Genomic DNA, 72089 nt, shown 5'->3' with positions numbered 1-72089 from the left:
CTATATATCAGACAACTGATATCGCAGGAAGGGCACAAAGTGACTCCAGAAAGGGTGGAAGCGATCTGCAGAACGCTGATGCCAAAGACAGTGAGAGAAATGCAACAGTTCTTGGGCCTCTGCAATGATTGCAGAGCCTGGGTGTTTGACTATAGAACATATATGAGACCCTTCTTAAACTGACTCAGGGAGGCACAGAGAGGGGATGGCAGGTTGCTATGGACACATGAAATGACTGAAGCATTTGAGAAATTGAAAAAAGTAATATGCACAGCTCCAGTGTTAGGGATCCCAGACTAACAAGACAAATTCTATTTGCTCTCACACTCCAGTGGAGTAGTGATGACTGCTATACTCACACAGAAGACTACCCGAGGGCACAAGCCACTAGCCTATTATAGTGGACGTGTAGACCCAGTGATGAGAGGACATTATACATGCAAACAAGCTCTGGCAGCTGCCGCATTCGCGGTAGAAACGTCTGTGAGTATTACAATGGGATGCAGCGCCATGCTTTAAGTGGAGCATGCTACCTTTGCAATCCTCAAAAGACCCATGAGTGCACTGACCAGGCAGAGAACTTCTATATACAAGATAATTATCTTGAATCCAGTGATAAAGGTGGTAAGGTGCAGGACTGCAAATCCCGGCTCCATTTCTAACTGTACCAGTGGAGGAGGGAGACTATGTACATGAATTCACTATGTACATGGAACAGTATTATGACCTTCCAAAAGTGGGGGAGAGGCCACTTGAGGGGGGAGAAGTGCTTTATATTGATGGGTCTTCAATGATTGACCAGAAAATGGGAGAAAGACATACAGGTATGGCAGTGTTGAGAATAAGGACAGTCAGGACTGCCGAAGTAATAGCAAGCAAAGGTTGACCTCACATTTTTCAATGCAAGGTGCAGAGTTAGTGGCCTCATAATGGCATTAGAAGCACACAGGGACCAGGAAGTGATAGTGTATACTGATTTGGCCTACATGACATTTACAGTACACTCTGCGCTGTCACAGTGGCAGAGGAGGGGCTTCCGACATGCTGACAACACACTGGTGCAGCCTACGGCCCTATTGGGCAGGCTCATAGACGCGCTGCCACTTCCGTCAACTATAGCAGTCATGAAGTGCTAGGCCCACATGAGGGGGGAGGACCTAGTGTCCCGGGGCACCGAAGCCGCACACCTGGAAGAAAAGCATTGAGCATTTTTCTCTGAAATCACAGACTGTGTCACCCCATCAAACACACGTATTCCTGTGAGCAATATAATTCTAAAGGAAACTGTCATACCTTGCCATCCACACAAATAATGGAATTTCAGGAAAGAGCACCGATGGAGGAGAAAGAATTATGGGTGAGAAGGGGGTTTTCAATTTCCCCCATGGATGCTTTGTGGCGACAGGAGAGCACAGGCAATCTAGTGATTCAAACAACACTATTGCAGATTCAGCTCACGCCATTGCACTATCCTACTCATCTGGGCAAGGACGTACTTGCTGCACACATTGGGGAAGAGCATATAGCCGCATTTATGGAAAATTGTGTAACCTCTAAGAAATGGACATCTGGGAATCCTTAACGTGTAGTGAGAGAAGCCATACCGCAACCAATCAGATCCTTCCAGCACATCCACATAGACTACATAGATATGATCCAGGTGTGTCAGGACTACTGCTACATGAAAGCGGTTGTGTATCCATTGTCCCGATGGATCGAAGCTAGACCCTGATGACACCATGAGACTCTCAGAGCCGTGAAATTCCTTGTTAGTGAGGTGTTCGCACGATGTAAGGTGTGTGAGGTCCTGCGGTTTGACAATGTATCTCATTTTGTAAATGAGACTTTTGAGCACATCAAAACTCTATTGGGGATATGGCACAAATTCTCCTGTGCCTATCAGCCACAAGCAACCAGGGCCTGTGAGCACCTCAACAGTCTGCTCAAAGAAGAGATTGCAGAAATAAAAGGCGCCTTAAAAACGAGATGGTTCCATTGTTTGCCCGTAGCCCTGTTTGTACTGCGCATTGGGTGGTAACTGGAAGGCACATGCGACTCCCACTGGCTCCTCCCACTGGGGCATTGAGAGACAGCCATGCCACATCTGACATGTTTGGAAATGCATGAATACGATGTTTCTTTAATGGCTAGTGCCTCTTTTATTTCTAGCCAAGTGCAGGCAAGGTGGGAGAGGTCCAAGAACAGTGAAGAAGATAACACCCCAGGAATGAATGAAGGACTTCTAAAACCGCAACTACTTTACCCTGAGAACACTGTCCTGTTGGAAACTTCATCTGGCCTTGGTATAAGCCCAGGTTCGACGGGCCGTATATCGTAGAGAAGGCCAAAAATCGTGCAGTTAAACTGAGTGGTAAGAAGGTCTGGAACTTCATTGGAGACGTAAACCCCTGCCGAGGTACATCCTCCCACCCAAACGAACACAATTTGATGCATGAAGAAGAACAAGACAAAGAATTAGAACCACAACCACGGCTAACCCGTTACAGGACCAAAGAATTATAGAAGGACATTATGCACAACTATATTAGGCACATTTTCTTTTCCTTACAATAGGTATTTAACGGGAAAGTACAGACTGTCCGAGATATGTGGTCCCCAATCGACATATGACCTTTCAAGTGTATTTCATTACATTTGTGATACAGTCTGAAACAGAGTGGGTGATTCCTTCACAATTGTTTATTCATGCTTTTCTGTTTTATTTTGCTCAGACCTACCTACAGTTGAGCCGCGGGGTTCCTTCCATTATTGACCTACTCAGTGATTCAAAAATCTTTATGGTATTGGAGCAATTGTTCTATGCAGCACTCACCCAGTACTATAGACGTAGAGCTTAAACAAAAATATACTAACTGCATAACTTTGCATTTTTGAGGCTTTTCAGGTGAGTTTTACAGACCCTTGGGGCAACACAAGAAAACGCTCTATTATAACAAAATGGGCAATGTAATTCAAAACGCTGTGATAATGTTTTGTGCCTTCTGCTGTCTCTACCTCTTTAACCTCCTTTTTCCACGAAGACTATTATTTTCACATGCACAAGCTTTAACCCTACTAACATAACCCTTATCCATTCTATCATGGAAGCCATATCTGGGCAGGTGATAAGCACTGCTAAGGAAGTAAAATGACTTAGGCGCAGTGCAGACATAGACTTCAGCCAGGTAAATTTGTATCTAACTGCTTTGGCCCGTATTTCAAACATGTACTATGAAGACATGGCCATGGTAGGGAAGCAAACCATTAAAGAGCGCTGTTACGTTTGTTCTCTCCTCCCCTATGCCATGAGTGCATCCAGGACATTCATAGCAACTGAAATTCCAACTGAAATTCCAAAGGCCAGAGCACAATGCCTCATGCATTTATCACTGTGCATCACAAGAGGATGATTCCAAGGGAGACGAGCCACACTAAGATGTATGTCGAGAAAGACGTTCATGTATGAAGAAAGTTACATCAAGACTCAAGTAATGATGGATGATTACTGGAGTGCAGACAAGGCCATAGAATATGTCACTGAAGGCACACAAAGGGAAGAAACAAGGGTAGTGATACAAAAGAAGTTACAGTGCCCCAAGACAGGACAAAGGGGGATAGGAGGAATGCCAGGATGCTGGGAACGATTGCAGATGCTTGTGAACATAAGGTCCTTTGGGTAGCGTCTCATGCAGTGGATGGGAAGCAGAGTAACTCTACACCAAATAACAGAATAACGGAACCAACTCAGGAACATGGCAAAGTTTGTCTGTTTTATTATCAATTGTATAAAACAGGAAGTTACAACGGACATCAACGGACTATCAGGAACCAGAGGAGAGCAAATATCAATTGGAAACTCACCAGGAAACAGAGAAGGATACACCTCATTAGCTGTACAAATGAGAGAGCTAGAGGAGTAGATCACTTGAAAGGGCAAGGGACCCAGACAAGGGAACAGCAGGCTGGAACAAAATAGAAGAGGAGTACAGATCAGTACGTCTCTAAGAAATAGTGTACCATTAATACCTGTAAAAAGGATCACTGACCTAGACAACAGATCAACAAGATATTCAAGGGTGTCTCAGAGGAACATCTGCCCGGTGTCTTCCCTAGGAAGGGGCAAGAACAAAATACAATGGTTTTAGACCCAAGCAGCGGGATGCTGCCCCTTCCCAACTAACCCTGGTGTGGAGACTATAGGTTGGTCCTTACCATACACACTGCTTGAATTTTCCAACAGGGGTATTCCAGAAGGTAGGTTGCTGCTAGGGTAGAAGAGGGACAACGAAGGAAAGAAGGTTAGTTAGTAACTAAACCTGAATGGCACGAGGGTCGCACTATTTACGGGTTGCTGCACAGAGATGAGTTCTTTCAGCTCAGTGTGCAAAGTCCAGTGCAGAAGGGTTTCTCAGGTGCAAGCAGAAAGCAGAAGGAGGACAAAATAAAGTAAGAAATGAGAGCGTCCAGAATCCACAGGAAGCAGCTCCAGGAGACTGTACCTTTTCGCAGTTCTTCCGGCTTGTAGATATGCCCCGTGTTGTTTAGGAGTAAGAAGCACGCTTGTGCGTTATGGAGTGGTGTCAGAGCGATCTAGGAATTGACCGTGTTTGTGATGAGTTGACACAGCTTCCCGAACAGAATCAAGAAGCAAGAGAATGCTGAAGGACAAAATCGGGTCGTTTCCGTGCGAGCAGCGTATCAGAGTAATTCCAGAATTCAAAATCAATGTCCAGGGACAGGCTGAGGTCGAGGAAGTATGAGTGGTAGACAAACAAAAGGAGCAGGCAGTAAGAAGTCCTTGGGGCAGGCCAACTAGGTAACAGGTAAGCAGAAAGCAGAATCAGCCGAAGGCAAAACAAAGAACTAGGAAAGAAACGTAGCTTAGAATCAAGGATACACAATCAGAAGCACAGGGTGTATGGACAAGCCCTGCTTTTTAGCCAATCCAGGAATGCAGCATCTACGCTGCAAAGTTGTGCACGGTGTCACATGACCGCGTGCAGCCACGACACACAGTGCTGATGAACCACGGCTGGAATGTATGCAATGTGACCATGGCAACTTCTAAGGCAGTCTCCAGCATGTCAAAAAGGAACGTGCACTAGATCTGGAACCAGGCTGCAACGGCAGCCGCCGAAGTACAGGAGGAGGCTGAGGCTTGTAGAGGGCAGGGGTGAGCAGAAACAGGACAAGGATGTCGCACAAGCATTCTCGAAACATTTCATAAAACATAATACTTATAGAGTAAAGATTCATCATATGTGACATCATACTACGTGGCAAATAAGAGAAACCTTACGGAGGGTTGTGATACGCTAAAGGGGAACATCTAAGTATACTTTCTATAAAGGGTTGGGTTGTGATAGGACATCTACTGTCAGGTGTACAACTCATGCCCACCCCTAGTGCAAGTCTTCTTCAAAAATTGTTAGATACCCGGTCCATCATTGGCTCTCAAACGATAAGGTTCTTTGTTATATGGCCCTCTACAATTGGTTGGTATGCTCATGCCAGTCTGGAACATTCGGCTCACTAGCAGCACGTAAGCTCATACCCCAGGTGTCATGAGGTAGACTTGACTGTACCTTTCCACATAATTAAGCCAACATCTCTCATCACCAATGCCTTCTGCCATGAAGATTGTCTTTGAGCTTCGTCTTGCAAGTATCCTTGCCTCTGAGAATATAATGGAGTGTGGGCACGCACTATCACAGTCCTGGAACTGCATGCCCACCTCTATTTCCATCCTTGGCTCACCCTACAGAAGACCAGAATTCGGCCCATTTTGCAGCATTTAGTTTTCTCAAATTAATAAAACCTGGCACTCATGGTGTTCTTTCTTTGCACCTTAACAAGGGATGATTCAGCATCTCACATTCACTGCCTTCAAGAAGAGATAACCAGTCTTGGATGCTTCAGCCTTGACACCAGGCCAGACAGTCCTTGCAGTTTTTCCACAATCTCAGCTACTTCTTTGCTGTGACACAGCCCTCGGCTCTTCTCTCCACAGGTTTGAACTTACTAAAGTTGTGACACTGATGTCCAGCTTCTATATAATGGCGGTTTCGCCTGCAGTCTATTCACTATGTATCAACAGCTTCTAGGATCACTTAGTCTACTTGCGTTACTGCCTCTGTACAGTTGCGGAACGATTTTCATTTTCTGCAGTGCTTTTCACACGTGCAATTTGTGTTTCGCATATGAAAGTTTACTTGATTCTTTACGTCGTCATCAGTTTCTATAAGGTCCGTACATTCTCTTCTTTCGGCCAGTCTTGTCTGTGCATCATGCTAATTTCTTGTGACGTCACCAGCCCCATTTCTTGCTCTTCTCATTATTTCTTCAGGGACTTCCTCCATGAGATTGTCATCTCTTTAGGAATACATCTGATAGGGTTTTCTTACTGGATACCTTCTATCGAAGATTAGCAGCGGAATGGTCACAACAGCTGGAGTCATGCATGGCACAATTTCAGGCTTCCAGCATACAGGTGGGATGGGGCGGAACTTCCTGCAGGGGCAGTTGGCTGCTCCTCTACACTAGTATATGGACAGGTATACACAGCAGATGGGTGGAAGGAGGAGTTGTTGGGGGCAAAGCAGTTCCAGTGGGAATAGTGCAAAGAGAAATGACAATGTCCTCAAGGAATGGGAATCAAGTGTGAATCTGCTTACATGAGTGGGAAACAAAGCAGGGCCCATGCTCATCATACCACTTGAAGGCGCTTCTTTATATTTCTTGAATGATGGCCCAGTAAAGATTGGAGAGAATAGGGGTGTAATCAGATCTCGGAGCTACCTGGCATGAATATTCGTACTTCAGTGCTTATGTACCACTACTGGGCCTGTGGGTCGAGGGCATACCTGCAACTGCCATCCAACTGGGGAGGAATATGTTCACTCATACAGTTGAACACACCAGCATTGGTAGTGTCCCGGATGGACATATAAGCAGACAGACTCAAAAAAATTGATACTCGCCAAAAGAAGAAGAGATCTGTAGGGTTGACCAGAGTGAAAAGAGGGAACTATGCATCCTAAAAAATGAAAGAGCCCTGGATGCGATACCACCAGAACACAGACTGTTCAGCAGAACACAAATGTTCTTTGCGTCCATTGTTCCAGAAATCAAAACCATCACAAATGCCAAATGGCTCCAAATAATGCTCTGGTAGCTGATGCAGACGATAAATTCGCCAGTTAAAGGGTTCAATGCTATCAAGAAGGAGCTGCAAACAGTGTGGTTAATGGCTTTCCAGAACAGATATGTTCTAGACCTCCTCACGGCCATGGAGGAAGGCGTTTGCTCCAAGATCAGATCTTATTGCTGTACATTTAACTTGCCCATGATGAAGACAATGAGACCCTGCCAGAGGCCATTACCGGGTTATCAGAGCTGCATGCTAAAATGGAGGCAGAATGAATACTATAGGAAAGGATGAGGGCTGGCTGTCATATATCTTTTCATAGATACCAACATGCATGGCCAATGGACTGAAGGTACTGGTGACAGCCCTTGTACTAGTATTGTTCACCTTTTGTGTCATCAGAATATCCATCACGCAATGCAAAAAGACCAATGAAAAGACCATTGGGATGAAAGTATTGGTAGACTTAGTCACTGAATAAGATGAAGAGACCATGATACGGAATATGCTAAAATCACAACTGACGCAGTGTCCTGTGTTCCTGGCAGAAAGGGTGTTCGAGTGCCCATTCAACACCCATTACTAATGGTGAAAATGTGTTTGATGCAACCCTGATGGAGACTGCAGTTACTTGACATGGAGTTTGGACGACCATGCAAAAAACCATGACATCTCAGAGGGAAAACACAGGTTTGGCTCCCAAAGTTACATGTGAACAGTGAGAGTTGTGTAGGTAGTTTGGTTGAAATGTTGACAAGAGTGGGGATTGAAGACGGAGGTCCATTTATGGCCGTCATTACCCCCACACAACTTCCAGACACGACAGATGCACCTCACTCTTAGGCCCTTCACCGCCATCATCGATGTATCACAGATGTGAGAAACGTTACTCTCTCTCAGACAGCCATTGAGGCCATACCCAGTTGATGATCTGGAGGAGATGGAGATGCCATCAATCGAACAAGTCGACTGACTGCAAATCAAGAAATCAATGACGTCATCACTGACATTGCGACATCGCCACACTTAGACATGAAGTACATAGCCATCCATTCACAAAGCTACACAAATATGCATTACCTTATTGCATCTAAACACGAAACACATGCTTTTAACTCACACAGGTAGATGACAGACACACTCACATATCTCTATATATAGTCACATTCTTCGCCAAAGCTTAACCGCAAGATGCCAAAATATATTTATACCAAGCTTGCACATGCTTGACTGCCACTAACATGGAGAAGCCATAAGGACTAATATGGAAGCTATAGGCCCACTGAAGTGAATGATGAAGGGGAGACAAGCTTTGAGTGCATGGAAGCACTGGCATGATCGCTGCAGCCAAAGGCAAGCAGAACAATGCACTCAGCAAAGGACGAGTAGAGAGGTTAAGTTCCTGGTTTCCAAGACAAAAAGCCACATGCAATTTTTATTCAGACTAAATTCCCTATAATTACAGGCGAGAGAGATCCAATTCATGGTCTCAACCCTCGTGATCTAGCAGAACAAGACAATGCCAATTCAATCAAAGTGGAAGGAGAGAAGCTTTTCCCACCTAATCAGAGGTGGAAAGAAACAAATGTTGCTCACAAAGTGCCACATCCCAGGGTTAGGTGATCAGAGGTGGTGATATAAGGAAACACACAGCCCCTCCAAGTTAATTCTCATTGACCTGGGAAGATACACTCAGCCTGGTAAACTTCCAGCGTCCCTGGGCTGGGAGGACACACTTTACCCAATCCAGAGTCACTTTTCATGTGAAGATATAATATGTTGCAGGAGCCAATGGTCTCCCTGCGACCCTGCAACATTGTAAATTGAAACATGCAGAAGTGGTCCCAGGAGGAGCCACCATATATGGCTATCCAATATTAGAATTATCACCTATAGGATATATACCTAGTTCACCTAAACTGACCAATATGAATGCCCGATAGGTTTGCGGGACAGAGCTTGGTTTTGTGACATCACGCCTGGATAAAACCGGGTGATACACGCTCAGAAGAAGAGAACCCTGGAGAACACACTAGAACATGTTTTCTAGTGTGACCCCTGTTGTTTTGTTAGATAATGAAGACAGTAAACATTGCCCCATGGCTGAGTCTTCCGTTCTTGAGGTTGCGAGTTTTTGATGGGCCCAAGTGTCTCTCTGCTGGTTATTGGGGTGCCTGCTATGGAGTCCAGGTGCTACAACGCTTCGTACCTAAATTGTTTCTTATTTGGTAAAAATTACAGGGGTTTTTGAGCTTCGGCTTTACCAAATGTGGACTTTTTCTCTATGGGAAAACAAATGGGAGAGGCTAAAAACACAACATTTTTTGCTTTCTTAATAACATTTTAATGTTGGAAGGCATCTTTCCCAATATTTCCAGTCTGAGGTGTCCCATGGCAAATGTTTTGTTTGGAAAATATCAGCCAAATCCACGATGCAAGTGAAAAGTTTTTAGCAATAGAATTTTCAGATTTCCTATGACTGGAGGCTATCACCTGAGCTGTGGGGTATAAGGCAGCAGTTGCCACCCTATAGTTAAGGTGTTTGCCTAGATCCATAGGAAATCCGAAAATTATATTGCTAATAACTTTTGAATAGCTTGATGGATTTGGCTGATATTTTAAATGTGTGTTGCAGGCCCCTCCAGACTGGAGGGGAATTTACTGAATTGCAGAACAACTTGGGCACAAAGCACTGACTTAATTTCTGGGACAGGTTTGGGGTTATTCTGTTCAGTCCTTTGTCCAAAATTATAGCTATATCTTCCATGGTGCTTTGCAGCAGAGAAGCTTTTCAGAAAATTGTTTCCACTCAATGCAAGCAATTGCAGATGTAAAATCTGGATAATGCAAAAAAATCTATTTGGAGGACGAAATAGGTTGAAATCGCATCAGGCTAGAGGTGGGGAGGAGGGAAGAGGAAATGATGTGAAGCTCAGGAGTTGTGGGTGGTCTCGTGAACCAGATACAGTTCCGACATTTTCGCATTATCGGGAGAATTTCAGGAGAATCTCGTGAGATTACTGCAGTAATAACGGAAGACGTGCTCGGAAACTAAAATAGTTCACAGGAAGCAAAGAGAGAAAGTGAGTAACTGGAGGAGGCCAGGGAATTATAAATCAATGGAGTTTGGGCGAGGGCACCTAGCGAAAAGAAAGAGGCACATGGGGAGCGCCTGTGAGGACTGTATCATTTTCAAGTATTATCACGATAATTGGCGCAAGATCATCGCAAGGTTCTCACAGTAATTATCGAGGGATCATCAGGGGAATGGAAACTGAGGGAATAAACAAATGGGGGGCCATCTGTTGTGGTCACATATACTAGGCAGGGGAAATGGGTCTTTTTGCAAGTGGCCCTGATTAGTGGACCCCAAAGAAACCTATTGGTACAACATGTGCAGTGGCTATGGCCAATGCGCGTGGCCACTGGCCATGGCCAAAGTCAATGATGAATGGGCTGAAAGAGTGCATTAAAATATACAGTGGGCATGGCCAAAGTCCCTGCTCACTGACCAGGGCTGAAGGCCAACCAGTGGGCCTTAAATAAATCTCATCATCATAAAAGTTTATTTGGAAACAAATGATCCATAAACCGTTAACAGAATAAAAATGCATACATTACAAAAGTCAATTCAACGTGTTAAAAAAATATCTAGAGTATACATTTACAAACAATACATACAGATTTACAATCTGCATGTGTGTAAGTCAGATAATATCGACAAAGAGCAGCCAAAAAATTCATTATGATTAAAATTTCAGAGCTCAATTAAATTCTGTGCCACGGTTTTGGATCTTCGATACCAGGCCCGTCTCAAATAATCCACCATACCCCAGGCCACTGAAATCATAGCTGCCGACAGCAAATAACATAAGGCAGGCTTAACCTGAAACATGCCGGCCGATAAGAGTAGTGGCAAAAGTGTTCTCCGTCTTAAGTCTATATAATGTGGGCAGAACAATACAAAGTGTAGGAGATCCTCTGCCGGCCACTAACAAAAGGGGCAAGCTGTAGGTTGCACACTATCTGTCCAGCTTTTAGTTTGTGCCGCTAACTGTAAGCAATCAAACCGTGCTCGAGTCAAAGCCCAGCGGTCTACAGGATTATCGCTATGGAGTAGATATGGCTGAATAGCATCTGTTGTTGCATACACAATATGCCTTCTGTTTGCACCAATGCGTAAGGCAGCAGACTCCCTATTTGCCATCCAAATGGTTTTGAACAGTTGCTTTTGTGCTCTGACCATACATGGGGTCAAAATGTTTGGTGAGCAAACTAGATTGGCGCTGTTTAACTGTCTGATGCATTTCTGAATATACCTGAGCCATGGGATTTTCTTTACTGCTGAGCTGCTTAGGAGGGCTCTTAAAATCCTATGTGAGAGAATTGCTTTCTGATTTTCCCATAATGCCTACCAATGCGAGACCAGAGCCAATAACCACTCATCAGCAATATGGGGGCATCCTAGTTCCAAATGTGTCCCATAGTTTGAGGCAGACTGCGGCAATCCAAGAAGTTTTTTAAGGAAGGCATTCTCCACGTTTTCAATTTTTTTGATCCTTTCCATGCCCCCAGAGTGCAGCCCCATAGTTAGTAGCAGTTTTTGTTTGAGCCCTATATACTTCTAAGATAAGTTTAATTGGGCGCCCCACACATTTATGTAGAAAGCGTGACAGACCCCCAAGCGCCTGCCTCATCCTCAGACACTGCTTATCAACATGGCCCAACCCTCGCCAATTCTCTGTAAAGCAAATTCCCAGGTAGTCAAAACTAGTGACCCTCAGAATGGGTTTACCTCCACTCCATATCTTACGCATTTTAAGGTGTCTAACTCCCGAGCTCTTACATGTCATAACTGCAGATTTATTTGGATTAACAGAAATCCCATGTGAAACCATGAAGTGGGTGTAAACATCCACCAGACTTTGCAGGGCTCTAGGGGTTGTAAGTGACTTCAATCCATCACTAAGTCAATGCCTAGTCTGGGATGCCAACCAGTTCTTAAATCTGGATGATGAACCCTTTTATAACGCCCCTCTCTTTGAATCCCTCTGACCTCACTGAGCCAAGAAGTAGGTTTGTTTTGCAAATTAAAAGGTTTATTGGAAAAATTAAACAATATATATATATCACCCTTTTATGAACCAAATAATATCTGATAGCACACTTATGAATATAATAGTGGTCAACAATGGGTAATATTACAATAGCACACTCTCTTTAATCACTTAGGAGTTGTTATAAAAAGGATAAGGTAGCAGAGAATACTTTTATGGTTCAAGGAAAGGAAATAATCGGAAAGAAGGCAACACAGAAATTAACTCGATATGGTTTCAGCAAGAGATAATATGATCACTTTTTCCCTTGTGACAACTCCCTCCCCCCTTATGCAATAGGAAGAGATGGAAATGAGGACACACAGGTTTCAAGAATACAATTATTAATGCAGTTCAATCCCAGTTCCCCCCAGCATGCTTAGAGAGAACAGGTATGATTTAAAGCAGGCAAAGTCCTTTTAGATGTGATTGCAATGAAGTGAAAAATATGCTAAAAATGATTTTAATTCACTAAAGGAGATTCAGGCTAGGTGATAGTTACTTTGGTTTGGTGCAGGTCAACACTAGCAATGATTCATGAATGATTATCAGATTTAAAAAGAAAGTCAGCAGTTGCAAGCAAAAGACATATTTTGACAGAAAATGAAATGGAGCTAAATTGCAATTTGCTGCACTTTTCTGCTTGTGCAAATCGCGATTACGGAAAAACTATAGGGAGTTGGAATGTCGTTTTGGGTTTGTTGGAAAGCATAGGATGTTAGCCTTAAATTGACAGGTAAATGTCGCATCTAGGATGTCCGGTTCAAAAGATATGGATGTTTTTGTGGAGGTAGATTTTCGAGAAAAAAAGTCAACATTTCAGAATGACATGACGCTTTTACAGATTTGAAATAACGGGATGGACACACAATTCTGAATGCAGTTCTGGACAGGTTGAAATGGATGGGATAAGATTACTTTAGACCAAGAGATTGTACAGTTCTAGAGTGGATACTCACTCCTAGTTTTGGAATAGAATTTACCCTGTCACAGATCTGGTCAGGTTTGGGCTGCAGTTCTCTCGCCACCGGACAGGTCTCAGGCCCTCTGGGTTCTGCTCACAGCACGGCCTCTGGTATTCTATCGGCACTGCACGGTGGCTTGGTCTGGTCTCTTGAACTGGATTTGATGGGTTCTGGATATAGTTCTGATTTCTCTGGATCTCCGTTCTGGCGCGGGGTTCTGGGCTAGAAGCGAACAGCACGGCAAGGCTGTTGAATAGTTTGGTTAGGTTGCTGGATTCTGAGGCCTGCTAAGAAGAGTTAAGCTTTTGGGTTAGGCCCCTGCTTAAGGTTCTAGAGCTGGGTTCTAGAGTCTGGTCTCTAAATCTATCTGGAATCTGGAGTCTCTGGAGTCTGGAGTCTTTGTCTGGATCTGGTCTGGCAGAGGGTTTCGCAGGAATCGGTGAGTAGTGGAAAGAGAAGTCCCTATCTGGGTCTCAGCAGTCTCTTTTTATGTGTTTTCACAGTGGGTGTGGAGGCTGACTCTACATGCCCAACCCACTAAGGATTTGATAGGTTAAAGGATTTACTGTCCTCTGACTGGAGAAAGGAGTGGTGAGTCAGAGTGATGCTGTGTTTATGGCTCAGCTGTAATCCCTCCCCTTTGGTTTCTCATAGAAAATCAATTTTTCATAACAACCAGGTTTCCCAGATACACAAGTTTTTGAGAATACATGTACACATCATAGATTAATTAAGGTACATTCTGTTCCAACTCTGATTTTCCTAAGAGCTTTAGTTCAGAAATTACAATGTATTCGCGATTTCTGCGGGTTTCGTAATATTGGTCCGGCACCCAATTTTAAACAGACCTACACACCCTCTCTGAGCATATTGCTGGAAGTTCTTAGGTTTGTAGCATAAACACTGCATCCACAATATTAATAATTACAGGGCTTGGCCTCAGAACATCCCACGGCGTCCAACTTAGTCTTGAACTGTGAGTGCATTTTTCATTTTAAGACTCTCAAAGTTGTAGATTTCTGTCAGCTTGGAACACTTTGTAAATTGCAATTTTATAAAACATATATTTGCTCTCAATTGAATTCACCCATTGGTTTATCTCCGCCCCCAGAAGCTTGGCTCTGACTCAGAGGTCACATGTCTTGTTTCTCCCAGAGCAGTTGTTTGACCAGCTACACCCAAATCAGCATATTCTATTCAGTTGAAAGAGTCTATTGTCTTGACTGAGGACAGCAGGCCAGGGTGCCACTCTCCATCTGATTAACATGACCATGCGATATCCTGCCTTCTGGTGTATAGGCCTGAGGTGTGAAGGGTTCTCATGGGAAAGAAAACCTTTTGAAGTCTGAACTGCATCAGGCTGCCTTCTAGTCAATTGCAACTTAGTTCCTTGTAAAAAAAAAGATAACATTATAAACTTTAAAATAAGCAATATATCCTAAAACCAAGTCTTTTTCAACATGAAATCACTGGGTGGCACTCTATATGGCATTTTGATGGAATTCTCTTGCTTGGCATATTTAGCTTCTGAAATACAGCTCTCCTGTCAGAAGATCGCCAGCGCCTGTCGTAGGCGAGCAATGGTACTGCACCCATTTTTGACAGTTGTCTATTTTTTAAAAGGGGATTTTACTTTGATGGCATAGCATTCTTGCTAATATTGTACTGATGTGGATTCTTGCAGTAGAATGTGGAACACCCCCCAAGAAGGTTGGATCTTTTTGGTGGTTTTGTGGGCCATGATTTTAGCAATATTTGACACCAAATAATACAGATTTTAGAACAGATATGCATTCCTTTGCAATCAGCATTGCTTTTTCCAAGTGGTTTGAGGTTACTGTGTGGGTATCCCAATGGTGGTTTTAGGCAGTGATCTCCTGTGCTCACTGACGTGGCAAAAGTAGATGGCAGCCTATCTTTCAGATTTTTACTGTGCATTTGTGGATGATTTCTGGTGAGCAACATGCTTTCCGGTGGCCATTCTGATGTTTCTGCTACCAGCAATTCACAGTACTGTTGTAGGGCTTGGATGCATGGGTGAAAACATCACACAGGGTGCGAGCGATTAGAACCATGTCATCGGCATAGCCTAGGGCTGGGAGGGGGACACCACCCCCCGTGATAGGGTCCGTGTAGGATTTGACCAAGGCTTGGTAGACACCATTTACATAGAGGGGGCTATTCTGATGTTTCTGCTACCAGCAATTCACAGTACTGTTGCAGGGCTTGGATGCGTGGGTGAAAACATCCCACAAGCCCCCCTCTTGCGATGGCGTTGATTTTCCATCAATGGAACTCGCAAGACTGGGAAGTTAGCCTCATCTTCTTCAGGTTCCGCAGATGGAAATGTTTAGCATCTTTTCCTCCATCAGGGGTGGATCGATCGGTTCTCCTCGCCAGTCCTGAGGGGAGTATTGGGTGGTACTCCGGGCCCCACAGATCTATGCTCCCGGTCCCTGGCTCGTCCTCCTTGGTCAGTCTCCATGGTTTATCTCTCCTAGGATGACAAAGCAAAGCGGCAGCAACATATTCGTAGATATTTCCCCACCACTATTAATGTAGTGGGGTGAACATATACATTTTATAAATCAGGAGACATTTGCATTCTTATCATTATATTTTATAGCCTATATGTGGAATATTTTAGGGTTGGAATTTTATTGATCTGGAGCGGCCCCCTCTGGAGTTCCAGAGGACTGCTCCAGTTGCTGCAGGGTGTGCCTGGGATGGCAACACTTTAGCTGATTAATGTGGACCCACTTATCTTCCCCCTCTGCCAAACTGCCTTTGGGGATGCGGTGTAGGTGACTGGTGAGATCTTGTCTACAATTTCAAAAGGTCCCTTCCAGGTAGGCAGAAACTTCCACCATTTGGCCTGGTTCCTTTGGAAATTGTACAGATAAACCCTGTCTCCTACATTGTATTCCTTTTTGGTGGTCTTCAGGTCACAGTGGGTCTTCATGCTATCGGCTGATCTCTCTAGATTTCGCTGAGCATAGGCAAAAGCATGTTGAAGGTGTTTTCTTAAATTTTCAACATACTCATGAGTTGTGGAGGCATTGATCAATGTCTGCTCTTGGGTCCTGTAGAGCAGATGCTGGGGAAGCACCATCCTGTGTCCAGTCATCAGCTCAAACTGTGACATTTTAGTTGCAGATGAAGGGGTAGCTCTGATGACCATTAGGACAAGAGGTAAACGAATATCCCAACTTGGCCCAGAATCTGCCACAAACCTTTTTAAGATGCTCGCAATGGTTTTGTTGTAGCGTTCTACTGCACCAGAAGAGGCCGGCCGATAAGCAATATGTAGCTTCCTTTTAACCCCCAGTCTCTCCCACCACTTTATCATTACTTTGCTGGTGAAATGGCTACATCTGTCTGACTCAATCCTTTGGGGCAGTCCAAAACATGAAAATATGTGGTTGATCATCAGGGCAGCTGCTATTTCTGCCTTGCAGTTTAGGGCCGGGAGACATTCCACCCATTTAGTTAATAAGCATGTCCCTGTCAACATGTACTTATTCCCCCTAGAGGAGCGAATGATGGGCCCTATAAAGTCGACTTGTAAATCTGACCATGGCAGTGTCATCCCCCTCTTTTGGAGAGGCGCACGGTGTGTGAGGGATGTTGGCTGAAAGTATTGGTCGAAGTCCTGCCCCATGTGTGGCCAGTATACAACCTCTCTTAAGATTTCAAGTGTTGTATGAAACCCCCTATGTCCGGCTGTGGCCGCATCATGGGCGTGACTTAACATCAGGCTTCGGAATGAGGTAGGAACCACCCACTAATCATGACCAGCTTGGGATTTCCTTACCAACAAACCGTCTTGGATTCGGAACATTTTTGGACATTTCATCAACACTCTGAGGTCCTCTTTCCCAATGTAATCGGTATCTGTCAGGGGAAAGTTCTCAGGGTCCACAATGTGTTGGTAAAACGTACCAATTATTGGATCCCCTTTTTGAGCCGTAATCAAATCAGCATCTGGGGTCTTACTCCATTGTGCAGTTGAAAGATCATTGTGAGCATTTGTCTGGGACCTAGTGATAGCGGTGACCTGGATTTCCCCCAACAGGGACTCGATCTCTATTAGATCCCCTTGGATGGCCCCGGTTTTGGCCAGCTGATCAGCTAAGCCATTTTCAGTTTTGTCTGGTCCCTCTACTTTGGAATGACCCTTGATCTTTTTCCAGTAGATGGTCAACCCATTCGAAGTGACCGGATCATCAATATTTTGGATTAAATTCCCATGTTTCAAGGGCTTGTTATTAGCACATAGCATGGCTCTGGTTTTCCAATTAACCAGGTGCTCCACTAAGCCGTTCCGTACATAATCTGAATCTGTGATTAGGACCAGTTTGTGGAGTTGATGTTGGACAGCAGTGAGGATGGCTTGATGCACAGCCATCAACTCTGCCACCTGGCTACTTCGGGGACAAATCTTGTACCCAGCGGAGGGTTCTGGGGACTCATTCATCCATACATTCCCTACGCCAGCCACAAGTTCTTTCTCCCCGTTGTTGTCAACATGGTAAGAGCATCCATCCACATAGACAGTGGGCATTCCCTCACACTTGTTTTCTTCAAAGACTTTGTGTGGGGAGTTAAGGTATGCCTCCATGTTGTCCTTGATTTTTAGACTTTCGTCCTCGAGACAGATTTTTCTGGCACAATCATGCAAGTCAGCCAGACCTTACGCGAGGGGACTCTTCTTGTTTTGGCCATATCTGACCTCCACAGGAAAGCCTTGCATTGACAGGATCCAGGAAGTAATTTGGGAATTACTCACATTTCCGGCCCGGATTCTGTCACTTTGGAGATATTGCAGAGGCTGGTGTGGAGTCTCCACTATGATGTGTTCCCCCTGGATAAACGGGTGGTAATTCTTCAATGCCCTCACCGTTGCCAGGAGTGCCTTCTCACAATCGTTGAATTTTTCCTCCACAGAGGATAAAGTTTTACTCGCATAGGAGATTACTTTATTGATCTTGTCATGCTATTGATATAATACTGCAGTCAAGCATGTATTAGAAAACCCTTTCTCCAAGAAAAACTCCTTTCTGACAGGGTAAGCTAGGCAGGGTGCTTGTGAGAGGCTTCTTTTGAGTTGTCTTACTGCCTCGGCTTGTTCTGGACCCCATTCCCACTTGACCCCCCCTTCAAAAGATGAATCAGGGGTCTTGTGATCTCTGCGTAGCCCTCAATGAACTTTCTGCTGTAATTAGTCAGTGCAAGGAGGCTCCTTAGTTCCCGCAGAGTTGTGGGGTCTTTCAGTTTCTGAAGTGCTTCCACTTTCTTTTCCTGGGGACAGAGACCCTGAGGAGTAATCTCATGCCCCAAGAAATTAACACGGGTTCTACACCACTGTGCTTTCTGAAAGGAAAGTTTTGCTCTGGCGGTCCTCAACTGTGTCAGAGAATAACGGATCTCCGCTATGTGTTCCTCCACAGATGAACTTTTGATGAGGACATCATCTACATAAACAAGGTTACCCCTCGCACCCAGGTCGGGCATGGCCTTGTGTAGGAAAATGTTTAATTCATTGCCGGAGTTGAGGTATCCGAAGGGAGTCCAGGTCCATGTGTACTGCTGGCCCCCAAAGGTAAAAGCTAGCTTGTATTGGTCCTCTCTACTGACAGGCACGGTCCAGTATCCATTGGTCAGGTCTATTGCAGTGAATACCTGTGACCCCTGGATCTGGGCCAGCCCTTGGTCAATGTAGGGAAGAGGCCATCGGGAAGTATGGACCCGTTTGTTGAGCTCCTTAAGGTCGGCGCAGTGTCTCCACTGGCCGTTTGGCTTCAATAGTCCCAGCACCGGATTATTGAAGGTGCTGTGTACTGGGCGGATTATCACCCAGGACTGAAGTTTCCTAATTATTTCAGTAAGGGACCCAATGGATGTGAGAGGCAAGCGATATTGCTTCACAAACACTGGAGTCATGCCAGGGCCCGTGGGAATTGTTGTTGTGTGGATGTCGGTGCGACCACAGTCATATGAGTCCACCACAAAGAGATCTTGAAAATCCAAGAAAACTTGTTTCAACTTTTGCTTCTGCTCCAGAGTCACACAAGCATCAGCTAGGTTGACTCTATCTTCAACCATCTGCCTGAATCCTGGAAAGACTTCTGGTTTCTCTATCTCAGCGGCCTCCTCCAGTTGGGTGGAGAAGTCCCTGGTCAGAGTGCTGATTTGGACGGGTGGCTTCAGGTGGGAAAGGCAGCCCTCATGGACCTGGAAAATCACCTCATCCCCTCTGAAGTCACAAGTCACATCTCCCTTACCATAAGGGCAGGAAGTGCACACCAGTAAGTTCCGGGTAAAGATCCTGTATGGTGTTGTATGGTCATCACTGTCACTGTCAAAACAGTCCTTGGGGATTGGTCCTAACAGTTCATTTCCTAAATCAATGGAAAAAGGTCGGTCATCAACCGCCATTCCAATAATGGTGCCTGCGGCTAGAGTGATACTCTTTAAGTCGCTGTTATCCACCTCTATTGGAATGGTGTCATGTTCTATGTTGACTAATGGTGTTGGGTTTACCCCCAACCCTTGCTGTTAGAGAGACGCATTTAGAAGAATATAAGCATCAGGGTTTTTCAATTTCTGTCCTCTTTTAACTTTCACTTCCAGGGTGAATTGTCGGGTCCTTTCTGGGATGGTGACTTCCTCTCCAATCTGAATTTCAAATGCATAAGGCAGCAGTTGAGCTGACCTAAATGCTTTCTCTTGGTCATCAAAGCCCATGGGATTATCCGCTAATCGGGACCAAGCTTTGAAGTTCATTAGGTCCAAACTAATGGCAAAACGATTGAGAATGTCACTGCCTAAGTAAAAGGCGGCAGTGACGTCTCACACGACCCAACAATTATGGATTATGCTCTTGTTGCCAATGGAGATTTTGAGCATAAACCTGCTTGGCAAGAGATGTTTGGAATTGGGTGCTTCCAGATCCATTTCCCATTTGTCTATCAGTTTGAATGTGGGAGTAGCTGGATATTTTGGGAGTTGGTGGAACATGGCTTCCCTGATGAATCTCTTACCGCTGTTCACACACACTCGGGCGAGAACAGAGTCCTTCCCATCATTTAACTGAACTGCTCTCCAATTTGCTGAATATCAGCTAGGCTCTGAGCTGATTTCACATCTTTCTGGACTATTGGAGTAGGAATGTCTGATTGTGGATTGGTAAAGAATTTCAGAGTGTTTCCTTCCAGCGTGGAATATCACCTTAAACTGGAAGGAAGGTTGATTTTCAGAAATAGAGAGGACCCCCAATCACCAGTCTGTTGTCCTACTGCTATTACTGTCATGTCTGGAATTTGGTTGTTCTGGAAGTGAAATTCTACTTGGTCAGATTTTTGTTCAACCATGTGGCATGTGCCGTTTAAGCTAACATGGTTGACACTCTGTTTTAATTTTATTGGTCGGCTAGTCTGGGTCCAGAGGACCTTGTTTACGCAATCTATTAGGGGTGACAACCTTCTCAGGAGGTCATTCCCTAGTAAACAAGGGGTGCCCTCTGGAGTCACTACTATTACCGAGTGTTTCACCTTGTGTCGCCCAATTTTAATGTCCAAATCCGCAGTCCCCTCGACGGGAATTTCCTTCCCGTCAAAGTTCTGGAGTTGTCCAGGAAGAGGGGTGAGAGGAATTTGGTATTTCTCCCCCCTACTTGAATTCAGTTCATCAAAGGCCTTTTTGGACAGAAGGGTAGCTTGAGATCCAGTGTCCACCAGTGCCAAAAGTGTGCCCTGCCCCAGTACTTGTACCGGGGGCATAGTATCTTCCCTCCTTCTCCGCAAGGGGGCACAGATAATGCACATTTTTGGACAACTGGTTGGCTAATTTTCTGGTTTTGGACATGGAGAGAGAAGAGATTTGGGCAGAATTCTGTGGAGAGTCTTGGAAATCTGAATGAAAAAGTTGACAACTAGAGATAGGAGACGTTTTGGGTTCCACTGGTTCCAGTTTGGAAGCAGTCACCAGGATGCGTTTGAACCAGGGGATTTTCATGTTGTTGATTATGGGGTAGGATGATGGGCGGCACTAGCCTAGTCCCCACATCTACACAGTCTGGATTTGAATCTCTTGGGACCCATTTTTCTTTGGGAGGAGTTCCCCCATCTCTGAAGGAGAAGATTATTTTCCCAGGATCCTCTGAGGATTCCTCTCCTTCAAATTGGAAGATCTGTACCTCCTCCTCAAAGTGGGTCTGTTTGGGTCCTTTGTTTCTCCTCTCTGCTCTTTGGGTGGCAGACTTTCGGGGGTAGGAGATTTTGTTTCCGGTTCCTGGGTTTCCAGAGCCTGTTTACAAGTGGGAAAGGAAGCTTCCTCCAAGGCTTTACACCCCCTTCCCATTGTGCCTCCTTCCTGGGAACCGGTGGGTTGTCAGGGTGCTGCCCCTGTCATTGTTCTAGAGCACCAGGTCCAGAGTTTGGGGCATTCTGCACCGGCATGCTCATCTTGGGGTTCTGCTGAGCCCTCAGCATGCAACCCAGATCCTGTGCCATATTTTGGACCTGGCGCTCTAACTGTGAAACCCGCTCAGGCTGATACGGGGTTATGTTTTTTCCCCTGGGCTGATCCCGGGAAGGGTAGCTATGCCTTCTCTGGTAGTACCCCGGGTTGGGAAGATTTGGGTACCCCTCCACCCTTGGCCTCCCCTCTCCTGGATTAGGTGGTCTGGGCTCAGGGAAGCGGGAAAGAAGGATGGCTGATTTTGGGATTGGAAATTGGGTGGATACCTGGGGAAAAAGTTCTGCCCAGGGTTTGGTGAGTTTCTGCCCTCCTGGGGGAAGTTAGGAGGGAAGTTCCCTGGGTTAGGTGCTTGGCTGTATCCCCCCCTTGGGCTGGAGGAGTCCACACATAACCCAGGATGGGTCGGTTTCCCTTGTAGTGGGGAATTACATAGTCAGGGGAGTGAGGGAGCCCATTTGTGGGACTACCTCCTTGGCTCCCTGTCTGTGACTGGGCCGAGGGCCTTCTGGGCTTGGAATTATTCTGTGCAGGCATGTTTTTAGGCCCCTCATCTCCAAATCCAAAATGGGGGCAACCTTTACCTCTGCCACCGTAGCAGCAGCAGGGGTGCTGGTCGGTTTGGGGTTTTTCTGAGCATTACTTTTATTTTCTATGGGCTTTTGCACCTCATAGATTCGGGTGGCCTGTTCAATGACCCAGTCTAGTGACCTTTTCTCATGAAAATCTATCACTAGCTGGGTCATGATGTATTTGGGTAAGGCATGGAAAAAAGTGTTAACAAATTCTTTGCTATCAGTGCGCACCCTTTTGGTAGTCTGCGCAAAGGCACGCTTCAGCTCCTGCACAAATTCTTGTGGGGCCTGTTCCTCCCCACATTGCAAATTGTAGGCTGCCTTGCGAGCCTCTTGGGGATTTCGGTGAACAGAAAAGTGTTTCAAGATGGCCGCCCTATATGTGGACCATCTTGAATGGTTTTGGTCCTCCAGCCCCGCAAATAAACTGGAGTATTCTGGGGAGAATGTCCATTTTACGTACTGAATTCAGCTACTGCTGTCTTTCAAATGGAAAGTCTCCATCATTTGCTCAAAGAGCTCCAAGTGTTCCCAAACAGAATACTTGGAGTTCTTATGGTAAGGAGTGATGAGGTTCCTTATTGCTTTGATCTGTTTTAAGGGGTCCTTAAGCAAGGTCCTTTTTGCCTTATTGGCCTTCTTGGTTCAGGTAACGCTGGTCCATTCATCTTCTGACTCAGAGGCACTGCTTCCAGAGGTGCCCGTCTGATCTTCCAGGTTTGCCCGGATTCTGCGAGCCTGTGAATGGCTGGCAGAATGTGGGGACCTGGTCTCCTGTGCCCTGTGACGCTCAGGGGAGTCTTCAGATTCCTCCTTGCTGCCCGGATTTGATGGGTACCCACCCCCACTGACCTAACTGGGCAGAGGTTTTCAGAATGCCCTTAGAGGGCCTACTCTCCTGGGGTTCCCCACTAAATTGCACTGTACTTGGGTGCCCATACCCAGAGGCCTGCCCATCCATTCCTGGGGGGTACTGGCCTATGAGCCCCATACATCTGACTGGATAGTAATCTGCCATCCCCGTGGCCCTGGGCTCATGTGCACCAGGGGACCTGGGGGTGGCAGAGTCCAGGGACTGGGAGAGATGGAGGCCTCTGGTACTAGGGCTCCTGAGGTTATGCTCAGGTGTTTCCCTTTCCCCGCGAACCTCATCTCTATTAGCCCCTGCTCCCTGTTGCCCTGCTAGAGCCTGTGCTTTCAGTTCCTCAATCAAGGCCTTACTAGACTCTATCAGTCTCTCCTGCATGGCTACCTGTTGCTGGAGCCTATCATTGTGCTGGCAGAGAGCTGCATTCTCTTTGTGCTTCCTGGTTAGTCTTAGATACTGGACCAGTCTTTGCTGCAGGAGGGTTACCTCCTGAGTCCCATCCATACTGGCCTGCTCCTTTCTTGCCAGAGCATCTTCCACCCTCCTGGTGTGCTTTAACATGTTCTGATGCTCTTTTTGGAGGTCACCCAGTCCCTGGAGGGCCAGGTGATTTTCTTCCATTTTCTTTTTTAAGTGGCAGACTTCCTGGCCTAAGGTATCCCTTTCCTGAGTAAGACCCTGCATCTGTGCCGCCAGGTCGTCCCTCTGCCTTTGAAGGGCACCAGCTTTCTGGCGCTCTTCATCAAACTCTGCCTGGGTATCCAGGTCTTTCAAAATCAATGTATTGCTCTCCTCTTTTTCTTTATCCAATTGGCTTTGCAGGGTGGCTACCTGCTTTGTTCATGCCCTGTTGAAATCTATCAGTTGCTACAGCTTTTTCTGGCTCTGCAGTAGGGAGTCCAAACCTTCTTGATGCTCCTTCTGCAAGGCCAGAATTCTGATATCCTGGTCTGCCCTTTCCTGTTGCAGGATACCCATGTCCTCTTTTATTTTAATGATATACTGTCTACTATCATTTTCTGACTCCTGGCTCCTGTGCAGCCGCTGCTCAGAAGAGTCCAGGTCAGATTGGGCCTTCTCTAATGCCATCAGCTGCCTACTTGCCAGATCTTGGCCTTCAGCACATTTGTCCAGTATGGCTCCCATATATAAATATAAATATGCCGCTATCCTGACAATCTTGTCGTGCTCATCTTTGGCCTTAGGGGCCATGTATAGTTCACTCTGGGCCACGTGTAAGGGGCCCTGATCTCTCCAGTTATCTAACCCAGTTGCAGTGACCTGTTGTGTGATTGCCTGCAACCACATATTCTGGTCCTGCTGAGTCCACTCACCTCTCACAAATAACTTATGCAAGAGGTGCTCTCTCGCTATCTTGATGTTTACCAGTGTCGTCATTCTGGAAATTGATTTCCTTCCTGACTTACAGAATTTTATTTTATTTTGCAAAACCGACCGTTTCCTGAGAGCGTTCCCTTTTGAGGGGTGCTTTTACAGCGTATCACAGCCTGGTGATCCAACAGGATTTATGTATCCTTCAGTTAACACACTGTTATTAAGCCGCACAAGTAGTAGTTCTAATCCAGAAATCTAGGACGAGCCCCCACTCTGTAAGTGAATTCAATCCACCACTCCAACTAAGTCAATGCCTAGTCTGGGATGCCCAATGGAAGCCCTTATTTATATATATATTTATGTCAAAGTTCTTAAATCTGGATGATGAGCCCTTATATAACGACCCTCTCTTTGAATCCCTCTGACCTCACTGAAACAAGAAGTAGGTTTGCTTTGCAAATAAAAGGTTTATTGGAAAAATTTAACAATATATATATCACCCTTTTATGAACAAAATAATATCTGATAGCACACTTATGAATATAATAGTGGTCAACAATGGGTAATATTACAATAGCACACTCTCTTTAATCACTTAGGAGCTGTTATAAAAAGGATAAGGTAGCAGAGAATACTTTTATGGTTCAAGGAAAGGCAATAGTGGGAAAGAAGGCAACACAGAAATAAACTTGATGTGGTTTCAGCAAGAGATAATATGATCACTTTTTTCCTTGTGACAACTCACTCCCCCCTTATGCAATAGGAAGAGATGGAAATGAGGACACACAGGTTTCATGAATACAATTAATAATGCAGTTCAATCCCAGTTCCCCCAGAATGCTTGGAGAGAACAGGTTTGATTTAAAGCAGGCAAAGTCCTTTTAGATGTGATTGCAATGAAGTGAAAAATATGCTAAACATGATTTTAATTCTCTAAAGGAGATTCAGGGTAGGTGATAGTTACTGTTACGCTCAGCTGGCTCCCACAGAGGCGTCGATCTGAACTGGACAGCTGCGGTCTCCACCAATGTGACGTGTAGGGCCGAGATGACAGACTGGACTGGCCCACCTAACTTCGTTTGCTTGGCCCGTAGGAATATTCTTCTGCAAATGGAGAAAGGGAATTAACCACCCGTGGAGTTGAGCGTAAATCCCCCCACCCCCGCTGTCCTCCCCACTGATAACCTGTGATGTCCCCTCTTATAGTCTCACCTGATGGTTTGAAAAGATGAGCTCTCCATCCTGCATTGAGCACAGGGGCGCGTAGATAACCAGTTGCTTCACTGGCTCGAAGGAATTGGTGAGTTCCAGAACAATATTGACTCCGAGATTCCCGGCAAGACGCCGTAAGTATGTAGTTCGTAAGAGTTCAAATGCCTGACTTTCACTCTTGTCCTATTCCTTGCAGGTTGCAGCTTGACCCTAGTGAAGAGTTCCTCGTGGCAACCGGTAATATTCTGGTAAGGATTTGTATTATCCAACTCAGTTCGATAAAATAATGTCAATATGTAACCTGTTGCTTTCTCCCTTATTCAGGCGCTGAGAGAAAGTATGAAGTCTCAGGGAATAATACCTCTGGCGGTAAAATCAGGTAAGTCTATTGTGGTGAGGAGGGTTCCCCTTGTTAGTCCCTTTGTTTCACCTTGCTGTCCTTTTGTTTCCCCTTAGGGGCCGGGGTTCGGCAAAGATGCAGTGGAAGCTGCGCCGACCCGTGAAGAGGAATAGTACCCCCGGTGGTAAAATCAGGTAAGTCTATGGGGGGTAACTAATATTCCTCCGTGTATTCCCTTGGCTCACCTTGCTGTTCTTGTCTTCTCCTTAGGTGCAGGAGTGCGGCGGGAATATGCAGGAGGATGCAGTGGAATGTTAAGATGCTGCGGAGGCCGGTGAGTTCGCGCGGCGCTGCAACAGGCGAGGTGACGTGCATAAAATAACTTCTTTCTTCCAGCTCGAAGGCGCGATGGATCGGGAATTCAGATAAGGATCAACGGTATTGCTCTTGTTCTAACCTTTTCTCCTTCTTTCTCCCTTTTTCTAGGAGCTCCAGACTTGAGGCGGGCGTGGCAGAAGGCTGGATGCAGACTTGCAGACACGGTGAGCGTTACGCTGCTGGATGCAGAATATGGCGAAGCGTGTGCTGCTCTTCGGGCATGGTTTAAATAGCCTCCAAAGTAGTCCCAGCTAAGTATTCCTCCCAGCCCCACCCGAGTAAAAAAAGAGTCCCTAGGTAAAGTAGTCCCTTCCAAGCCTCTTTTGGCTTGGAGCTCTTGCAGCATGGTCTGCATCAGGTAAGTTTTATTCTATGAGCCTGGCGCCTATGGCGCCAGGATTGACTCTCCACATGAGCCTGGCGCCATAGGCGCCAGGACTGCACCCAAATAGCCCCTAGCAGGGGTTGTTGGGCTTGCTTGGGATAACTTGATGCCTGCTTCCGTGGTTGCTGGACTTGGGGCCTCATTACACGGAAGGCAGAGGACCAAGGTGCTTTTAGCACCTTGGTCCATGCCGGTAAAATACCGGCACCGCCTTGGTAGAAAGGGGAATTACCGCTCCATTCCAAGGTTGGCGGGGCGGTAATTCCCCCTTCCACCACTGCCCTTCCCCATTCCCATTTTTGCCCCATAGGGCATAATGGGAATGGGGAAGGTGCTAATTACGGCACCGCAATTTTGCGGTGCCGTAATTAGCACCAAGGTCCCTTAGCGGGTTGGTTTTTAACGCCTGCAAAAAGCAGGTGTTAAAGCACCAACCCGCTAAGGGACCTCGTAGTAAGGCGGTAATGGTTAACGGTCACCGTTACCATTAACGGTGACCGTTAACCATTACCGCCTTCCGTGTAATGAGGCCCTTGGTCTGGGTTCCCGGTGGTAAGCATCATGACAGTTACTTTGGATTGGTACAGGTCAACACTAGCAATGATTCATGAATGATTATCAGATTGAAAATGAAAGTCAGCAGTTGCAAGCAAAAGACAACTATTTTGACAGAAAATGAAATGGAGCTAAATTGCAATTCGCTGCACTTTTTCCACGTGCATAAATCGCGATTACGGAAAAACTATAAGGAACGATGACAGGTAAATTTCGCTTCTAGGGCGTGCAGTTCAAACGATACAGACGTTTTTGTGGAGGTAGATTTTCAAAAATAAAGTCAAGATTTCAGAATGACATGACGCTTTTACAGATTTGAAATCACAGGATGGACACAAAATTCTGAATGCAGTTCTGGACAGGTTGAAATGGATGGGATAAGATTACTTTAGACTAAGAGATTGGTTCTGTACAGTTCTAGACTGGATACTCGCTCCTAGTTTTGGAATAGAAGGGACCCCGTCACAGATCTGGTCAGGTTTGGGCTGCGGTTCTCTCGCCACCAGACACGTCTCAGGCCCTCTGGGTTCTGCTCACAGCACGGCCTCTGGTCTGCTATCGGCACTGCATGGCAGTCTGGTCTGGTCTCTTGAACTGGATTTGATGGGTTCTGGATACAGCTCTGGATCTCGGTTCTGGCATGGGGTTCTGGTCTAGAAACGAACAGCACGGCAAGGCTGTTGAATAGTTTGGTTAGGTTGCTGGATTCTGAGGCCTGCTGAGAAGAGTTCAGCTTTTGGGTTAGGCCCCTGCTTAAGGTTCTAGAGCTGGGTTCTAGAGTCTGGTCTCTGAATCTATCTGGAATCTGGAGTCTCTGGAGTCTGGAGTCTTTGCTAGATCTGGTCTGGCTGAGCGCTTCGCAGGAATCGGTGAGTAGTGGAAAGAGAAGTCCCTATCTGGGTCTCAGCAGTCTCTTTTTATGTGTTTTCACAGTGGGTGTGGAGGCTGACTCTACATGTCCAACCCACTAAGGATTTGGATAGGTTAAAGGGTTTACTGTCCTCTGACTGGAGAAAGGAGTGGTGAGTCAGAGTGATGCTGTGTTTATGGCTCAGCTGTAATCCCTCCCCTTTGGTTTCTCATAGAAAATCAATTTTTCATAACAACCAGGTTTCCCAGATACACAAGTTGTTGAGAACACATGTATACATCATAGATTAATTAAGGTACATTCTGCTCCAACTCTGATTTTTCTAAGAGCTTTAGTTCAGAAATGATAATTTATTTGCGATTTCGGTAGGTTTCGCAATATTGGTCCGGACCCCAATTTTACACAGACCTACACACCCTCTCTGAGCATATTACTGGACGTTCTTAGGTTTCTAGCATAAACACTGCATCCACAATATTAACAATTACGGGGCTTGGCCTCAGAACATCCCACGGCATCCAACTTAGTCTTGAACTGTGAGTGCATTTTTCATTTTAAGACTCTCAAAGTTGTACATTTCTGTCAGCTTGGAACACTTTGTAAATTGCAATTTTATAAAACATATATTTTCTCTCGATTGAATTCACCCATTGGTTTATCTCCGCCCCCAGAAGCTTGGCTCTGACTCAGAGGTCATATGTCTTGTTTCTCCCAGAGTAGTTGTTTGACCAGTTACACCCAAATCAGCATATTCTATTCAGTTGAAAGAGTCTATTGTCTTGACTGACGGCTGCAGAGCAGGGTGCCACTCTCCATCTGATTAACATGACCATGCAATATCCTGCCTTCTGGTGTATAGGCCTGAGGTGTGAAGGGTTCTCATGGGAAAGCAAACCTTTTGAAGTCTGAACTGCATCAGGCTGTCTTCCAGTCAATTGCAACTTAGTTCCTTGTAACATTATAAACTTTAAAATAAGCAATATCTCCTTAATCCAAGTCTTTTTCAACATGAAATCACTGGGTGGCACTCTATATGGCATTTTGATGGAATTCTCTTGCTTGGCATATTTGGCTTCTGAAATATAGCTCTCCTGTCAAAATTTAGATCGCCAGTACTTGTCGGAGGCGAGCAACGGTACTGCACCCATTTGTGACAGCTGTCTATTTTTTAAAAGTGGATTTTACTTTGATGCCATAGGATTCTTGCTAATATTGTACTGATGTGGATTCTTGCAGTAGCGTAATGTGGAACACCCCCCAAGAAGGTTGGATCTTTTTGGTGGCTTTGTGGGCCATGATTTTAGCAATTTTTGACACCAAATAAAACAGATTTTTTGAACAGATCTGTATTCCTTTGCAATCAGCATTACTTTTTCCAAGTGGTTTCAGGCTACTGTGTGGGTATCCCAATTGTGGTTTTACGCAGTGATCTCCTGTGCTCACTGACATGGCAAAAGTAGATGGCAGCCTATCTTTCAGATTTTTACTGCGCATTTTTGGATAATTTCTGGCGAGCAGCATTCTTTCCGGTGGCCATTTTGATGTTTCTTCTACCAGCAATTCACAGTACTGTTGTAGGGCTTGGATGCGTGGGTGAAAACCTCCCACAGGGTGCGAGTGATTAGAAACATGTCATCGGCATAGCCTAGGACTGGGAGGGGGACACCACCAACCGTGATAGGGTCCGTGTAGGATTTGACCAAGGCTTGGTAGACACCATTTACATAGAGAGCAAACATTACCGGGTCCACAACACAGCCCTGACGAACACCCAAAATGGTTTCAAAGAAAGCTGTGCACTGTCCCTATTCCCCAAATCTGACACAGGCTGATGTCTGTTCGTGATTTAGCTGGCGGACCTTGACCAGATCCTCCGGGCATCCCATGTCCCTGAGCACCGCCCAGAGCATAGCCCTATCTACTTTATCAAATGCCGTGCTCAGGTCCATAAATGCTAAATACAGGGGTTCACCCCTCACATATATAGAGGTAGCTCCCACCAAATACAAATTTAAAGCCTGGTCCCTAGTTCCCAGTCCCGGGCGAAAACCATATTGAGTCTCTGTAGGGACCCCAGAGTCAGAGATCCATTGTTCCAACCTTGCCAAGACCGTCCGACCAAAGATTTTAAAAGAAGTATCGAGCAAGGAAATGGGTCTATAAGAAAGAGGACTACTGGGATCACCATTCTTAAAGATAGGGAAAATGATTGCCTGCCTCCATGTTGACGGGTAAAGACCAAGCTCCAGAAATGTATTGAAGCACTTAGTCAAGATTGGAGCCCACAGGGCCACCTCATTGCAGAAAATGTCTGCTGGGATATCATCAGGTCCAGGGGTACGATTAGGAAGTTGCTTATTAATAGCCACCTCTACCTCTTCTCTAGTTAATCGGAGTTGGCATCCTCTAGGCCCACTGTAAGGAGTTGGAGGATTTGCTCTACATAGGGAGCTAAAATGATTCGACCAGGCCACTGCACTAACATTATTTTCTTTATATGTTTTTACTCTTTATGGGCGGGCCCATTGGCCACGTATTCCCGAAAGGTCTTCGAGTCCCTTGACTGCACATCCTGAATAAGATCTCCCCAGGCTTGTGCTTCCAACTGGGTCTTCCTTTTTGCCAGGACAGATTTATAGTGCGCCTGAGCAGTGACTATCTCACGACGGGTGATATCTTTTGCCTCCAAAATGTCCTTAAGATCCTTCTGTGCTATCCGGTAAGATTCATCAAACCAGTGCAACATGTACAGTGGTCACGGCCGAAAGCCATGGCTAGTTGCCCTTGAATTAACTATGGTATAGCAAAACCTTTGAAATTGATGGAAAAAACATTAGTTAAGGGCCCGTTACGGTGATCATTTTTAACACAACAAAACCCTTGAAATTCTGTGGAAGTGGAAGTTTTGTTCCACTTAACTCAGTGTCCCCTGATGCAAAGCTCATGAGTACATACACAACAGTTAGGATACACAATGACAAACAAAATAAGATACCGGCAAGGTAGCTCAGTGGGTTGAGAGTTTTCTGCTGCAATCTGTGTGTGACTGCAGCTTGCAGGTTTGAATCCCGGTAAGTCCAACTCTCTGAGGTCGATAAATGAGTACCAACTCCAGTTGGGTGATATAGTAAGGATCTGTGTTCTTTTTAATGTAAGACCAACAGATGTCCACACACTTGTGGAATCCTCCCGTCCCCTGAACACCCAAAGTTATTGTATAAACAACCAAATAATTAATTACTGTAATATTTTTTCAAAACAAATTCACTTTTAACAAAATTAATGTAAAGAATTAAACAAGATTTACTTCAATTGTATATATTTTTTCACATAAATACATACACATACAAAGCTTTACTTCATTCTCCATACAGTGCAAATATTGTTCTAATTCCAATATCATTCATTCACAAAACTGCACATCGAATCACAATTTTCAATGGTCCCTTTTTGGTAAAGAAATACACTCATCAGGTTTTCATCATATGTTGAAAAGTTCCCAAAACATATGTAGTCTGAATGATGCTAATGTGTGACACTCTATGCGTTTCAGGGTTGGTAATCCCCTTCTTCAGGAGTTGTTCACCCTCTTTTCTGTTCCTTTGATAGATCTACAATGTACAATAAATAATATTTTAATTTTCGATACATTTAAACTATTAATCTGTCATGATCAATAATCCCTCGAGTAATAATCACCTGGATGTCCAATTCTTCCGATGTCTATTATCTTCACTTTGAATCTGTGTTGTAAAGTAACCTAAAATCAATCAAATTTGAGCCATATGTAAAAATATGCATGTGAAACTATGCACAGGCCTTAGTTAAAAGCTAATCATAATTGGGAAATTTGAAATCACAAAATATCCAGTTCTTATTACTGTAATTAGAAGGTTATCACAAAAATCTATGGTAAGTTACACTCATCCACTATTCAAGTATTCACCTCTATATATAGAAGTCCAAAAATCTCTAGGTCCTAGTGATGGTCACTAGTTCTTGAAATCCTGTGCTGGTCAGTCAGCTCAACAACCAGTGTGGGACTATGATAGATATTATGTCCCATCTATGGAAAATAAATAAGCAAAAAATCGGCTTAGTGTTCTATGATCAGGTGCTAAGCAATAAGTCAAGTTCAAGGTGTTAATAACGTTCTTCAAAGGATAGCCAATTAAAGGTTCTTACCCCCAATCCTCAAGGTAACAGTGTTAGGTTAGAGGTAGGTCCAGCCTGTAGCTGTCAATCGCTCATGGTGAAGTGTCTGTGGGAACATAACCACACAAATGTATGTTTTAGTAAAAACTCTGGCATAGTTTGTCTAGTTTGTGTGTCAGATCCCAGATTCTTACCTCAATGATGGTAGTCTTTGAGACCTTCATCAGCTACCAGCCGCAAAGAATGCAGCATCTCGAAAAATGGCCGCCATTTGTAGTGTGACGTCATCACGCATCTGCGTGATGATGTCACAGTGTTATTGTGTGTCATGACGGAACGTCATGACCTAGTCAAGTAGCTCTAAGCGAGTTTAGTAGTTCTATATGCATCGAAATTAAACTGTGTCCCATAATAACAGCAAAGGTATAGAAATTGTATCTCTTGGTTCTAATTTGCAAAATGGGGGGAATCACAAGAGAAATTCAGGCGTAGTATATGGTGAGCAAAGTGTAACGCTAACTGGTGAGATCCGAATGTAAGCATCTCTGTACATCTGTTCCAACAGGACCCAAATAGGTGGGTGATTTTAGTGTGTCTGTTGTATACCACCTGTGAGTGTTCAGATGCTCTAAGCGGGTGTAAACGATTAGAGCGCTTCTGTTATCCGAGATCTATAGGGATCCAGAGGCTATATGTTAAGAATAAGGTTGCAAGATAAGGGGTCAGTGTGGAATCCCTTGTGGTATCTAAATTCACCATGTGGTTCATGGTCATATGTAGAGGAGGTGTGTTACAAAAAGATAAATAATCACCCTTCTACAGTGTTCCACCAAACACTATCCGAGGTCCCTAAGGTTAAATGTGATGCTCCTAAATCTTAGTCTATTGAGAGATAGAAATAACATGTTGAATTGGTATCTGAACCAAAGTCCAAGTCCCTGGTAAAGTTAGATTGTCAATTATTCATATGCTAAGCAATCCCACTAGATGTAGATTTTTTGTAATAATTAAATCTAATGCATACTACGATCGTAAACCCTTAGTGTTTCGATTAGGTCCATCCAGGTGTTTATTCATTATAAACCATGCTCACATTCTTGTATATTTTTTGATCAGTCTAGGACCAGTGATTGAATCTAATCCATCCCCCTGCAGTGTTTATGTAAATGACATACTTTATGCTTTGTGAGGAATCATAAAGGTTTTACGCATGCAGCTAATTACAAGGCAAGAAGAGTAACATTGGTCAAATTGTGTCAACTTAATACTTTGTGGAGAACCATAAAGTTTAAAGTATACAGCTTATAGCAAAGCAAGAAGGGTAAATTTGGTTAAAGCACTAAGGCATAAGCGCTACATAAATAACACATCATGGAGACTGCCCTTAGGTGGTAACGGTGCATGGTATAAATCAACATAACATAACATAACATTAAATCCTAGGGGTCATCATTGGGGCACGCCCACAGTTGTGCATGCAAAACTCATACATACATTCCACAAGCAGTTTAGATTTTACTCTTTCACTTCAGTGCAGCTCAATACACAGGTAAGGCGTTTCTGTTTACTGTCCTCTCTAATATCTCAGTTTATTTTAATGGGTGTATGCAGTGCGTGGATATGCTGTCCGGTCAAATGGTCGAAAATAAAATATCGAATTACCATTTGATCGAAGTCAAATGGTCGGAAAAAAAAGGTCGAATTTTTTTATTTATTTATATTATTTTATTAGTTTTGGTTGGTTAAAAAATATTTTTAATAAAGAAAACAGGGGGTTGGGGGGGAACCCCCCCCATAAAATTTAAAAAAAATAAAAATAAATAATCAACCTTTATTTTTCCGACCATTTGACTTCGATCAAATGGTCATTCGATCATTTTGTTTTCGACCAGTTGACCTACAACCCGTGGATATATGCAAATGGTTGGACTGTGAAGATGGGCAGATGGCATTGGAAGCCAGAAAGAAAGATGACTTCTGTTTTTGAAGAGTTCCACATGCTCTGCTGAGAGCCATCCATTGACGATCTGCAGTGAGACTGTTGATAATCTGTGCGATCCTGTCCCCGTAGCGTGGGTCGTCGGTGGGCTGGAGCCCTTCCATTGACTTCTCTACTACAACATCAGGTGATCCATGATGCCAGCCGACCTCGCTACCTTAGTTTCGCCGCAGACCCAGGCGACCCTGGTGCCCTGCTGAAAATCTGTCGCCTAGTACCAGTAGGCCCATCAGATTGAAGCAGTCGCACTTTCCTGCACCCCTGAGGCCAACCGAAGCACGGCTCTCTTGATTCTATTCCGTCATTGTCCATGCGGTATTATATCTTTTTCTTAAACAACTGTCGCATAATAGTCCAACATTGGGTGCCTGTCCTAAATGGCCACAATCTAAACGGTATCCAACTACTATCTAACCAACCATTGCTGATATTGACTAGCCTTTAATAGTTTTAACTCTGCATTAGCTCCGGATAAGCCCATCTTGACTGACAATTGCCACACATATGCTAGACGTGCTTATTTAAAACTGCACTTGCTGATTTACAACTGCGTTACCTATGTCGGACTAGCCTATTTAAAAACTGCATTTGCCCTGCCTATACTAGACCCGCCTACCTTTCGATTTACAACTGCGTTACCTATGTCGGACTAGCCTATTTAAAAACTGCATTTGCTCTGCCTATGCTAGACCTGCCTACATTCGCTTTACAACTGTGTTACCTATGTCGGACTAGCCTATTTAAAAACTGCATTTGCCCTGACTATTCTAGACCTGCCTATTTTCGATTTACAACTGTGTTACCTATGTCGGACTAGCCTATTTAAAAATTGCATTTGCCCTGCCTATGCTAGACCTGCCTACATTCGCTTTACAACTGTGTTACCTATGTCGGACTAGCCTATTTAAAAACTGCATTTGCCTGCATAAGTCAGACTAGCCTATTCTTGACTGTTTACTACTCTGATTCATAACTGCCATACCTATGTTGGACTAGCCTATCCCGACGCATAACTGCCGTGCCTCTGCCGGAATAGCATACCTTGATACACATTTAGTGACCAACCCTTCTGACTATACTACCACATCCTGACTACCCTATTCTACACCCATCTAAAAACAATGCTCCTCAGAAAGACCCTGGTGTCCTTTCTGCTGTTGCTCACCCTACCAATACTCTGCTTAACTATGTCCCAAACTAGGCACGTACCATGGCCCACATCTGATAGAAATACTAGGCTTTGAATTAGACTATCATGCCTTCATGAACCTAGAACTAACAGCAACAAGGACCTAAACTCCCGTTCCAGCTACAAACTAAATACTTTGCATACTGAGCAAGTCTCTACACTAACAACACCCTGCATCAAAACTAAACAACATAAACCAACTAATATGGAACCCCAAAAGCCACCCAACACAACTATAGTATCTGGAGCCTTGACTAATGCCAGGTCTGTAGTGGCACATGCCATAGAAATAGCGGACATCCTAACTACTGATGATCTAGACTTCCTAGCTGTCATTGAATACTGGCTTCACGAGGCAGTGGGCCCAGCCCTCACATTAGCTATACCTGATAACTATCAAATAATCAGAATGGACAGACCTAATGCTAGAGGAGGTGGCTTAGCTACTATAGCTAAAACCAACCTTGCCTTAAGACTTCTAACACAAACCCCTCTCAAATCATGCAAACTCCTCACCGCCAAATTGCCTATATCCCATTGCCGCACCCTAACTATCTATCTAATATATAGGCCACCAGGGCCTATCGGCACATTTGAGGATTACCTATCCAGTCTCCTAGCCAATAATACCAAAGATTCCTCTCAATTGCTCATACTGGGCTACTTCAACTTAGGATTCAATGATCCAGAGGACAAACAAGCCCAAGCAATAGCGACAATGCTCACTGAACATGGTCTAACCCAAAAAGTAATCTCTCCAACTCATGACAAAGGAAGGACCTTAGACTGGGTTGCCACCTTAAACTGCTCCACATCCATTACTAAAATGACCCCCCAACTATGGACTGACCACCACTTAATCAACGTCTCCATAACTATAGACAAACAAATAGCCAAAGATAAAGTCATGGCACCTCCTCTCCCTATCAGATCCGAAAAAAACATTACACCTGACAAACTTCTACCACTCATCCTTCCCGTTATTAATGCCCTCCCAAGTAGCTCAGACACCGATCGTGTGGTGGATCTTTACAACAAAACCATGACTCAGGCTCTTGACACTATTGCGTCATTCAAGTTACGTTAGAGTAAACAGCAGGCACACCTCAACGCCTGGTTTAGCCCTCACCGTAAAGCACGAAGGCTGCAAAATAGAAAATTAGAAACCCTGTGCATAACATCCCCCTAACATTGAACATATGGCAGGAAGGCATTGTATACAGCAACAGCAAAACAATAGAATACCCAGAATTATCAATACGACCGAGAGAAGCTTCCATCCCCAAGATTGTAAGAAGTCCCAGAACCAAGCACTAAGATCCCAATTTCCCTCGGGAACATGCACTTCTGAACTTAGGACATGCAGATTTTGTATTGCCTTAAAGATGGTTGGGGAGGAATCTGGTGTGAAAACGCAGCAAGCGGACCCCACTAGTTTGCATACTCCACCACGCTCAGCCATGATGACGTCTAATACAATCCGGTTTTGTAGCACCACTAATCTAATTGCCTTTTGTTATAGAGTCATGTTATAGAGTATGTCAGTGGTCCGGTTGATGGTTTTCTCCAGTACTCTTGCTAGTCTCCTGATATCCTCGGAATTCATAATATGCCCCCATAAAGCTACAAAGGATTTCGCTACATCGCCCAGAACTCGTGACGAAGTATCGCCATTCTTGTCCCGCCTAGGACGAGCCCTAGTGATTTCAGTGGTACTGGCTACATATACCCCAGGTAGCAGAATTCCCAAATAACATGTTCCCTGCCAATCCCTAGGTAGCCATGGCTAAGCTTATTTACTGCAAACAAAGTAGACAGGTTCACCTACATGCAAAGTTCTGTCCTCACTAGTCAAGTTCGCAACACTGGTACAACCCTTGAAATCACCCATTGACCTAGTACCATTCCTTTGTATGCAGAAAGAAACTGAGTTGGGGCTATGGTTAACAGTGTAAGAAGGTGACGTGGCATCCCTATTGCCTAATGGAGCCATCTTAAAAGAAATCAAAGATTGAAAAGGTCGGGACAATCTATCAGAAGGCCTAATAGAAGGAACATTAAGCTTGCTCCTATTTGCGAAGAGTGAGCATCCCAGGGGCATTAGAACTCGCCTTGCAAACTCGTTCAAATTCATTCCATCAAAGTTCCCTGAGATGCTATCATTCCATCGGCCAAAGAATAGTGTCCTTAGAGAAGCATAACATGCAGTAGTTAAAGGCAAAGGGTGAATATACCAGCCCAACCCTTTTTCCCCATATTGCAGTAAATGGACGCAGATCCAACAATTTGTCCTATTCAAAATGGCATGAGTTGCGTTCATTATAAGCAGTAATGTATTGTTATGATAGCTCTGTCTATGTTGAGAGTCTCTAGGAGATAGAGTGTGCAGGTGCACGAAAGGTGTAGATACAGTAGGAACATTCTCAGTAGGCAAGAATGTTTCAAGCGGACGTACTTCTTCCATATACTAAAATCCTAAGGCAACTACTATTGTGAAACCGGTTAACATGATTACAAGAAAACAATACGTTTTAAAAGACCATGGCCCTCATCAGGAGGTTGGAGGTAACCATGCCGTTTTTAGCGGCATGGTTGCCTCCTTACCGCAATCCGGGCCCGGGTCTCTTGAATGAGGACTTACCGGGCCATTGCAATCTTGGCGGACCCGGTAATTCCCCGTCCGAGGAACCCGGACCCGGTCCATCCCCATTCCCATTCGAGGCCCCATAGGGCTCAATGGGAATGGGGATGGAGCTAACAACAGGCCCGTCATTAACGGTTGTTGTTAGCTCCCTGGTGTCCTCGCGGGACCCGGTATGGACGCCTGGTTTTTCCAGGCGCCCATTGCGGGTCCCGCGAGGAGACCTCGTGGTAGGGCGGAATGGGTTTACCGGCACCAGCACCTTTACCGGTGTTGGTAAACCCATTCCGCCAACCTTTTAATGAGGGCCCATGTATTTGATCGTCCATTGTCATTGTTGGCCACACAGTCACTTGGTTGTTCCGTACGAGTAGGGTCTATAACAGGCATTGTTCCTTTGAAATGAAAAACTCTGTAGTCTGTTTGCTGGTGATTTCCTGATCACACATTTTTTTAGTCTTTCCCCTACCCCCAGCCACCTATTTTCCTTCAGATGCAAAAGATGGGGCGAAGGATAAGCCTATATTTATTTTCCTGCGGGCACCTCCGACCCGTGCAGTAAGTCTAGCTCCGTGGATGCAGATTGTACCTTGTGACTCCTGGTACAGAGTGATCTGCGAACAGCACGTCGTTGCTTCCTGATGGAAGTCATGAATTTGCAGCAGAACCTAACAAGGATGCAAAATGATATGCAGGAGAGTGTGGAGATGAAGCAGCTTTTTCCCCAGGCCCCACGGGCTCAGGGAATGTCTCTGAAGCCTCTCGGTATGGCTCAGTGCTGAATGATCACTGGGAGAAGAGCAAGTAAGTTTCTCCTTATCTTCTCCCGCGTGTGGCACATGCGAAGCGTGGATCCAGTGACGCTTACCGCTACTCGTACAGCAGTCTGTGTGGCCAACGGGACCTGGAGTGGTCCTCTTCTGCGTGGTGCGAGACTGGATGCTCTCTCAAATAACTTCGGGAGCACCCATCTACCTGGTCAAATTCTGTGACCTGGCCCCTCGTACTTAACTGGGAGGGCTTCTCGCACCTGTTAATAATTCAAATAAGTGTCTAGCTATTTCACATTACTGAGATGTTTTGCGTTTACCCAGACAGATTCTAGTATTTTATGGATTTTTCTAGCACATATGTAAACGGGACCACAAGCCTTTGTGATCATGGAGGTGGCTTGTATCGGGTAGCATCCGTCTCCCCTTTGAACTGTCTACCCAACACCTTTCCTCATCCAAACTTGCTAAAACCCGCAGCCAAGTATCTAAATTTTTTTGGAGTAGCATCAGCTTGAATATCCTTCATCAAATCAATCCCTTCATCTACTGTACATATATGTGTGGTTTCTTACATACATTTCTAAGTACAAGTACAAATCAATAGAGATCCGTACAGCTATCCTGTCAGCAAAAATGTTTCCTCTGCCTACATCATTTACTATCTTTCAATGTATTATGCACTTCATGATCGCTAGTTGAGTAGAAAGCGCAAGTGCTGAGAGTAGCTGCACTATCGGGGTGCCATGTTGGATTTTTTGTTTTCCGCGCGAAGGCAAGAAATCTCGTTCTACCCTTTGTGAACCCAAGTTATGAACCACTCCAGAGGTATACCAGTTATCTGTAAATATATTCACTCTAAATCTTTCTAAAAGTTCACAAACTTAAATTGGTGCAATGATGTCTGCGGCCTGCACGGAGTTATGCAAAAGGTCTCCTGGTTTCCACAATCTTACTTAGTGTAGTGATGGCATAAGCAGCAATGGAGGTACCATCCGAAAGTTTTAAAATAGGAGCCATCGAAAAACAGCTCCCCTTGTAGATCGTTCAAAGGTGCATGATTTAAATCAATCCCGCCTTTAATTTCTTACTCTGCGGTATAAAGGCGGTCATGTGACATTTCGTCACTGCAAGCAATGTCTTGCGGAAGAGGAATCAATTCAGCCAAATTAAATACGCAACACTGTTCAATTTGAATATGCGGTACAAATAGGATCAATCCATATTCTGTTGATCGTGCGGAAGTAAGGTGTTGTGTTTTGCGTTCTTCTTAACAGAACATCTACATAGTGCGGTGTCATGCCAGTTAAAGTATGGCCCAGAACAATCCCCTCACTCTGCTTTACAAATGCAGCAGCAGCAGCAACAGCTCTCAGACAACGCAGCAAAAGCGCATGTAACAGGATCAAGTATGGAGGAAAAAATCACCACACAGTCTATTCTTCCCCCCCTTCATGCTCCTGTATTAACACAGCCAAAGCACATTCATGCACATACAGCACAAAGGCCTTATCATACTTTGGGTTGCCCAAAACTGGTGCTGAACACAGCGCAGTCTTGAGAAGATCAAAAGCTTTCTGATATTCCAAGTTCCACGGTAGTGGCAAAGAAATCCCCTTTTTTGTCAATGCCAACATTGTTTTATATTTTGGATCCACTATCTACAGTAAGAAGCCATTCCTATCAAGGCTCTAACTTCTTTCTGTGTATTTGGGACAGACATGCTAGAAATTCTTATTTTATTTGTGTGTCAATCTTCTTCCCTCCTTTGACAGGAGATAGCCTGAAAAGGCATCCTCCTGTCAACAGTACTAAAACGTTATCAAATGAAGCTTTATGTCCATGTTCTACTAGATTAATACGCAATAACACGGTACCCTCTGTGCAAGCACTTTCCGAGTCTGTAGCTAAGAGAAGGTCGTCAATATACTACAATAATGTGCAAGCGGAAGGCAACTCAAGTGTCTTGAACTGCCCTTTCAAAGCCCTACTATAAATATGATGACTCTCTGTGTACCCTTGTGGTGCACGGGTGAATGTAAACGAGCGTCCCCCTATGGTGAACGCGGACAAATATCTATTATTCTTGTATATGGGAATTCCAAAGAAGGCCTTCTTAAGATCCATAATACTAAAAGGAGTAGCAGAAGCTGGAATCATTGTCAGTGTCGTCGTTACATCAGGCACAATAGGAAATTGTGGAGCAACAATCTTATTGATAGCTCGTAAATTGACAATGAAACGGAATAGAATTGCATTATCCCCTTTCCTGTACTCCGGTGAAATCAGGCTATTGCACCAACTTCCTACAATTACCTCAATCACTCCCTGATGTATTCAATCGAAAACTATACACTTCAAAAGCTTGCTCATAATCAACTGAAATTTTATGCTGTGGAATTCGTGACAACTTAACTTCAAGTTTCAAAACAATTTTAACAGGCTCAGTCTGTAAAATACCAACATCATTATCGTCAACCGCCCAAAAATGCATCAGAACTTCACTAAATTCTGGCGGTAAAGGTCTAGTTGGAAACTGTGAGGCAGAAAATGACTGAGGTGAAATCGTCAAACGCACTCCATCCGAAGAACAATGAATTACCGCATTTAATTCCTTTAACAGATTCAACCCCAACAAAATTCTCTCCACAGTTCGTTGTCAGAAGGAAAGTACAGTAATCTGCAAATGGACCCAGTGAAATCAGTACCAAAAAAGAAATCAAACTAACCACTGGCGTACCAGAAAATCCTAAAAACGTTGTTCTGCCCTCACAGTGGAATGTCTGAAACCCGTGAATGGTCAATGGAACCAGAGGCATAGCCAGGATTGTCTAGCAAATGGGGCCTGAAGCTAATGTAGTTGGGCCCACTGCACTGACAAAAATATCTGTAAATGCCCACTCAGCGCTGCCGAGTGGGCATTTACAGATTTTGGGTGGGCCTGGCCCCTCAGGCCCTACCCTGTCTATGCCTCTGAATGGAAAACCTTTGTGCCCCCACATCTATGAAAAAATATATGCTTCCTATTCCCCTCCTTCATCACATCGTAGAGACCTCTTTGATTAACGGGAATAGGCATCAGTTCCAGACCCTGCTTCGGGCCACCCTAACGGAACAATATGTCGTCAAAGACAAGATCTTTAGAAAGATAGACAGTGGAAGCATTATCAAAGATATTTCTACTATCCACATTAGATTGCTGATTATTTTGCGAAAAGAACAGAGAATTTTGAGCAAACTAGCTTCCCTCAGGACCCTCTACTCCAGGGCGGCCTCTGAGTCATTTACCCATGACACCATAGGTGTTATTTGACCTCTACTAAAGGATCGAACCTTGTGCTCTCTATTGACCCTCTTGTCTGTAATATGCACATTGGTCCATGTGTACAGGATTCAACTGCTCATTATTCTGTGGAATAGACTGACCTCAAAACTATGTGTTCCCACCTCCAATCCCACTAACTATCTGAATCTCAACTCTAAGAACAAATGTTGCAGGACCCTCCCTCATAAGCAAATGAGAAATAGGCAACTCCGATCATTTGTTTAAGAAAGAAAAAAACAGATCAAGTGCTATAAAGTGGTAGAAATAATATCGGGTGCAAAAGAGCTCCTTTATAGACAATCATCAATTCTGCAGGACAACAAATCTCTTTTTTATACACTCATCCTTCAGGTATTCTATCATTACCTGTAACACTTACCTCTGCATTTCTGGAGTATACTAACTATACGTAGCATATACTTCTGTGGGAGACATCAAAACATTCAAAAAAATCCATCTAAGTGCACCCCTTGTGCAAATTCGCGTTTCTTCACTCTTTGACTTACAAGGAGGAAGGAACCGCTCTGCACATAAAAAGCGTCCAAACTATCACCATCTATTTCATCATTCTGTAACCATTGTAACTCACTTCTTAACTCAAAACCCTCTTGACATGCTCATGTACTTTCTCAGCAGAATCCCTTGAATAGCCTAAAACATTCAAATCCTTCAACCCTTGTGGGACATCCGCGTCTGTCAATCTATTCCATTTCAACTAAATGTATCCCCATCACCTCAATAAAAACATCCTGATCGGGAATACCGTCTAGAATAAGGAGTTTTAGCTAAGACAGTACATTTTTCTCTTTTCTCTATAGATTGTTTAGCCCATGCATTCAAATCTTTTCCTCTTCTCTTTGGAAACCATGTCCTATGTTAAAAATTTTGATTCAGTGCGTGCCCCTTCATCAGCTACAAGCGCAGCAAAACCGCTTGGGAAAGAAAGAGAGTAGACAAATCCTATACAATAAATAGTGAAGACACTACTACTGACAACAAAAGATGAACTTACTGGAACAATAACAGTCGGAAAAGGTGGAGATACAAGTACAGAAACAACACTAGAAAACAAAGCAATAACTAGTGATGGAGGAACAACAGGAAGAACAGGAAATACTACGGGAGAAGGAGCAACAGCAGGAAGAGGTAAGACAGCAGGAATAGGTACATAAGGAGGTGGTGCAGTGGCACCAAGCCTTTGTTCATTTAGGAGCTTATCAATTAGTTCATCTAAGACATACAAATCTTTAGACAGGTATATTTTCTATACACCAAGTTTAAAGCACCCTATCTACGCTCCTAACAGACTCTGACTGTTTTTGTTGACCATAAAATGATGGTTTTCTTCAGAATTTTAACATATGATGACATGTATACGTCTATTTACTCTTAAGTTACTACATAGCTTCTCTTTTCTAATTCTGTATTACATCAAAACACTGCAGGTCTAGCATTTTTGTCCTTTCTTTAAAAATATAGTTTCTGAATACTCTATTCGGGCAATATCAAAACTACCATTGACTGACCACTAAAATTCGGAAACATGTCTAGTTTGTCTGTGCCAAATATTATCGAATACTCTACTACTAAATGCCGTTCTTACAGTTCATACACATGCCGGCAACCCCTCCAGTGGCGCTGGTCGGCCAAATATCAAAAATTGTCTGTCTCTGTGGAATAACGCCCTGGAACAGGCAGACAATTTCTCAGGCATGTCAGATTACTGGTGTTACCTGGTCAATAATTGTACTTGCGAGAACAATGTGCCAAATCAAAAATCAGGATACTTAGGAATCGGGGCATGACTCACCTGATTCAAAGGACAAAGGGAGGTCAGATCGGATTACAAAGGATCGACGTGGATGGCGATTCCGGCAAAAATACACGCCTCGATATGGGGACCCTCAACAAGATGTCGTCTCGGACCGCGAGGTCACCGTCCAGGGATCGGGCCGTGCAGTACTGTTGAGGTGGCGCGCCTCATCCACGAAGGGGCCCCCTTTCTCACCGTCTGATCCCGGTCTGATAGCTGCATCAAATCTTCAACGAGATGGCATCAATCTTGAGGGTGCCTATTCGGGCGCCATCTTGTAAGATCAAGCAAATATCGAGGCTTAGTACCACCAAAAATTAGATCCGCCAGTCACAAAGTCAAAGATTTATTCTGTACAGATTCAAATATCAAAGCAGATAGCTAACTGGTTCACAGCACCTCGCAGTGTATACCAGAAACACTGTGAGGGGAGTGAGTCCTTGTCATCACAAAACATTATACACAGTCATTTATACACAGTCCTGGTCATAGCTCAGCCCATCTCCAAACTAATAGGTTACAAATTTGGTTTTGTGCCCAGTTCACATGGCAAATACAACAATATTGTCTTTACATACTTCAAGTGTTTTCCAGTCTTCAAAATACAATGGTTATAACTTTGTTCTGTCTGGTCATGTTGGCTATCCAGCTTAAGCTGATCCTTGTTTCAAGAAACAAATTCAATAGCTTATTGTTAAGGTACACAGTTCTAGTTTGTCTAACATTCAGTTCTTATGTTTGAATATGGCTGAGGATATTGATACAGAAAACACTTTAAATTAGAGTTCACTTTAGCTCCAAGGTTCCTTAAACATACTGAGAAACTTTGTTGCCATCAGCTGTGGGGATCTTTAGCTTTCTAAAGTAATTCTATTTCCAGAAATGTACACAGGATTCCTTCAAAAACATGCAGCATTAGTTTACATTCATTGTATAACACTGTTTGTGGGAGGATGAGTTTTGTAGACATAGATAACACTTTGAGTGAGAGTTTGTTCTGACTACAAGGTCTTATTTGCACAGGACAAATAAATAGACTGCTCTGCCAGCCCTAATGTTGAGATAGGCTCAAAGGTCGATTCTGCTCTAGCAGCTGAAAACATAGCTAATCATTACTGACGAGTGAGCAGAAGTTAAAACCAAGATGGAGAAGTCAATTCTAATTCAGAACTTTGCAACCTGGTTTTCCCCATAGAGCAACTAGGCTAAGGCCAATATAAATCAAAAGGAGGCATTATATGATTTCCATTTAACAACTCCCCTACTGATGAAAACAAGCTTCAACTAAAGTACTTTGCTAACAACTACAAAAAAGAAATTATCCGTACAAAAAAAAGATCTTTTCAACAAAAGAATCTCAAATGCCAGCTCCAATATGAAGAAACTGTTTGGGATCCTTTGGGAATTAGAATCCCCTATACCTCCACCTGACAATATACCCAAAGAGAAACAATGGTGTACTAGCATCCAGAATGCCCTAACCAACAAAATAAAAACACTTCAAACTAAAATTGCAACAAAAAAAGCCTCCTTACCTCCTACTGAGACACCACCTACCAACTATTCTAAAGACATGCCTGGTCCAGCACCGTTCAAATTTACTAAAGTATCCATTCAGGAAACTGAAAAAATCATCACATCCTTGAAGCCTTCTAACTGTAAAGGTGACAATTGCCCTTCCCAAATAATAAAGGATCCTGCAAGAGATTTATCCCCTTCATTTCAAAATTATATAATGCCTCCTTCTCAACTAATACTGTCCCAAGCAACTTAAGAGTCCTGGGTCTTACCTATTCTCAAGAAACAAACGTTAGACCCATCCATCCCCACTAACTACAGGCCTATCACCACGGTACCCTTCCTCCTCAAGATAATAGATAGAGTATCCTTTCTTCAAATTCAGAAATATCTTGAAGGCAACCAGCTCTTAGGCTCCCGCCAATCCGGATTCAGATCACAACATGGTACGGAGACAGCCTTAATCGACCTCAAAGCACAAACTGTCAAGCTCAATGACAAAGGTAAAACTGCCATGTTGCTCCTTCTTGACCTGTCGGCAGCCTTTGACTTGGTGGACCATGCAGTTTTATGCAAACACCTAGCATTGGCTGCCCACTTCTCGAGCAAAGCCATAGCGTGGGTCCAGTCATTCCTTGACAATAGAACAATTAGAGTTTTCTCCACCTCAGCATCGGCAGACCCAATCCAAACAACATGTGGTGTTCCACAAGGATCTTGTGTCTCGCCAACTATGTATAATATATTTACCAAGCCCCTATTTGACAAATTGGACAGACTGGGTGTCACCTAAACAAATTACGCAGATGACACCCAGATCCTCATTCCCCTTTTGGGCAATTTTGTTTCTGATACAGCCTTGGTAAATGAAATATACCTCCTCATTCAGGCATGGATGCCAACCCATTGCCTCTGCCTGAATAACGATAAAACAGAAATCCTGATTCTTGGCTCGGCCACTAATCTAAAAAAACTCCACATCAACTACTCTGCTTTCAACATCGATGGAAATATAATCTCAGTAAACAAAAAAATTAAGATGCTAGGATTCCACCTTGACTCTACCCTAACCTTGAGAATACAGGTAAACTCTCTGGCTTCATCTACCGCATATACCTGTAAACCTATTAGATCATGCAGGCCATTCCTAACACAAACCAGCTGCAGTATCTTAGCCAATGCTCTAATACTATCTAAACTTGACTACTGAAATGCCCTATATGTAGGAGCCAATGAATACATCACTAACAAAATCCAGACACTGCAGAATAACGCCCTCAGAATGGCCCTTACCTTACCTTCCAGAGAACATGTATCAAATACGAGAAGAGATCACCACTGCCTTAAAATCAGTGATAGGATCCTTCTCAAAACTGTCTCGCTAACCTGCAAGTGTCTTAATAATGCAGCCCCACCTTATCTTAAGAAAAGAATAGTCAGAAAGAACATCGACCAACCCTTCCAGAGTGGTTAACTCCCGCTGGCTACAGATATCTAGATTCAGGTTAAAAAAAAAAAAGTTAAAACAGCTTTCCGGTAAAAGCCGCCCAGCACTGGAATGCACTCCCACTTGATCTCTGAATAGACCAATCGTACTATAGCTGAAGACGCAAAACCCTTAACTGGCTATGATCTCATGACCACTATGACTGACCCACTGGCACTAGCTTCTGGTTCTTCTCCTGCACTTGATGGTACCTCTGTATCTGGCTTCTGATTGTACTTTATCCTGACTCTTGTAGCTATGTATGCATTTACCTCACACGACCACTTGTCTATACAATGCATGTATGTATGTACCCAACCCTGCCTTTCTCTACTATGTAACTAAGCTGTAAGTATCCTTTATATTTTGTTGCGCCCAGTTACCTAAGGGTTCGGTGAGCCCTACAAATTAATAAACAAACAAACAATCTGTTCTGAAATGGCTGGGGCAAAGAGAGAAGGAGGAATATATTTCAGTGTTGTCAGTAAAGAGGTGATTGCGAAAGCCAAAGAACAAGATCAGGCTTACTAGGGCTGAGGCATAAAGTGTGAAGAGTGGTGGGTCAGAGGTTTGCGTGTTCGAGGACATTTTAAAGAAGCGACCTACCAAGTTAGACATGATACAGGCAGATTTGCAAAACCTCAGGTCCTGAGAGGAGTGGTGTGACTGTGCAAAAGTATGAATATAGAACAGAATGGGAGCGGTGAGCAAAAGTGAGAAATGTTGAGACTTGCATGGGGGTGGTCTTGATAGTGTGTTTACTACAGAAGCCCGATTGAAGTGGCTCTCCAAAGCCATTCTCCTCAAGATACTATTGATCCAATTGTAGACTACCCGCTCAAGGGCCTTTTGAATAATGGGGATGAGGGAAAGTAGGCGCTAGTTTGTGGGATGTTGGGATCAGCAGGTGGTTTCCTCAAAGGTGGTATGAGAGGTCAAATTGATAAGGGCAGGTTTTTGAGACTAATTGACTGTTTGAGGAGCAAACAAGTCGATAATAGCACAAGATTGGTCCACGTTGTGATGGACGAGTGCTAATTCATTAGGTGAAATGAAATGATATTTTATTTATATTGCGCTCGTACACAAGTGTTTCCGAGCACGACCAGGCAAAAGGCAGGGGAGCAAGGGAGTTGGGGGAAAGTAGTGGGGGCTGGAAGCAGTGTAGGAGAGAGGTGGTAGGCAGAAGGAGGGTGAGGATCGAAGAGACAGGAGGGCTGTGAGTGTCACACATTATTTACAGCAAAAATAGTGAGGACAGTTAGCAAAAAGAGAGGAGACAATAGATATTGGCTTGTGATTCATGAGTAAAGCTTGTGGGATAGATGCAAGTTTGTCGGGTTGATTGTGAAGGCAGGGGATTAGGTGTGTGAAGTAGGAGGGTATGGCAGAGGCTCTGCACACGTGAGGGGAGCAATTGCATTTTTGTAGCCTAACAGTAGGTCTAAGATTTGTACCAGCATTGTAAATTACAAAGAATTTTTGTTTTGATAGTATGATCTCAGAGGCGATCCAGGGCTGAGAACAGGGAAGGGATTGTGTTCATGCACGTGCAGCATAGTGTTGTTCTAAGGGCCTCATAAGTGCATAGTGAAAGTCTGGAAAAAGTGCAATCAATTGAAGAAGTCTGGATAAGGAGGGACATCCTCACATCATCATGGTAAAGGGTAAGAGACTCCTACTTGAATTTTGCTCTTAGTCATTGAAGAGGGGCGGCGATGGAACATAGGGTGGTCGGACTGAGACGTTAAAGTGAACAACAAACTGATCAGAGGGAAGAAGGTCAATAGAGAGGTCAGTGGATGAGAGCGAAGTAGAGAGAAAGACATGGGGCCTCATTACAAGTCCAGCGGTAACCGTGCTGGTAAAACCCGCAGGTTGCCGATGGACTTGTACATTTTACAGGTGCCTGGCTTGCCAGAAACACTGGGGCATTACGGTCTGGGAAGTCAGGTGCCAGTAAACTGTTGTTCCCCATTCCCATAGGACTCTATGGGAGTGGGGAACATGGAAGCACCGGCACCGTTAATAACGGTGCCGGTGCTTCCGTGAAAGTCTACATACCGTGGCTGCTGTGCCCGGCAGGGTCAGACCTGCCGGGCACAGCAACTCCGGCAAGCAGACTCGTAGTGTGCTGCTCAGGAAGAAACAGTGCCGGTAGGCTTACCTGCACCATTGTTACCGGACCAAAACACTTGTAATGAGGCCCATGGTCTTTAGCCTGTCAGATAGCACAGTGAGTTGGCATCTGTGTGCAGCCTGCTGTGGGCAGTTCGAATCCTGGCATGGTCAAGTCACCCTTTCATCCTTATTAGGTCGATAAATTGAGTACCACTCTATGGGATAATACTGATAATAATGTCATGTGTTATGTAAATGATCTGAGACCCAAGGGTGTGTAGACCTATATAAGAAATGGAGATTATTATTATTATAGTCAAGAGCGTTCCCACCAAAGTGGGTAGGATGGTCATGGAGGGAGTAGAGGGAGTGGCCAGATAGGAGGGAGTTGTGATCAAGACAGGTGGCTGCAGAGAGCTTAACATCCCTCAGCATGTCAACGGGGCTGTCAGCAGGAAGTGACTCAAAGAGAAGGTTCAGATCAGGGAATAAGGGATTGAGGGGATGAGGGTATTCAAATACAGTCAGAATAGTGGGAACATTGAAGGATGGAATGATAATGCATATTTAAAAGACAATGGGCTGATGTCCGAGAGGGGCCAGGGTGTCAGTTGTGAGGGCCTTATTAGTAAGGAACCCCCACCCTCCACAACAGGTTGAGGATAGCAGGAGAAGGTAGCAGCATTAGTGTGGAGGGTTTATACTGTAGCAGACTCATGAGAGGATATCCAGGTGTATGTGATGGCAAGGAGTAAAGGTTGAAGTTGATGAGAGCAGTGAGTGATGAGTAAGAGTAGCTGCAGAGGGGCCGGGTATTCCAGAGGGCAAGTAAAAAGTGGTAAGTGGTAAGGAAGAGGAGTAGGTGTTTGGAAGGTGAGGTTCATAGATGAGGTTGAAGATCCTGGGAGAATGGAGCATTGCATTGGCGAGTTGTGGGTGCGGGGAGTTGTTGGGTGTGGTTCGAGAGTGAGGTATACGTTAGACCGAGTTGTGGCTGAAGGCTACAAGAGAAGGGCAGGAGAAGAGTGAGTACAGATAGGAATGTATTGACGTCAAGGTGAACAATGAAGTGTAGAAGAAATAGAAAAGTGGAGGAAGGGTGCAGCCCAAAAGCGAGAAAGTGTAGGTGGCTGAGCACAAAGGAAAGGGTGGAAAAATTGGATGGGAAGGAGCGGGTGCACATTTTGAGTTCACCTAGAATGGGTAATGAAAAAACAATTAATAGACCCAAAACAGGGATGCTTCTTTGTACAGTGAGGTAACAACAGCTCTGCAGTGAATGGAGAGTCGCTGGGTTGAAGGAACCCTCTGTCTGGAAGCAGAAGTCTGGTAAAGGGTGAGCTTGGCTAAGTCCTGGCATGAGCATGGGCTCAGGCCCTTTCCTCTAATGTTGCCACCTGATGTCCAGATTATTTGCTGCTCCATTGTATGAATTGTTTGCCCTAGATTAATTGCTGTTGCCCCAGTTTCCTCACTCTACTTAACTACTACCCTATTATAATTGTTGCCCCACAGTATGGCTTGCTTTCCCTGCATCACTTGCTGCCTCCTCTGTCTTTTGCTCCCTGGAATCTTAGATTAATTGTTGACCTAGATTAAGCCACTGTCTGCACCTGTTAACCCAAGACTAATTGCTGCCCACTATATTTAATTATTGCTGCCCATATTTAACTATCACCCTAGAAAAATGATTGATCACTGTTTGCTCCATCAGTGGTTATAGAAGGGGTGGGGTTCGTTATTCTTTTCTAAATAGTATGCAAATGTGATTTTAACCATATTATAATCCTATTGTATTTTGTTCTCCGACACGTCGTATGAACAACCTCGTTCAAACTATTCAGAGACCAACTGAGCCCCTCCCAGATGGCTATATAAAATCCATGACTAAAAACATCGAACAACAGAACTTTACTTCTCTACATCCAACTGCAAAACCACCTTCCTGGCCAATGCACCCTAGAACCATGCCTGTGCAAGGCACCCATCTAGACACAATCGCCTCTGTGCCCTTGGCACAAAACATCTAAGAACATACCAGCATACAGTAACCAGGTACTTCCAAACGGCATGCACCGACCCAACAGAAACTCTATCCAGCAGAAGCGTCAGAGCCTCTGGAGGCCATGCAAATAGCAGCAGTGTACAGTATGAATCCCACTAACATAATATAACATATTCATCACCATTTGCATTCTGGCCATTGAAGTTGCTTGGTTTCACTACATGCAGTTTGCCCCAGATGCAATCTACACATTGCAGGGCAACTATTTTCTTTTAACATTAATTGTCTACAGTTGTACTCTGGACTGTGTAATTTGCTGTGTGATAAATTTGGGTCCTAGTTCAGTGTGGAAAATGTTAAATGTGAATGTAAAAGCAATTTTTCATATCATAATTAAAAAATGTCTTTAATTTGCTACACTACAATGCAATGGGGGACAAGCAGCAACATAGTGGAGTTTACGTGACGTATGCAAACACATTTTAACTATCATTATCGAGGAAACTAGTCTTTAGCCTCTCTTTGCCATTATAGAAGAACCTACTTCCCCTATCTAGTTTTGAATGTAATTGCACTTTGCATATTGGTTGTCAATGTCTGTGTAACCCTCTACTCTGCACATTAGTCATTGGTCGCCCCATTTCTATTCTAGATTTCTTCTACTCCTTCTCGCAACTATGAGCTTGGTATCCTCTTACATCCGCATTCTCACCTGGGGAAGGGCGCTCGGCCAATCATGTTGCTCGAAAAGCAGCCGAGAGCACTGTGTACTGCCTGTTTTTTTCCATCCACCCAAGGCCTTTCCCAATGTGGTGCCATTTTGATTGTGGGGAGGTGACAGGGAGCCTCTCCATGTTGTCTCCCCACATCCCTCCCATCATTCTCGCTACCCAAAACATCCTGCACCATTCCCCCACTCTCTTCCTCCCCAATGACCTTCCCTACTGGAGCATTGTGTTCTGGTCCCCGTGCTCCTCCCTGGCCACCATAGAACTAGAAAAGGAACTACATCCTTTTTCTATGATGGTGGCCATCTTTTTTTTTTATGGGTGGTTGGACACGTGCAAAATGCGCAGAGGCATCTCCGTAAAAGCAATACTTATCTATTTCCACTTTGTGAAAACCCCGGGGTGCGAATAGCAATCAACCCCTTGTCGGGAGGCCTACATGGGTGGTAACAGCCCACAGCCCTCGTTTCTTTGAGGCCTGCATAGGCCCGGGCTGGTAGGCCATTACCAACCATATATGCCCACCAATAAGGCTACAATCTGCTACTCACAACCCTCACCCTAGTGTTTACAGGTCCATTCTGGCCGAACACACACCTGGCTCTTTCTGTCTTCTGCCCCCCACCTCGTACCCCATCCCTTTCCATCACTTTACCCACAAAGGGCATATAATTCTTGATCATGCTTAAACCTGATCTTTTCTCTTTGGCTCCCCTTGCACGCTATCCACTGTCCTCCCGTCTCCTCTGATAATACCCCTGCTCTTGGGTTACGGGATTCCCAACCGCTATGAAAGACTTGTTTCCTCTCGGAACACTTTAATTTCCACAATTAAGGCCATGAATATAATAGAAACCTGGATAGTCCCCCAATACAAAACCGCGTTTGGAACCCTACACACTGACTCTGATACTTTGTTCACTCCTCCTGGGTGGCCACGAGAGGTGGAATGGGTTGGCCTGATGATCGACAAGCTAACCTTCTACTCAGCTTCCACCCTCTGACTTTCCCCTGTCTCCATTGTATACACAGCCATAAAACACCCTGCACCCACCCCCTCACTATCCTCCTGTCATCCTTGGGTTGCACACTGATTCCTATGATCACAAAAGCCAACCCAGGTTTGCTCAGTAACTAGCCCCAAGGTCACCAACCCCTACCTGGCCCACCCTGATGCACACTTGGCTCAGAGCACTCTCTTCCAAGATGGCCGCCCGCACAGCAAGCAACTAAGAAGTATGAAATCCCTTGAGAGGTCCTCAAAACACGGGGCCATCTTGCCTCACAAGACTACTTAAACCCCACCCGAGCTCACATGGGTGCCAATTGTTCTTTGTTTCAATGCTCGAATGCAGCTTCAAGAAGCCCTCTTCTCCACTCACATGCCTTTGGCGGGTGTCACCCGCCTTGTAAACAGCGGACTCACCTGCCAAGCCTCCTGCATGCCCATTCGTTTCAATGAGCCTCTCATCCGCCAAAAATAAAATCCGGTGTTTTTACCCGCCTTTGCGACATAAATGGTTGAGAGCTATGCCAGTAAGACCACGGGTGACAATTGTTAAATTTTTGTCCTCTTACCTTCAGCGGTGAGTTGCGGAACCTCATTCGCCTCACGGGATTTCCCTGAGCACTACGCAATGCTATCTGAACCTAAAGAAGAGGAAAAACATTACTGAGGCCTTCTCCAGCCCTTACCGGGCATCCTTTATAAAGGAATTGCCATGCAGCTATGAGTTTAATACAATCTTTGTGGTAGTGGATTTATTATCCGAAATGGCGCATTTCATCACTCTGAAAGGTCTTCCTAACTCTAGGATACTTGCCCACGCATTCCTGGGTTCCCATCTGTATTAATCTCAAACAGGGGGAGCCAGTTTCTATCCCGTTTCTGGGGTCATTGTGCCTTAGCCCAGATTGATGTTAGCCTGTTATCTAGCATTCACCCACAAACTGACAGGCAAGCTGAGAGGATAAATCAGAGTCTAGAGTAATATCTCTGATGCATGCTGGTCAAAACCGACCAGAGCTGAGTGGACCTCATCTTGGTAGCAGATTATGCCTATAACAACATCACATATAGTTCCACAGGCTTTACTCCTTTTTTCTTTCTACATGGATTTCACCCACAAACATCAGTATATGATCCACCAGACGACCCTCATAGTGCTTTCAGTTAAATCTCTACTGGAGACTATGCATCACACTTTGCACCAAGCCAAGCAGAACCTCCAATGTGCACATGCAAACAGTTTGTGGCCCAAAAAAGACGACCTGGTCCAAACTATCAGGTATCACTGGCAACAAAACACTTTTGCATAAAGGGCCTTAGGAAAATTCACCCGAGGTACATCCCAACCCTATTACAGCTGCAGTGATATGATATGATATCACATTTATAGTGTCCCTGTACACAAGTGTTTCAAGGCGCGACAAGGCAAGGGAGGAGAACAAAAGGTGGACAAGAAAATGGTCTTACTAGGCCAGGTGACATTGAGATCGCACAAGTGCAGTGGGCCCAGAGCAGTCCTTCTGGCCTTGTCTCCAGCTCTCCAAATCCATCCAGTATTTCGTGTATCACTTTTGAAACCAGCCCATCCAAATACACATACCTCGTTGTGCAGAACGCCACCTATACGTGTAGACAGTGACCCTGAATATGCAGCATGCAGCATTCGAGATTTGAAGAAGACTAGGGGAGTCCTATCTGTGGGTTACATTTAAGGCCTAAAAAACGGCTGTGCTTTTGTCTGCTTAGCACACATTTGGCGATATTTGAACACATCCATCCCAAGAATGGCTGCATTTTGTTTTTCTTCATATGAATCCAGAGAAAATGACTTAAATTTAGAATGGCTCTACATTGCTGTTCTGTCATTTCAAGACTCAAGGCTGCCCAAGAAAATGACCGGCATTCGAGACGGCATCGCACTTGTGCCTCCTTTCATTTTAATCATCACACAGTGTTGCTTCATTAAAACACAGCCCTGCATGTGTATGTCATTTGATTGCCATAAAATAAGGCAATCCCTCTCAGAATGGCATTGTTTTCCTTAATAAAGTCCCTGAAGAGCAAATAATTCTGTTTTAAGTCTGCATGGCTAGGATTTACTATTGAAAGGAACTTGCTCACGCAAATCACTGCAAAAGAAAGCTACAAGCTTGGCTCTCTCTCTTGCCTCGTGTCAATTACCAAGAAACTATTTTCAGCATATCTCTGTGTCCAGAAACTGACCATATCTTAAAAGCCTTTCAGAAAGTTAATGCAAAGGAAACTGTGTGTGGCTGAAACCGCATTTTGTGAAATTAACATGAGAGAAAAAGAACACGTATTCATCTGCTTTTGCAAAGCAGGAAAATTACATTTTGAAAACTAAATGTGAAATAATACTGTGGCTCGCACAGAAACACAATTGTATATGTCGGTAGAGGGGCTGCAAAGCTATGTATATTATGCTCTTTTCCCCCAAAATGACCACTCAGCCTGGCTGAGGCCCAGTAATTCCTGTCAAACCAGTTTGGTATAAAGGTTTGTTTATAAAGGTTCACCTACCAGTGAACTGATGCTGCAAAGGCATGTGCTTTGTTCTTAAGGGACTGATAGTGTGATCATTACAGGTTTTAACAGACTGCCAGGCACAACTGCTCCTAAGGACAAAGGAAGGCAGTGAAGCCCTGTGCTTTGCCTCATAGGTGTGATTTCCTCTACATTCATTCCCAGCACCCGCTGGATTGCTTCAAAGGAGAGTCATGGAAACCCTTTGATCAGGCTGAACCATGGGGAGACAATTTGGTTGGGGAAGTTGAAGGAACGCCCACAAAAGGGACTAATCTCTCCCATTGATTTTAAAAACTGTTGTACGTTAAGACATTTGGCCCAGCACCCTAAATAAGCAAGAATTCAATATTATGCTAGTATTTTATGTGATTTTTGGACAAGCACAATGAGACCATGTGCATCTTTCTGGCATGTGGTGAACTGGAATGGCAGGAAAAATGCATTTCTGGGTGAAGCATAAATGGCACCGACATTGGGGAAAATATGCCAAATACTAGTATGCATATGTGTTGCTATTTGCAGAATTTTAGATACTATGTTTCTGCTGAAAATTGCAATATTGTGCCAAAGGGTGATGCAAAAACACACAGAATTGACATTCAGACTGGCCAATTCCTTGTGAAATATGGAATCTTCATATCTGCTTTTTATGATGGTGACTAGTGTACATATGAGGTGGGAGGACCGATAGGCTGGCCTATCCTAGGATAGGACTAATTCCTGGGTAATTCCCCCAGATTGTAAAATTCTATGATGTCGCTCTGGCTATATAAGCAGGAGACAGAGAGACACATGAGATATTCATTATTCAACATGCAATGTTCCAAGACTCCAAAGCCAGATCCAGAGGCAGCTGATCCCATCGAGGCAGGACCATCTAGATCCAGACAGAACCGCCCATCCAGATCCAGGCATACCCAATAATCTAGGGAGGAAAGATGAGAGGCTGCTGATACCCTTTAGAAGAATCCAGTGTCCAGACCCTTTGCCCAGCTGACCCATTCCGCTGTCCACTGTGACCAGACCTTGCCCAGCTGTTCCCATCCATGAGAGAGCCGCTGTTCCAGTGACCAGATTTTGCCCCGCTGTTCAGAGACACTGATGGCTGTCCAAATTACCAATCTCAAGTGTACCTTGTAAGTATCATATCACCCAGTACTCAAAAACTGCATATCTCGCTCTTTTACCTTAAATCCATTTTAAAATCCCATAAAAACCCTGGTCATTTCCCAAATTGCAAGTATCCTCCGTTACCCTTTCCATAGAGGAATCTGGTGTTAGTCCATATCTGTTAGTGTATTCCTAATCATTTCAGTTATCTGTGTAACTCCTTAGTACCCTTTTAAGATAAATTAATTAATTCCTCTATAAGGCGGTACGTAGTGCAACTGGTTGAAATTCGAAATTAAACACTGTGCGCGCAGTGTCTTTCCTTAAGAATATAGTCATTAAAATATGGCATCAGTAGAACTCGTCATTGCGGAACCAAAACCGAAAGTGCCCGTGTATTTTGCTTTTCTTTAAAAATCCGATTTGCATTTCCTTTAGAAAAACCCATACTATCATTCCATAAAGTCATCCCTTCCCCTCAGTATCCTATCTGTTCTGCATCTTTACTCCTCATCCCGAAAACCGATTTCCGATTTTGATTGCTAAACCCATTTTCTTAGCTGTTTGCTAGTTTAAAGCCTGTGGGAAATAAGAAATTGCAATCCTGCCGCGTGTTTTCCTGTGCATTGTTTTCCTTCCCAAAATTGATTTTCTCACCTCTGTTCACGTTGCTTTAGTGCCCTGCTCAGTAGCCTGCAAGCTTCCTTGTCTCTTTAGTGCAGCCACACAATTTTCTGTCCTAGCTATCCTACTACAAGTGCAAATTGATCTATAAGTAACCTGTAAAATCAGAGTATGCCATTTTGCTAATTTTGAGGGTTTTCTTTTTTCATTTTTGGCCTCCCATTCTAGGGTGGTGGGTTAAAATCGATTTTTCCCTCTTCTTTCTGGCTCCTTGCCACTGCTTTCCATCCACACAGAATTTAGTCAGCAGGTGTTTGGGGGAAGTGTTGCAGGGGGAGTGCTTAACCCATGTGCCATCTGTGATTGTAAAGAAACATGATTGTTTCCATTTCTTTTAAAGGTGTCTGTATCTTATATTAAGTGTTTAATTAACTGAATTATAAGACTTTGCATTTGTATTGTCACACTATGGTGGCTGCTGCCCTACATTTTGTTTTGCTCTGATTTTTCTTTTGAATTCTAAAAATAAATAAATATTTTATTGTTACACACCGGCCTGGTTCATGGTCCATTGCGACACAGGGTATTTGTTAAGGTGGGTGTGAGACTGGTTGAGTACCTTCTCAAGAAAGAAACCAGGGTTCAAATAAAAATAAAAAGGTGTTTTTTTATTGTGCTCCACCTTCGGTGTCAGTGGAAGAAGTCCCTGGATGGAGTGTGCTGTGTCATAAAACCTGTTCCACTTACTACCTAGTGAATTGGAAAGGCTAAGGGGTGTTCTTTAGATCTTTGGAGCCCACCTCACACATTTGCACCCTACATCTGGTGACCCGCTTCCACTGTGACCACTCTGACAAGCCTGGGCCCGAGCTAAGGGTCTTGAAGGGGTCCTTGGGAGGGTGTGCTGCCAAGACCATAGCCATAACATTCATTCCTGGGTTGCACACCAATTCCTAAGATCACAACAGCCACCCCAAGGTTGCTCACGATCTAGCCGCAGCGTCACCAACCCCTACCTGGACCACCCTGATGCACACTTGGCCCAGAACACTCCTTTCCATGATGGCCACCACCTACACCGCAAGAAACTAAGAAGCATGAAATCCTGGGAGAAGTTCTCACATCATGGGGGCTATCTAGCCTCACAAGACTATTTAAACCCCACCCAAGCTCACACGTGTGTTCAGTGTTTTTTGTTTCAATGCTTGCATGCAGCTTCAAGGAGCCTTCATTCAAAGAGTACCTACCTGTTCTTCGGACACGGGATTGACCATACTCTGCTTCTTCCATCCACTGCATGCCGCGCATAGCCTGGGAAAAACAACAAGACTACCATTAAGAACACGGGCTACAATTATTAAAGCGTTGCCATTGGTTTTTCCACCTCTTAACTTCAGTGGTGCATCGCAGAACCTCAACTGCCTCATGAGATCTCCTGGACCACTGCGCAAGGCTATATGAACCTAAAGAAGAGGAAAAACATTATACAGCAAGACTAGAGATATAATAATTGCACGGGAAAGTGTATAACAGCATTAGGTGCTGAGAGACTTTTTTCAAGGCCACATGAAAAGGTATAGCACGATTCTATGCCGACACGAGACACCAGCCACAGCGGGACTCGGCTGCTTAAGCAGTGAAGTAATTGCCTAATTGAGCATCTCTGCAGTCAAGGTGCATCACAACGAGTCAATAGCCGGGGGAGGGGACGGGTGGGTGTGACATAGTTCTTAAAACCTCATACACTTTCCTGCTACCTTTCAGGAACCACAACCACATGCCAGCTTCTTTAGTCGCAAGGGGGTGCAGCTCTCATCCAAATTCCTCATCCCATTTACCTTGATCACGGCCAAGCGCCTTCAGAGTGTCCATCGTGGTTAGAGTAGTAAGTCGTGGGGGCTATCCACAAGGTGTTGCAGGATGTCCATGCAAGATCTGCAGGTGAGAGTTATACCTCCTATTCTAGAGGGCCTTTGGCCCACTCAACTCTTTTCTTTCCACGAGCTTGGCCTCCTTTATGATTTGCTTCCTACTGAAGCTCCTTGTGCTCTGCTGGTACATTTGAACCTCACAAAACATCTCTTTCTCGCCACCATCATGAGCTTGACTCTCTCATATCAGGCCACTCCCTGAACTCTCTCCACAGCCTACCTACTCAAAGTCATGGTAAGTCACTTCACCTCATGTATCATTCTCTCTTAGCACAGCTCGCCTCCCCGTGTACCCTTCCCCATTGTATGCTCTCTCATTCACTTCTAGGTCTCTCTTCATCATCCCTCCTTCACCTCTTCTATCTTCAAGCCTAATGTTGGATCCCACCCTGGCTCTGGTCAGATCCCCCCCTCTCAGCTCTGTTTCCTCATCAGGCCTCCTCCGTTTAAAAGGCTTTCAACTACTTCAACCTGGGTGTTAGGCCCCCATTTGAGAACCAGAATACATGTGTGTCTTTACTTTATTCTTTTGATCCAAGAAACTCCTGGATTGCCTCTCACCCCTATGATCGGTCTTTCTCTCTCTATGTCCAGGAACATGGTCACCTCTGATCCCACCCCAGTCTATGTAGACAACTCCACGGTGCTCCCCTTGGCCCACTAATGTTTGCCCTCTACACCTTCTCTCTGTGCCGGATGAAGCATCTCCACATTTGGATTCACCACTTTACTGATACAACTAAAATCATCTTCTTTTCTTGCTTCACCCTGGACCTCTACTTGAGAATCTCTAAGTATTTCTCAGGTATCCTTTTGTTAGGTGCTGATTAGCTGTTTTAAGCTCAACCCCTCTTAAAGTCCTCAATCGCCAGCCCAGATTGCGCCACCTTTCCTCTGCCATTACTAATGTACTTTCTGCATGCCCTATTCTCCCACTCTCAGCCAACGCTCACCATCTTGGTGTCCCCTTCGAGAATGATTTTAAATTCCAAATGTTCCTCTCCTCTAACGTCACCGTGGCAAGGATAAAAGTGTCGAACATAGGGATAGCCCTCCCTATATTTCCGCCAGCACTCAGATCTCTACTCTGGTACTCCTTAGGGATAGCCCTCACTATATTTCCGCCAGCACTCAGATCTCTACTCTGGTACTCCTTTGTCTGAACAACTGCTCAAACCACCTCATGGACTTCCATCCTTACTCTTTTCCACACTGTTTACAAGTCTAGGATTTGAGGCTCGAACTCCTTAAAATCTCCCCCATGCATCACCCAACACTTCCCAACCCATCTCCATGCCGCTTGGATCTCTCGGCACAACCGGTTTCTCCATGCATTATTTCTCCTGGCCTTTCAATCCATTTATTGACCAGCACCCCCCACCCACTACTTAGCTGCACCTATCTTCCGCCACTCTCCACCCTGCGTTCCAGCAGCCTTCTCAGTCTGCCTGCCCCTCCGCCAACCCAACTGATCCTCAAGCTCCGCTCCGTTTCTCTCCTTGCCCCTACTACACGAACTCCCTACCCCTCTCATTTCAAAACACCAACACCAACAACATTCGTGCATTCAAGTCAGCCTTCAAATGTCACCTCTCACACCTGAATGGCACCGCACATATGAGCCCACCACATTTCTGCCTCCACGTGCATCCCCTCTTACCTTCACTGTAAACATGCTGACATCTCCCTGTAGATATAAAGTCCTATCTGTTACCCTCCCTGTTCCTTGATGCCCAGGTTTATGTTGTGCCCTCACATAGCATCACCTGGCTCACTGCCTATTGTTAATAATTCTGTTATAAGACACTAGCGCAGGGATGGTCCAGACCACTGTTTGCATCTCTGAATACGCTTCTTGTGAAAACACCATGCACGTAATGAATGCAAATACAAAAATAGGTCGCAGTGGAGCAGAGGGTTTCTACACCTGTAGTATAAGCATATCTCATTACCTATGAAGCTTTCTCCTATTGCACTTACTCCCACCTTCGAGACAATTCAAAGCGCAATGGAGAATACGAGACAGGGCGGGAAGAGGGGCTTAGAGGGGGATGTGGTTGGAAGATAAATCCGTGGGAGAGCCTGAAAGGTAATAATGAGGCTGTCTTTAGCAGGCACAGAGATATAGAGCCATAGACAACGAGATCCAAGGACAGGGCTGGACTGGCCTATCGGGAATTCTGGAGATTTCCCAGTAGGCCTCTGTGCACCCTGGGCCTCTATTGTGTGGTTTTTCAAATGTTCCCATAGGAAAAGGGTTGGGCTAGCTGAAAATATGTAATATGGGGCCCCTTTGACAATTATTCCAGGGCGTCTTTTAGTTACCAGTCCACCCCTGTCCAAGGATAAGAGCTTCTTCCCACCACAGTGTGTACAGAAAGGCAGTTTCACAAATGGAAATAGTGCTCCTGAGAGACCTCAGCTAAGGTTAGGAAGAGGGCGTTAAGGAAATATTACGGAATGTTCGAAAAGCATTTGTGGGTCACAGCGTGCAATCAACTTGACTTCATGTCCATCTGCTTGGCTGCTGGAATTGGTTTACACGGTCAGTATGAGGTCTGGTGACACTAACCGTCTTGCATGTAATTACACACCCTTTGTTAAATCATGAAGCAAGTGGAGGCGCAAACCATTGCCATTGTCCAGTCTTGAGCATCTCATGGGCAGTGTCACAGTTTGGATGTCTATGGTTGGAATCCCTGGCTGCATCCGCTGCCGGATTTTCAGTTAGCACCAGGGGTCGTAACAGCAGCCAATATGGTTGCACCCAACACGGGCTAAATCTCGTGGTATAAGCACGCCTTCCGAACATGTTTCCAGGTGCTTGTGCCCACCGGCTATCTTCCTGCTACCGTCCCACCCTCTCCTGCCACTCCTCTCACACCTCTGGGCCACCAGGGAAATGGAAGATGGGCTCCACTTGAATCTTTGCTTCCATTTCCATGGCGGCCATATTGGTTGAGTATATGCGTTAAACAACGGGTTGCAAGCTTGATACGATGGCGGCCATATTGGTTGAGTATATGCGTTAAACAACGGGTTGCAAGCTTGATACGACCCATTGTTTGAAACCAATACCTTACTGTTAGCACCCTGGTGGCGTTGAAATAAAAGACTCAGGTGGTAGAGAAGGCACTGACTGGACCAATCAGAGACAAGTGTTTATCAAATGCAGAGCCTCTTCTGTAGACCTTTGTTGCAGGGAAAGATGCTGCTCCCACGAAATAAGCCCAAGGATTTGGAGTACACAAGTCAGGTAGCATTGGGTTTCCGTGCATTTGTTTGAACACACTGGTGAGTCCTGGGCACCTTCTAAGCCTATGACACTGTGGGTATTGTAAGCGACTTCAATTGAACACTACAGCTAAGTCAATGCCTAGTTTGGGATGCTGATGGAAGCCCTTATTGATGTATTTTTATGTCCAGTTTGTTTACTCTGGATGACAACCCTTATATTTTACCCCTCTCTCAGAATCCCCCTGACCCCGCTGAGCCAAGAAGTAGGTTTGTTTTGCAAATTTAAAAGGTTTATTTGAAAATTAAAAAATATATATCTATCACACTTTTATAGTAAATTAATATTTTATAGCACACTTGTGAAGATGATAGTGCTCAACAATGGATAATGTTACAGTGGTACACTCTTTTTGATGGCTTAGAAGTGATATAGAGAGGATAAAGTAGCTGAGAATGCTTGTATGGCTTCAAGGACAATGCAATGATGAATGAAAATGCAGTACAGAAAATAAACTTGATATGACTTCAACAAAAGACAATGGCCCTCATTACGACCCTGGCGGAAATCGCGGTGCAAAATGCACCGCGGAGCACGGCGGAAAGCTGACGATAGCGCCATGGGGGTTGGCGGATTTTCCGCCCCATGCCGACCTTGGCGGGGCGGTAAATCCCCATTCCCCATTTTACCCTTCCCCATTCCCATTTTTGCCCCATAGGGTATAATGGGAGTGGGGAAGGCGTTAATTACGCCACCGTAAAATACGGTGGCGTAATTAACATCAAGGTCCCGTAGCGCCATGGATTTCTCCGCCCGGAAAAACCAGGCGGAAAACGACTCCATGGCGCTACGGGAACTCGTAGTAGGGCGGACGGGTCCGCCGCGAATAACGCTGGCGTAAACCCACTCCGCCAGGGTCGTAATGAGGCCCAATGTAATCACTTTTCTTTAACAATTCACCCCCCCCCCTTTATGCAAGGTAAAGAGATGGAAGTAAAGCACACAGTTCTCAGGAATGCAATCAAATATAATTCAGTTCCCCCCTAGCAAGCTTAGAGGAAAACATGTAGGAGTCTTAAACACAGGCAATATACTTTGATGTGGTTGCAATTAAGTGAAAAATATGCGAAAAATGCTTTTAATTCCCTATAGGAGGTTCAGGGTAGGTGATAGCTACTTTGTATTAGTTCAGGATCACTTTAGCAATGCTCTATGAATGATTGTCAGGTGGCAAACGAATTTCAGCAAAGGAAAGCAAGGACAAATCTTTTTACACGTGGTTGAAATTAAGCAAAATGTCAAATCGCGGCAAATTTAGTCACGTGCATCGAGCGCAATTACGGAGGCACTATAAGGGTTGATTTTAGGTTCGTTGGAAAGCTTAGAATCTTAGCTTTATGATGACAGTTAAAACTCGCTCCTAGCACAAACGGTTCCAGAGATACGGCCGATTTAGTAAAGGTCGTTTTTCGGATTTGAAATTTTAAAGCTCAGAATGACAGATGACAGTTTTCAGTTTTAAAGATGACAGAATGACACGATTCTAGGAGGCAGTTCTAATAGGCTAAAATAGTTTGGATTAGATTATTTTAAACTAAGAGATTGGTTTTGGCACAGTGAGTACTCACACTATATTTTTGAAATAAGCCGTCAAGGTCTGGTCAGGTTGGACAAGACTTCCGGCGGGTGGTTCTGAAGTCCCGGCTATCTGGGTCAGCTCTGCTCTCTGGGTCTGTCAGGCACCGGTTCTGCTCACAACGGTCTGGTCTGTGGTTCTCTCTGGTTCCGGATACAGCACTGCTTTCTGGATACTGCTACAGGTTCTTGCAAAAGTTCTTGGCAAAGAATTCAAACAGCTTGCCCGGCTGTTGAATAGTTTGGTTGGTTCTGAGGCCTGCTGAAGAGAACTCAGCTTGTGGTTTAGGCCTTTGCTTTAAATTATGGAGTCAGAGTTCTAAGTTCTGGTCTCTGTCTAGCTGGAGTCAGTCTAGGTCTCTGGAGTTCTGGATGTGAATTCGTCCGTCAGCGTGCTCTGCAGAAAATGGGAATTGAGTCTCTCTACCTGTCCCAGCAGTCTCTTTTTATGTGTTCTACAAGTGGGTGTGTGCATGGACATAACTGAGCTGGCCCCTCGCAATCTATCATTGGCCACGTCCTCCTCTCTCCCTTGATTGGGGACCTGGGTTGTGTGCCATCTTTATGGCTTATAGAAAGACACTCCCCTTGTCAATGTGCACACAAATCTATTTCTGATCCAAATATATATTTTCCAGATACACAATTTGTTGAAATTACATGTACATATTACAGATTACTCATGGTCCATGCTTGTTCAATTCTGATCTTCCTGGGGGCTTGAATTCACAAATGGCAACTTAATTTCGTTTTTAGTTGGTTTCCCAATGTTAAATCTGTATCAAAAATTACACAAATGTACACCCTCCTTCTACACACATTCCAGTAATTTACTAGGTTTCTAGCATAAACCCGGTGTCTGTAATATCAATAAATAGCGGGGTTTCGCATCAGAACATGGTACAAAGTTGAATCAAGTCTTGAATTGTGGGTACATTTCTTAGATTGAGGTTCTCCAAATTGCACATTTTTGTAAGCTTAATACAATATTTTAGAAGCATTTAACTTAAACATATATTTGCTACAATATGATTCCACAAAGGTGTCTTAGCCCACCCCCCAGAAACTTGGGAGTACCACATGTCTCTCCTCTCCCAGGCAGGGCTCTGTTTACAATCCACACTGAAAATCAACATACCCCATTCAAGTGCAAGGGTCTATTGTGTCGGCTGAGGTCAGCAGGCCAGGGGGCTACTCTGCATTTGATTAGCATGTCCATATGATCTCCTGGGCTGTTGTGTGGGTCTCTGAGGTGAGAAGGTTTCCCAGCCTCTTGGCCTGTTAATGCAATCAGATTGTCTCTGGGAACAGCAGGTAGTTAAGAGTTTTAATTAACCAGCAGGCCTTTGAAGGTTTCCAGCTGTCTCAGGAGGCTGATTAGCTTCTGAAGTAGCAATTCTCCTGTCAGAGTTTAGACCGCTAGCACCGGTTTGTGGACAAAGCTGGTACTGCACCCATTTTTGGGATCTGTCTTGAATTAATGCATTTCCATAGAGTGGTCTTTTGCTTGGTAGTATAGGATCCTTGATTAACATTGTTTTGATGGCATCCTTACAGTAGAGTGGTGATGTGGAATCCCCCACAAGAAGGTTTTATCTTTAGAGTGGTCTTGTGCCCATGATTTTAGCAACTTTTTGACATCAATAAAAACGGATTTTGAACAGAACCATCTTTCTTTGCACTGGTGGGTAGCAGATTAGGTGACCATTTTGGTGTGCGCAAACTGTGGGTTCTCCTGGATTCTGGCGTGAATGTGGGCGGCGACACTCATCCCCGCATCTACCCAGTCTATTGATTTAGTTTGTTCTGGGATAGAATAATGGGCGGCGACAGCTCATCCCCACATCTGCCCAGTCTATTGATTCAACATGGGTCAAAACCCTTGACAGTATCTAGGTCTCTCGAGGCGCAGCTCAGCCGGCTCTCGCGAGACCTGAGCGCAGCTGCACGCGCGGCTCCCGGCGTGCTGTAATTTTGAGCATGGTACCACGCTGGAAGCACCATCACTCCAGCGCTCCTTCAGTGAATTCTTACAGGCACTCTGCCTAAAGTGACATTACCATAAGAACTTACCCATTGGCCAATTGTACATATATCCTTCCATGTGCAGTCACAGTGATGCAACTGTGTACTGTCCAGCTGTGAGGCAAGACGTTAATAAAGATATCAACCTCACTACGGCCTAGCGTGTTCATTCAGGCCACAACAGACACCCCATTGCTATACCCCTTAAACTGCAGCAGGGTGTCATCAAATACAAAATCCAAAACCAGATAATGCAGCGCGTGGGCATAAAAACTGAAAGTACCTGTTGGCAAATATTCCCAGTGAAAGCTGGCTCTCAGGGGTTCAATGACGTCCAGGCCATTCGAGAGGAACAAGAACTGCTCCTGACTACTATTCCTTGGATTGGGGGAGGAGATAAAAGCAATTTTATGTGAAATACCGCCTCTGGAATACTAGTTTCACTGAGGATTATTTTACTGCACTTATTTTTACCGCTTTTTGGTTGCAAAATATAAATGGTCAGTTTGGATGAGGCAATATTGGATGGGCAGAGGTAGGGGAGTGGGTTGCTCTCTACCCACAATTTGCAAGAAAGTGCATTAAAAAATCACTGTGAAACGCTGGCCTCATTCTAACTTTGCCAGTATCCTGGTGGTATAGCTGCCAGGATACCAACACATTTAGATAACATTTCCGGCACTCGGTCCGTCCGGATTCCGAGTGTCGAAGTGACGGTGTAAATACCCATTAATGGAGTCCCATAGGGATACATGAGGGGATTTGCCATTGTGCCAGTAATTGTGGCTTTTTGCCAGTAGAGTGCATGGCTTACCCATGTGCCCCACTGTCAATCCCGTGGTCGCCCGGTCCGGTAAAGTGCCAGTATCCACAAATACTGGAATGAAACCCATTGTTTGGTATAAACACTGGCGGCGGTATTGCCCTCTCATTTTAATTACAATGGGCTATTCCCGCTCTGCCACCTACACCTTCACCCTTGCAATTGGGTTAGGGAATGGCACGCCCAGCATTCTGCCTGCTGGCATTTTAGTGCCAGCACCAGGAATGAAGAGTGAAACGAGGACTGCGAAGGGGCCAGTCCATTGCAGGGAAATGAGGGGGGTGGGTCCCTGCATAATCCTCAACAGAAAGAAAATCACTAATTATCAAACTGGCCCAAGGCAGTTCCAGTACCCAAAGGAAGACGCAAAGGGCCTCATTACGACCCTGGCGCTAATGGGTTAACGGTGCCGTAAAAGGCTGCGGCGCCGTTAACCCATTAGTGCCTGATTATGAAGTCCTTTTGCGGGACCCGACCTTAACCGCTGGTCTACACCAGCCGTTAAAGTAGGGACCCGCAAAGGGATCTTGGTGCTAATTACGGTACCGCAATTTGCGGTACCATACTTAGCGCCTTCCCCATTCCCATAGAGCCCTATGGGGCGAAAATGGGAATGGGGAAGGGCCATGGTTCAATGGGGGATTACCGCCCCGCCAAACTTGGAATGGGTGGTAATTCCCCATTGAACCATGGCGGACCCGTTACAACACCGGCACCAACCATGGTGCTAATAGCGCCATGGTTTAGCGCCGGTGTTGTAATGAGGGCCAAAGTATTGAATGCACGCAAACCTTTCCCACTGACTATGGAAATGAGTGTACTGTTGGAACTGCTGAAAGGCATAAAATTTTCATGAGCTACAATGATCCTCTTTTTAGGGGCTGAGTGGGTGAGGATGATTAAACACAAAATCAAACAAAGAATCCCACAAATCAGCTTCCTTCCCTTACCGCACCGAGTGAGCTACCCTAGATGTATACATATTAAATCCTATGCATTTTTTACCCCAAAACAAGGGCTCTTGACCATGTAGTTGTTAAGAAAATATACATCTTTTAATATTTATCACAACATAACATAAATTTGAATATACAATATTAAAACAACACATACATTTGTTCAAAACACATACTTAACCACATATTATTGTGTGTGCATTTCCACTAGATGCATAACAACAAAATCATCAGACACCTTGTTTCTGCCTTTCTATGGTGTATCCTCCACAAGGAGTCACCGTTCTTGTTTATGCCCTTCCCAATTTATACGGGCAAAAAAGGAATGTGCCAACACTTGATACAACAATGTGTTTCTAGAACCAACATAGACATTTATCTCTTAGAAGATAAGCAAGGCAAATATTCCCTATTGCGTATCCTGTTGGTGCTGTCATCAGGGCACTCGGGCTTAGTTCATGTTCTGGTTCATTCGTTACCTGGGTTAATAACCAAGAGGAGTGTATCAATTTCACCATGAGTTCGAACCAGAAGAAGATCTCCTTTCTGGATATTGAAATTTTCAAAGACACAGAGGGCAAACTGGGTACTACCTTGTTCAGGAAAGCTACAGATAAAAATACCTTGTTACTGTTTGAAAGTTTCCATCTACAATCTCTGCGACAAAACTTGCCTTTTGGCCAGTTCCTACGGGTCAGAAGGAACTGTACACACAAGGAAGACTTTGAGGTTAGCAGCAAAGAATTAACAACTAGATTAAAGGCAAGAGGCTACCCACCATATATAGTACGCAGATCTATGAAAAGAGCTAAAAACACTCCAAGAAACAGTTGCCTGATACCACAACCACGAGTCACAGAGGATAAGATCACTTGTGTTTCTACATTCTCCCCGATAAGTAATGAGTTGCGGAGATGTATATTGAAAAATTGGAATCTCATTAACACCGAAGATTTCGCAATTAGCAAGCCACGTTTTGCGTTTCGACGTATGCCAAATTTGAGAGACACACTAGTACATACATACAGAGCACTGACCAAAGATATATCTAACAGTCAATTGACGTTGTGGAACTTACCCCCGGTGGTCGGCCATTTCCCCTGCGGGAAATGCTCGCTCTGCAAACTAACATCTAACATGAAAAATGTAGACCTGAAAGGGAGAAAATGGGAACTAAAGCATTTCACAAATTGTAACTCAAAATGGGTGGTGTATGGGATTAAATGCCCATGTGGCTTGTTATATATTGGCAAAACTAAGAGACCAATCCGTCAAAGAATCTGTGAACACAGATCCTGTGTTAAGAATCAGGTACCTGACAAACCTTTAGTGGCACATTTTAAGAATGCCCATCATGGAGTGCAAGATATCTATTGGTTCATCATAGAAGTAATACTGGCTCAACCTTGAGGCAGTAACAGAGATCTAAAGCTAAAACAAGCTGAACAGAAATGAATATACTGCCTAGACACCGTAAAGAATGGATTAAACATTTCTATTGAATGGTCTCTCTTCATTCATCACAAAAAGTAAAAAAGACATAGGGGCGGTTATTTTGACCATTATATAAGTTTTTGGTTAAATAAGGCAATATCTAATGTAAGGAAATATATGGGAAACGAGTGATTAACAGTCTTGGTACTGATTCCCCAAAAAATACTGCAGTATCACATTTTTGAACGTCATGTTCACTTCTGATTGCGTGTGGCTGTGGTATATGACACACTATTTGGGAAAAGTTATTGCAGGGAGATATGCTATCTGGTTTTGCATGCAAAAAGAGTAACCAGCGTCCGGCGTTCCAAAATCTTTACAGGATATGCCCATAGCAAGATGGCTGCGGGTCACGTGACATTGCGGCATCTGACTATGCGGTGCATTACTGAATAACAACACAAAAAATATGAATGGTATTGGATGTTGATAGAGTGGCGAGACGGCACTATTCACTTTGTAGACAGGATATCTTCAGAACAACATAGTTGTGAGTCACGTGATGTGTTGACACGTAAATGCGTGCGCACACCACGTGACATTACTATATCCGCTATTTAAGAAGGACCAATCCGTGAATAGGCTCGCCACACTGCTGAGAAGCAGTTGCCATTAGCGAGCGGGACGGAAAGCTGCAGTTTAAATCACTGAGGTAAGACACATGCATTAGGCACATGTCAAGTTACGAGACATTTAGAAGGGAACTGATTTTTGTTTCCCGTTTTGTTTACTATTATGATTTAGATCACGGCCAGTACAGCCACGCTATAGGCGAGGAAAAACAAAGTGCTCCTCGCATAAATTGAAGCAATTTGAATTGCATGGGTAAGCCATTTCTTTTTAAGTTAGAATTTTCGAGGCGAACATTGGGAAACCAGTTAGTCATCACAGACCCTTGTTTATATTACAGAGTGAGACCATGTATGAAATAGGAGACGGTCGATGGTCTGTGAAAAAGATAAAGAACACAATTGGGAGGCAGCTCCACCTGCATGGCAGACATATGAGTTACTTTAATAAGTGAATAACAGTTGAAGATTCAACAAGAGGTGAGCATCCAGAAGGTGTGACTCACAAATGATTGAGAAACGAGTAGAGAGGGGTAAAATGACATCATACGAGTACCCCCATAGATAACCTTCCATATTAGATTTATGAAATGAAAACCCGAGAGGGTAAATGTGGAATTATTTATACAGGATATAAAAGAAAATGAATTATGCCAAGTGGTCAATAACTATATCACTTAAAAATGAATATATCCCTGCTGCCTATATAAATAACAGAGATGAAGTTGTCATAGATATATTACAGTACTTCTTTTGCACAAAAAGTTGTAAAACCATGTTTTTAAGTCTAATTGTTTGTTTGTTTTTTAGAGAGATTGCAAATTATGGTATACCACTCAGTGTGTGAAAACCAGAACATGAACTAAGCCCGAGTGCCCTGATGACAGCACCAACAGGATACGCAATAGGGAATATTTGCCTTGCTTATCTTCTAAGAGATAAATGTCTATGTTGGTTCTAGAAACACATTGTTGTATCAAGTGTTGGCACATTCCTTTTTTGCCTGTATAAATTGGGAAGGGTATAAACAAGAACAGTGACTCCTTGTGGAGGATACACCATAGAAAGGCAGAAACAAGGTGTCTGATGATTTTGTTGTTATGCATCTAGTGGAAATGCACACACAATAATATGTCGTTAAGTATGTGTTTTGAACAAATGTATGTGTTGTTTTAATATTGTATATTCAAATTGATGTTATGTTGTGATAAATATTAAAAGATGTATATTTTCTTAACAACTACATGGTCAAGAGCCCTTGTTTTGGGGTAAAAAATGCATAGGATTTAATATGTATACATCTAGGGTAGCTCACTCGGTGCGGTAAGGGAAGGAAGCTGATTTGTGGGATTCTTTGTTGATTTACTGCTGAAAGGCAGGCATGTGCATGGTATCGCCACATGTAGGAAGGTCAGGCCTTCTGTGAAGATGTGGGAATAGTTACATTTAATTAAAAAACATGTTTTAAGTGTATATGGTTTTCCATAAAACCTCTACACTGAATTAACAAGGAAGTAAAAAAAAAAAAGAAAAAACACATCACACTACAAAAGAGACACAGCACGAAAGAAAAATTACAAATAAAAGAAACTGACCCAGCAATTATCCTATTACTAAACAAATGTCAAATTGAATTAACTTAAAGTCCCCGTTTCGTATCTTATTAAAAATCTCTTTGGTTAAAATACATTTCCAGCCCTAGTTCATTGCATTCTTCTGGTGTGACACAATTGTTTTCGTTCTAACTAAAATGCTGTCTTTCTACCTCTTCCTGAATTGAATTTGTACTTCATGTGTGATCAATTTTTAATAATTTCGATTCTTTACTACCAATTTATTTAAGTCTGAAAATTTCTTTGGTGAAAGCGCTTTCTCGATCTAAAGAAATAATATGTAATTTTAATAAGTGGCTCCCTTACCAGGGGTCTCAGGCTGCCATCTTTTATTTGTATGATGGTCCAAAGGGTGGCTCAGCTTGGCCTCCTCCGAAGCGCTACCTTAGCCCAGCAGAAATGGATGCTGGCTGCTGGATAAAGGGCCCTCAGAATAGGGAGGACAACCTGTGGGTTCAGACCCTTCTGGTCAAAAGGAAGACCTCAATCTAGTGATCCATGGGAATGGGCTAACAAATTAACTGGTTTTGAGGGTGCTTTGGTCCACTTTTGGAAAGGACTCC

This window comes from Ambystoma mexicanum, chromosome 3q (assembly GCF_040938575.1).
Source record: "Ambystoma mexicanum isolate Mex_15411 chromosome 3q, UKY_AmexF1_1, whole genome shotgun sequence".
NCBI classification, from domain to species: Eukaryota; Metazoa; Chordata; class Amphibia; order Caudata; family Ambystomatidae; genus Ambystoma; species Ambystoma mexicanum.
This window is presented reverse-complemented; position numbering follows the sequence as displayed.